This window comes from Quercus lobata, chromosome 5, assembly GCF_001633185.2.
Source record: "Quercus lobata isolate SW786 chromosome 5, ValleyOak3.0 Primary Assembly, whole genome shotgun sequence".
Lineage (NCBI taxonomy): Eukaryota > Viridiplantae > Streptophyta > Magnoliopsida > Fagales > Fagaceae > Quercus > Quercus lobata.
Window position 1 is genome coordinate 59196085 of NC_044908.1, and position 72089 is coordinate 59268173.

General features: G+C 33.9%; 2 protein-coding genes across 3 annotated transcripts; both read left to right on the plus strand.

Moving 5' to 3' along the window:
• Positions 1-21385: 21385 nt before the first annotated feature.
• On the plus strand, positions 21386-22339 carry LOC115990806. Its single transcript, XM_031114590.1, has one exon. The coding sequence runs from the start codon at positions 21386-21388 to the stop codon at positions 22337-22339; it is 954 nt and encodes a 317-aa protein (XP_030970450.1).
• A 27242-nt stretch (positions 22340-49581) lies between these two features.
• LOC115990065 (protein TIFY 5A-like) lies at positions 49582-57588 on the plus strand. 2 transcript variants are annotated; one of them, XM_031113928.1, is made up of 5 exons: positions 49582-49738; positions 49886-49928; positions 56046-56161; positions 56342-56444; positions 57081-57588. In XM_031113928.1, the coding sequence occupies exons 3-5, from the start codon at positions 56073-56075 to the stop codon at positions 57270-57272; spliced, it is 384 nt and encodes a 127-aa protein (XP_030969788.1). In that variant the 5' UTR covers positions 49582-49738; positions 49886-49928; positions 56046-56072; the 3' UTR covers positions 57273-57588. The 2 variants fall into 2 exon arrangements, with proteins under 2 accessions (XP_030969788.1, XP_030969787.1); XM_031113927.1 differs by lacking the exons at positions 49582-49738; positions 49886-49928 and having other exon boundaries at positions 55927-56161.
• Positions 57589-72089: the final 14501 nt, after the last annotated feature.

Consider the following 72089-nt stretch of genomic DNA (forward strand, 5'->3'; position numbering starts at 1 on the left):
TCTTTTCGAATGCATTCTACTCTCTGTGTGGTAGTTTAAGAGAGTAAACAATTTAGCCTACCAAATACTTAAGAGGTAAACTAATCATTCCTTTATTTCTCTATCAAAATTAAAATTAAATAAATAGTGTTTTTGAAAAAATTATTAATTATTGAAATCCAATATTTATTATCAAAGTTAAATAAATATCATTTAATTAATATTTAAATATGAGGGAAAAAATCTAGCTCAAAATTCTTGCTTTACGATGTTTCTACTTCTACTTCTTTTTGTGCTTTACAATGTTTTTGCTAATGAAATAAAAAATAAAAATAAACAAAAGAAGAAATGCGTAAGAATGTTGGTTAATAATATGCATATTGAATACGGTTTCAACTTTCATGGCTGGCTGCAATATCTCCGCGGAGTTGAAGAAAGAAAGAGGAATGAAATGCATCAATTGTCTCATGGGCCAAGCTTACTTAGTGGAAAATGAAGATGCAGAACAGCAACGCTAAGTCGTCTTCCACATTAATATGAAGGCTGAAGTAAAGCTAAAAGTGTAACAAGTCACACTGATGAGCATTGAAGTAATATGCAGTCGCTTTGTAGATTAGCAGTTAGTTTCTTAATACATGTACAAAGTCATGAGCATTTAAAGGGAAGAGCTATTATTGAGAAATTATTATTATTACTATTTACGTTTCAAATCATTAAGAATGTAGTATAAACTGGAATGGGACTTACATACATACACAAAAGAATAATTAGACGCTTGAAGAGCTTTGAACACCTACCTAAAAAAAAAAAATTAAATAAATAAATAACTTTAAATTCCCTTAAGCTTGCCAATCCCCTACCTTTAATTTGAGTTTTTTGCTTTAACCTACGGAATGGAGGTGCTACCCTTAAGCATAGAGGAAGATGGACTTTTTTGCTTTGAACCTAGCGATGGAGGGACATAACCATTGAGCAGCAATCAGCGTGTTAAAGGAGAGACATCAATATTGTGATCAGTGGCAAATAAGGCCTTTTGGCTGATCATTAAAGAAGAGATATCGCCGGTTGTCGCCGGATTGGGCACATTTAGAGAGGCTTCGCCTTGCTGTACTGCCCAAAACAACTTGTCCTCGTAATTTTTCATCACATTTTTGTTTTCTGCATAGAGAATTCTCCTAGCTTCATGTGCTGGCATGCACATAAGAAAAAGCACCTGCACTACTATGACTATGAAAAGCATATTTAATTATAAGATCCATATTTTTCTTTGAGTAGAGACGAATATTCTGATGAGGAATTAATGCCTTGGGGCTTAAATAAGCAGACAGTCCGTGCTAGTGGGGTTGGAAATTGATTTGAAACAACGCCATAGGTGCCATGCAATATGAAATCAATTTCTAGGGGTGTATATGGAAGAAGTGGGAATGAACAAGAGCTGCGAACTGCAAAAACAGTCAAAATTTTTGCTGGAAAACCATATACCAACATAATGCCATGCAAGGTGCCATGGTGGTGGCAAAAAGGTCAAAGTGCAAAGCCAAGGTGCAGAAGTGCTGTACTCGGCAGCACTTTTAATTTGTCATTATTTGTGGCTAAAGTTACCAAAAATTTGGCTTCTTAACAAATTCTTCAATTTAATGGTTATAAATAAAGAAATTGTCTAGTCTCCTAAATTCAGATTATTATTCATTTAAGCATGTTCATTTATATTGAGCTCTGATAAAGGTGGCCATGCAGGTACGAGCGACTGTGCCATGCATGTATGATACATGGAGCTTAATCAAAGTCTGAAGTCATAGTCTACTCAAAAAAAAAAAAAAATGTCTGAAGTCATAGTAAACATATAATATATTGCTCAAATTAAAGTTATCTCCACAAGTAATTGTTCTAACTTCTAACTTTTAACTTGATAAGGATTTGTTGATTATTACTTCAAGACATCAATCATGAAGCTCTTATTTGGCACAAAAATAAAATCAAAATATGACATATATTAAAAGAATGAAATAAAATATGTACTTAGGGCAAAAATAAACATGGTTTAGAATAATATTTAGTATAACTCTAAGCAATGCTATACCTAATGGCAAAGTCAAGATTTGAGTTTAGGGAGGGCAAAATTTATAAGCAATGCATAGCGGCACACACCCAAAAATAAGACTTGTGGGGCCCAATAATTTGTGGCCCTGACCCATTTTTACATTGGGACCCAAGGCCCGAACCGAGGAGGGATATAGCCGAGGACATATAATAAAAGTCCAAGTAATCTGGAGATATAGCCGAGGATGACTCTGTCCTCGGCATCCCCGAGACCCTCCTGAAAGAAAGGGCAAGAATATGGGAACAATTTTGGGAAAAACCTAAAATATCTGTGTTGATAGAAAAAGGATCCTTGGACAGTATGGCGACAAAGGACAAAGAGAAAGCTGCCATTACTGTCATTGAATACTCTGCACTTGACAGGACCATGCTCTTCAACTTTTACAATCACCTCCAATCACTTTGGGTATGGGCTGATGGGACAAGTATCAGTCCTGGATAGCCGAACCTACACGTGGACGTTGGATGAAGGGTACAGGCTAATATAAAAGGAAAAGTAAGTAATCCAAAGAAGGGGGCTGGGAAAAAAGGCCAAGAATCAAAGCCTTCTAGACCGTCTCGAGAAGAAAGACTCCTCGAGCGAACATGATTTAATTCTGTATGAACATCACGACTAACCACCGTTTGGTGACCAAGTCCTAACCTTTCAAACCCACGTTCTACAAATTATATTGTTTGGGCCCTCAATGTGCGAACTCAATACTATTTTGGGGCCGTCACGAATTGAGTCCTTACAAGACTAATATGTTTGTTATATTATATTTTTCTACTAGGGTTTTATTTACACATAAATAATTTTTTTAATTAAAAATTCCATTTACAATTCTCATAAAAGATTTTAGTTGTTGGATACTCAAGTGCAAATCATGTGAATATGATATTTTAGTGAACAAATTGTAATATTTTAAAAACAAAATTGTGAACTTGTAAACACTTGAAAATTCAAAGTTTAACATGAAAACAATATTGAGCTCTAAAATTTATTATATAATTATTTTTACATTTTATTGTTGATGCAAATAAAAGAAGAATAAAGTATTACATTAGAAATTAATTTTTCTTTTTTCATTTTTATCACTTCAAAGGAAATAATAATATTCTTTTTCAATGTTTTCAATTAAAACTTGTGCTTCTTTACTTATTCAATTTCTTTATGTTTGCTTTTTCTTTTTATATATTTTAAACTTTATAACACATTATTTATAGATTATGAATGATTTTTTATTTTTCTTTTATATTTAATGAAGTTTTCATATAAAAATAATAGTCCAATGATAATTTTACAAATGAAAAAAAATACATAAAAGCAAATCCATGCAAACAAAATAAAAATAAATAAATGAAATACAATAATTAAGATGGAACCAGCAACATGAAGGGGAGGGAACAAGTCAATAAAAGGACAAAAAAAAAAACCTTGAAACCCACAAAACTCTTATTACTTTTAAGCTCTATTTTCTCATAAGCTTGTTATTTGGCGTAGGCATATGATTGGAGGTACCAAACTTACCAGGTAATATGACAAATAAGTAAACCTCTTAGTAAATTTTGGGCGGGCCAGGGGGAGCAATTCCCCCCCCACCCCCAGCTTTGCCCCTAGTTACACCACTCAATAACTTGTTATTGAATTCATATTTTGAAAATTAAATCGTTGAATTACATGTTCTATATGTTCTTAACATGCATGCCAATTTTCATACCAATAGGATGTAATTTACCATTCGTTCCATACACTCATCTTTTATACATTATTTTAAACTATAAAAACTTGAATTTAAACAATTGCTTGATGACATAATTATTGATCTTTGATCATATTTAAATTTTGTAAACATAGAGAATATACAAAAATGATGTAATCCAGCAGTGGATTTATCAAAATTCATTTCTAATTAAAAAATATTGGGTGGTATAATATTACTTAAAGTGTGTGTGTGGGGGGGGGGTTTGGTTCAAGTTACACCTAGTGTAACTCTAATAACTTGTTATAGAATTCATATTTCGAAAATTTTACCGTTAAATTACATGTTCCATATGTTTTTAACAATCATGCTAATTTTCATGTCAGTTGGATGTTATTTGTTATTTGAAATCTATAAACTCATCTTTTATGTATTATTTTAAATTACAAAAAATTGAATTTAAAAAATTGATTAATGACATGGTTATTAATCTTTGATCACCTTGAAATTTTGCAAGTATGGAGAATATACGATCGAAGATAATGTAATCTAATGGTAGATTTATCAAAATTTGCATCCAATTAAAAAATATTGAGTGATATAACATTATTTAGAGTTACATCATGTATAACTTGAACCCAACTCATATATATATTTAAAAGGTATAATAGAACTTTTTCAATGACTATTTATAATAATGTATCAATCAAAATTTTTTTTTAATGAATAAAATGGATCATTATATCAACTATATATTACCATGAATTGTCTCTTAATAAAAAATCAATTAACATTTTCAAAAACAAAACCTACTATATGGTCTATTTTACGCTGGACTAGTCAACCCTTTTTTATAAGGTGGTGTGGCCAGATCAAAAACTAATATATTTCAACCAAATGATAGGACTAAGTTGTGAATTATTTAGTATTATGGTCACCACTCTTCATCCAGTTAATTCTTCATATTTGTTATCACCTTTTTTTTCCTTCTTAATACGGCCATTAGAACAGTTATCTCTTTTCTCAAAGTTGTTTCATTCTAACAAGTCCAGTTTTTTGTAACGAGAGATTGGATATTCACCTTGTTAAATATTAGCATTGATACGCCATGTTGAATATACTAGTATGGATGCGGTAGCGAGTATAGAACACAGTAACACATGAGAGTTACGTGGTTCAGCCTAACAGCCTACATCCACGGAAAAAACCCTAAAGGGTTACATCAATAATATATTAGAGTGTAGTACAAATCCTGTATTACAATGAATTATAACATGTGTATATATATTAGACTAAACCCTAGACTAATAGACTTCTAGTACAAATAGGGGACTTGGCTTGCACACAAAGTAGAATTAGGCTTGGGCCTATGCTAATGGGCTAATATATCTTTAACACTCCCTCTCAAACTCAAGATGGAAACTTGATGAAATCTTGAGATTTGATAAGGTTGAGAAGATCCCTTGAATGAAATTTGGCTCTGTGACGGTAGTTTGAGGAAGGCAATATTCTTGCAGTGTTGATACGACTTCTAACAGTGACTTGACTATACCGAAGAGTTTTGACAGTAGTAGTAGGAAGTCAAAGAAGATGAATGCAGTGAAAAAAAACACTGAGGAAGACAAAGATTGCTCTTAAATATACCGTAAGGACAGAAAATCATGACCACAAGAAGATGGCTCTGATACCATGTTAAATATTAGCATTGATACACCATGTTGAATATACTAGTATGGATGCGGCAGCGAGTATAGAACACAGTAACACATGAGAGTTACGTGGTTCAGCCTAACGGCCTACATCCACGGAGGAAACCCTAAAGGGCTACATCAATAATATATTAGAGTGTAGTACAAATCCTATGTTACAATGAATTATAACATGTGTATATATATTAGACTAAACCCTAAACTAATAGACTTCTAGTACAAGTAGGAGACTTGGCTTGCACACAAAGTAGAATTAGGCTTGGGCCTATGCTAATGGGCTAACATATCTTTAACACACCTAACATCATCTAAAATTGTGCATTATCCTTATTTGTTTTGAAGGAATAAACACTTTTGTGATACAAGGTAGAAATTCTACTTAAGTACTAAGTGTATATATGTGTGACGTTCCTTCCTGGAGACTTGAATTCCGACCCTTACCTCCCATACCTCACAAGCACTTATACTTGTGGAGTAACCATTACACCAAGAGTGTATGGTGATAAAAAACACTTATCTTTATACCTTCGTACTAAAAGGGAAAAACATAAAGGGAAAATTTTGTTACACACATACGTGCATTTATACACAGTCAAAATATATAGAACTGAAAACGTGATTTTAAATCACATTTTCAATTATTTTTGACCATGTATAAATGCACACAATATTTGCAACATACATTGCTTGGACTCCAATTAAGAGATTAATATATTATATTGGAAGTTAGGGGGGTAGTCTAATCTAAGTGTATATGTGTGTGAGGCTCCTTTCTGGAGACTTGACTTCCGATTCTTATCTCTCATACCTTACAAACACTTATACTTGTGGAGTAACCATCATACCAAGAGTGTGTGGTGGTAAAAAACACTTATCTTTATACCTTCGTACTAAAAGGGAAAAACATAAAGGGAAAATTTTGTTACACACATATGTGCATTTGTACACAGTCAAAATATATAGAACTGAAAACGTGATTTTAAATCACATTTTCAATTATATTTTTGACAGTGTATAAATGCACACAATATTTGCAACATACATTGCTTGGACTCCAATTAAGAGATTAATATATTATATTGGAAGTTAGGGGGGTAGTTCTATGGTACTCCCTCTAAAAAAAATTTAAGAGTTCTCTTAGTTTTTTATTATTTTTATTATTTTTTAAATTGGGGTGTTTTACTTTTATTTAGATGAAAAAAGAATAAAAAATGCTAAATTTTAGGGAATAAAATGATGAATGTGAAGGGGAAAAAAATCCTAAATTTTAGGAGTTCTTTTTTTGAATTCAAAATGAAATTTGTTATTTGACATTTATGACCCTATATCTAAGAGAAGTTACCCTTCATTAATGAGGGTATTTTTGAATCACATAAAAGTCCAATTCAAAGAAGAGAATTCTCTTATATATAGTATAAACTAGGTTCTTAGCACACGTGTTGCGCGTGCTTAGATGCTCTTTTATCTTTCAGGTAAAGACTAATAATTTGGATCTATTATAATTTGAAAATATATATATTTATTTTTCAAACAAATAAAAATGATAAATTTTAGAGATAAGTGGTAACTATAATTTTTGTAGTGATATAAAGAAAAGTTTAGGTAGAAAAAATAAGATGAACGTGAGGGGAAAGAAGGCTAAATTTCAGGAAGTTTCTTAATTTTTAATTTTTTAAATTTGGGGTGTTTTACTTTTATTCAGATGAAAAATGAATTAAAAATGCTAAATTTTGAGAATAAAAAGATGAACGTGAAGAAAAAAAATCTTAAATTTTAAAAGTTCTCTTTTTGAATTCAAAATGAAATTTGTTATTTGACATTTATGATTTTATTTCTAAAAGAAATTACCTTTCATTAATGAGGGTATTTTTGAACCATATAAAAGTTCAGTTTAAAAAGGGGAATTCACTTATAAATAGTATAAAATAGATAGATAGAATAGAAGCTAAATCTCTCTCTCTCTAACCGATTTAGTTAGTCCCTATTAACCATAACCCTTCAGTCTCTAGTTCCAGCCACTTCCAATTAAAATTAAAGTCATCCATTCCTTGTTGTTTGGCTTGTTGTTTGGCTTCCATCTTATCCAAGGTAAGCAATCCCCTTTTCTTACGTGATTCCTTAAGGGTAATTGTATAGCTTAGATCTGTTTTATATTTTATTTGACTTCGTTTAATATATTTTCATAGATGAATATAGAAACCATGATTTTATTGAATATAAAGAGGTTGAGAATAATGGATAAGATCTTATAAAGAGTAATATAAATGGAGCCACTCAATAGCTTTTATGTTATATATAAACGATATTAGAGAAGTAGAATTATTTGTGAAAATACATAGTCAAGTAGACTTAATTGTATGACAGTTGCTTTGTAATTTTAAGTTATGATTATCTCTTACAGTTGCTTTGTAATTTTAAGTTATGATTATCTCTTACCTTCCTTTATAAATACTTTTACATAACAATTGACGAATGGTTATATAATTTCACTGAACTTTGAAAAGAATTGTGGAATTAATATTAACAAGTTTTGATCATTGGTTTAAGTGTTACCAGCACCCAAGTCTAAGCTCCTACGACTTGAGGCTCTCGATTCCTTTGCTTTTAGATAAGGGATAAGTGATATGGGCAAGGCAATTGGTAAGTTGTGAGGTTATTTTATAATGTAGAGTAAATTGCAAGTTTGGTCCCTAACCTTTACATTGAATGTCAATTTGGTTCCTAACATTTTGAATATGTTAATTTAGTCCCTAATCTTTCAGTATTGTGTCAAAATAGTCTTGATAGATGAAAAGTATTAAAATGGCTAACGGCAAAAAAAAAAAAAAAAAAAAATTTATGCCACATTAGATGACATGTGTAATGCCACATAAAATAAAATTAAAAAAAATATATATTTAAAAAAAAGAGTTTATGATAAAATTGGATCTCAAAAGTCAAAATCTCAAACACCCTGAACAGCTTCGGTGAGTACCGGCCTCTTCATTCCTCGATGGACGCAAAGGTACAAGCCAATGAGCCAGAGTGGGATATTGCTACTTCGAATAATTTCTTGTTGCAAAAGTACACTTCAGAGATTAATTGGGCATCCATTTATCTAAAATTTCCAATTTGTTAATGATGTAGGTATTGGTTTCTTTAGGTGGCTACGCAGTGGAATTTTTGGAAATTGCAAGACTATGCTGTAGGATTTGGTTAGATAATTTGGGGTCTAAATTAATATGTTTATATGATGAAATTCCTTGGCATTGTTAGCTGGCTTTTTTCTTTGCTAGACTACAGGAGAGTGGCTTTCTGTTGGGAGTTGCACAGCACTTTGAAGTCTAGCCCGTATAGGACTTGTATTTGAGCATTGAAGGAATCCTATTTCATATAGGAATAGGTGTACCAATTGCATAAGAAGTCAAAACACTTTTATTCCTAATTGAATTAGGAGTGTCAGGCGGCAAAGCTTTTATATAAAGCTTGTGTGTGTGGTTTTCATGAGAGCGAGAGAGACCAAAGATTGAAACACATATTTGGAGCCGATTGAAGGAAAAAGAATAGTGCATTGTGCGGCATTGAGGGAAAAAAGAAAATGTGATTTTTCTTTTGCTCAAGACACACAAGGAAGATAAATTGGAGTTTTCTTTAGGACAATTATTTGAGTGCTATAACCACAGAGAGTTGAAGCATTCAGAGTGAAAGATCTTGCTACTGAGTTTTGTGGTGAGGTTGTATTTGTTCCTAGAGATATTATTGTATTTTACCAATTTATTGTGAACTTAGATTTTGAGTATAACTTGAGTGTTGTAATCTTTATTTTATTATAGTGGATTGATCGGATTTTCCCTGTGGTTTTTCTCTCTATACTGGAGGGTTTTCCACGTAATTTCCCAGTGTTCTTGTTGGTTGAATTTTTTTTTTTTTTTTTTTTTTTTTTTTTTTTTTTTGTAGATTTCTATTTTTCTCTGTTGCTTGGGTTGTATATAATTTAATTCACACATAGACGGGGATTTATCCCAACAAGGTATCGGAGCTTAGGTTGTTGGACATGATTGTCTTGTGTTGAATTAAATGGAAAATATGAATATGAATATGAGCACAATGATTAAACTCTCTGCAGCAAATTGTTCGATCTGGAAGCTGATGATGGAGGATGTCCTTTACTGTAAGGATTTGCATGACCCTATTGAGGTTGATAGTGCTAAGCCAAGCAAGATGTTTGATAAAGACTAGGAGAAGTTAAATAGAAAGACCATTGGATGTATTAGACAATGCATCGATGTGAATGTGTTTCATCATGTATCTCAAGAGACTAATGCAGAAGCTCTTTGGGAGAAATTGAAGGGTCTTTGTGAAAGAAAGACAGCTCAAAATAAAGCTTTTGTGGCTAGAAAGCTTGTGAATTTGAAGCTTAAGGAAGGTAGATACATTTCTGAGCATTTGAGTGAGTTCCAAGACTTGGTGAATTAGATGGTTACAATGAAGTTGATAATTGATGATGGGCTTCAAGCTTTATTACTTCTAAGTTCCTTACTTGACAGTTGGGAGACTTTGGTGGTGTCACTTAGTAACTTTGCTCCAAATGGTGTGCTAAAACTTGCAATAGTCAAGGATAGCTTGTTCAATGAAGAAACAAGAAGAATAGACATAGGCAAGGATAATGCACAAGCTCTTGTCACAGAGAACATGGGGAGGAGTGAGACTAGAAATTCTAAGGGGCATGGTAAATCCAGAAGTCAATCAGAATCGAAAGGAAAATTCAAGTGTTTCTATTGTGACAAAGAAGGTCACATAAGAAGAAACAGCAAGGCTTGGAAGAATAAATAGAAAGATGAGAAAAATTAGAATAAAGCAGAAGAACTGAATACCACTACTGTCTCGACAATTGAAGAGGTGGTGCTCTCTGTAGGAGAAGATGAATGTTGCAATGTTTCACATCCTTATGTTGAGTGGGTGATTGACTCAGCATCTTCCTGCATGTCACTCCAAGAAAGGAACTCTTTACTTTATACAAAGCAGGAGACTCTGGGAGAGTGAAGATGGGCAATAACAGTTATGCTGACATTGTGGGAATTGGAGATATTTGCGTTAAGACTAACACTAGATACACCTTGGCATTGAAGAATGTGCAACATGTGCCTGATATACGCTTGAATCTGATTTCTACTCACATTTTGGATAAAGAAGGCTATGTCAACTATTTTGGAGATGGTAAATGGAGACTTTCCAAAGGATCATTGGTGCTTGCTGGAGGGAAGATTTGTTGTACACTTTACAAAACACAAGTAAAGGTGTGCAAAGATGTTGTCAGTGCAACTCAAGAAGATTCTACACCTAACTTGTGGCATAGGCGGCTGGCTCACATGAGTGAAAAGGGGTTGTAGATTTTGGCAAAGAAGTCTCTCATTCCTTTTGCCAAAGGTATGTCACTTAAACCTTATGATTATTGTTTATTTGGAAAACAACATAGAGTGTCTTTTCCCATTCCCTCTACTAGAAAGCCCAATGTGTTAGATCTCGTTTATTCTAATGTATGTGGTCCCATTGATGTGGAGTCCTTAGGTGGTAATAAGTATTTTGTTACTTTTATTGATGATGCTTCACAAAAGGTGAGGGTGTATTTTTTGAAAACTAAAGACCAGGTATTTGAGCACTTCAAGAAATTCCATGCTATGACAGAAAGAGAGAAAGGGAAGCCTTTGAAGTTTCTCCGCACTGACAACGGAGGTGAATATACATCTAATGAGTTCAAGAGTTACTGCTCCAAGAAAGGTATTAGACATGAGAAGACAATTCCTAGTATCCCACAGCAAAATGCTGTGGCAGAGAGGATGAACCACACTATTGTTGAGAAGGTCAGATGTATGTTGAGAATGGCTAATCTGTCTAATTTATTCTGGTATGAAGCTGTTCAAACTGCATGCTACCTAATTAATCGATCTCCATTAGTTCCATTGGAGTTTGATATTCCAAAAAGAGTTTGGACTAGGAAAGATATTTCTTACTCTCACTTGAAGGTATTTGGGTGCAAGGCATTTGCACATGTGCCTAAGGAACAAAGATTGAAGCTTGATAGCAAAGTCACTCCTAGTATATTTGTTGGATATGGAGATGCAGAATTTGGCTACAAGTTATGGGATCTTGAGAAAAAAGAAGATGATCAGAAGTCAAGACGTGGTTTTTCATGAGAATGAAAATTTGGTAGACCTTGAGAAAACTGAAAAGACAAAGGATGCTATTATAGGTGTTCCCGACCTTACATCTACCTCTTCTTCCTCCAATCATGCCATAAATAGGAAAGAGGTGCAAGATGAGAATCTTGGTGATGAACCAATAGCAGTTGATGGTAATGAGCCAGTAGGAGTTGAAAGGGGAGATCGTAGGGAGGTGCACGGACCTTGAAGTCTAGCCCATATAGGACTTGTATTTTAGCATTGAAGGAATTCTATTTCATATAGGAATAGGTGTACCAATTGCACAAGAAGTCAAACACTTTTATTCCTGATTGAATTAGGAGTGTCAGGCGGCAAAACTTTTATATAAAGCTTGTGCATGAGGTTTTCATGAGAGCGAGAGAGACTGAAGATTGAAACACATATTTGGAGTCGATTGAAGGAAAAAGAATAGTGCTTTGTGCGGCACTGAGGGAAAAAAGAAAAGATGATTTTCTTTTGCTCAAGACACATTAGGAAGATAAATTGGAGTTTTCTCTAGGACAACTATTTGGGTGCTACAACCACAGAGAGTTGAAGTATTCAGAGTGGAAGATCTTGCTACAGGGTTTTGTGGTGAGGTTGTATTTGTTCCCAGAGATATTATTATATTTTACTAATTTTTTGTGAACTCAGGTTTTGGGTATAACTTGAGTGTTGTAATCTCTATTTTATTATAGTGGATTGATCGGATTTGGCCCGTGGTTTTTTCCTCTACATTGGAGGGTTTTCCATGTAATTTCTTGGTGTTCTTGTTGGTTGATTTTTTTTCACTTCTGTAAATTTCTATTTTTCTTTGTTGCTTGGGTTGTATTTAATTTAATTCACACATAGATGAGGATTTATCCCAACACTATCATCATGTGTCGATTGTTGGTGTCAGTAAAAAATTATTTTGCTGTAAATATCGCTTTAATTTGATTGTAATTATCTTGGTTGGATAATTTGTGGGTTCTTATTTGATTTTGCAAAAATATCGAATTTGGAAATGGGAATCCTTGGTGGCGGCAATATGAAGCTATTGTGGATGTTTGGCATTTTGAGACCCAATTTTATTCTAAATTGGCTTTTTTCTTTTTAATTATTGTTTATTCCATGTGGGTTATATGATGTGGCATGAAATAATTTTTTATTTTAATTGTTAACTACATCAATATTTTCTATCCATCACTAATGATAGGGACTATTTTGATACAATACAAAAAGGTTAGGGACTAAATTGATATATTTGAAACGTTAATGACCAAATTGACATTTAGTATAAAGGTTAAGGACCAAACTTGTAATTTACCTTAAAATGTATTATGCATTAAAAGGTTTTTGGTTAGAGATATGGCATATAATTATGTTTCAGACAAATATATGTTCGTGAACTTTCGAAACCTCATGCATATGATTTAAGGGGGGAAATGGGCATTTGCCCCTAATTTACAAACTATGCAGCAATTTGTCCCTCTTTTCAAACTATCTAGCAATGTGTCCATTTTTTGAAAAGCGAGTTCTCCTTATAACTCGATTTTGTGATTTTTAAGTTATGGCTTAATTTTGCCACGCTGGACCAAGTAGATGTGGCTTTTTTGGTTTTAAAAAATTCAATTCGACACCCTCAAAAAAAAAAAAAAAAAATCAGCTGGAATTTGATTTTCTTAAAATCAAGTTACATAGAAATTTTTTTTAGTAGAACTTGATATTAGCATAACTGAGTTCTTTGAAATTTTGAAAAAGAAAAATTCAATGTGTAACTTGATATTTGATATTAGATATACCAAGTTCCACTAAATTTTTTTTGTTGTGGATGTAACTCGATATTTATGGTGTCAAGTTATGTTGCAATTTTTTTAAAAGTGAACTTGATTTTAAGAAAATTGAGTTATACTGAAACCATACCCAAACCAGATAGTTTAGAATTAGTGTTTCTCTATCCCTTCAATTTAGTGTTTGTCAAAGATCCTCAATTGTACAACCCTAGATTTAGTGTTCACTCTATTGTGATCATCTCTCTATCATCACATGTACAAAACCCATATCATTATTTGATGCACATAAAAAAATTTCTGAAGTAGATGACAAATAGTTTTAGAAATTGCAAAGGTCTATCTGATAAAATGTTTTTTCATATTAGGAAAGTGTTTTAATCCAAGAAAGACACTTGCATTTGATATGTTGCGTACGGAAGGTATTGTTTGTGCGTTGAGTAATTGGTTTTTCAGCATTATGTGAGTACATTGGGAGGATATTAGTTGTTTGGAGTTGCAAATTTGAAGTAAGAAAAATATTGATTTTTAGATTTGCAAGAAGCAATGAACTATAGATCCTATTTGGCTGAGAATTTTTTTAAATTGTTATCAATAGTGTAGGTGAACTTCTAGAAAAATGAATGAAATTATTTTAATAGTTATTTATTAGTGACTCATTATAAATATTCTTCTTCATGAATTTTTATATAAACATTTAAATTTAAGTTATTTACATATACATTTATCCTTTTTCTTTATTATAATATTTCTATAGATTATTAGTTATTGATTTTAGTGAGTTGAATTATGTGTAAGCATATGCTTAATATTTATGTTTATATATATATATATCCTTGGCTGCCTGCCCATGGGGGTTGCCTTAGCCTTGGCTACTGCATGCCCTTGCCTTGGCAGTCCCCATGGGCAAGCAATCAAGCCCTAAGGCACACAGCTAAGGTTATGGCATGCTTGTGTGGGTATGCTGGCATGCCCTTGGGGCCAGGCAGCCAAGACCCCTGGGGGCACGCAAGCAAGTCCTAACTTGCAAGCTACTTGAGGGGCAGTGGTAGGCTGGCAACACAATGTGGGCACACGGCCGAGGCCGTGGCCATGGCATGCCCGTGGGTGGGATGCCAAGGTCGTAGCATGCCCTTAGGAGGGTGTTGTTGCCAAGCCCAGCTAGCCTCTATTTGTCATAAGATATTAATACTTGTTTCTTTTTTTTGATGAACAACATTAATGCTTAATTCTTGTTCAAGTTCGCCAAAGCACTCACGTCCAAAAACTCAGATAAGAGAAAGCTAACAATTACACTATGCATGCAACATGATGAAGCAAGGAACAAAACGTAGCTAATTCCCATGATTAATTGTATGAAGTGATATGAACTTAAAACTAAGTAAATATATAGTAACTTTTTACAACTTTTACAAAAGACAAATTTGTTCAAAAAACTATAAAAACTAAAAACTAACCAACCAACAAAAAATTTCATGTCTTTTTATTTATTTTTCCTCTTCACAATTATAGGATTTTCCAATTAAAGCACTGACCTTTCACATCAATATACCACACTAACAATCATACTAATAATTTAGTGCAAAAGAGTAAATAAGTAGTAGTAATTTAAATCAAAGATAAATAAAATAGAAAATAAAATAAGTATAGAGTTATATGTCAAAAATCATTATATTTGTTATTCTTTGTGAATTTTTGTATATAAACATTTAAATTTAATATATTAACGTATAGATTGGTTCTTTTCTTTTGTTTCTATAAATTATTCATTATTGATTTTAGCTTGTTAATTTGTGTATATATATATATATATGTTCATGGTTATTCTTATGTTTGTGTGTGTGTGTGTTTTTTTTTTTTTTTTGGAACATAAAGACCACTCACATAACCATCATCCTAAGAATATTAGGCAATTTTCGGTGTCATCTTCGTTTATAGAATTAGCAAAGTCATTGCTTATGTAAAACAAATATACATGAATTATACTTGTATTTGATCAATAAAATATTAAAATTTGTCAATAGGGATGATTTTAATTGGAAAAAAGACAGCAATTAATAAAAACAAAAGGAAATAATCCATTTAAGTGTAATATATAGTGTTCAGGTAACTTTTATGTTAAATGTGTTACAAAAAGGTAAAAGCTGGTTTATTAAAAAAAAAAAAAGTAAAAAGCTACATTATTTGCAAAAAACAAAAATTAAGTTTTTTTTTTTTTTTTTGACAATGAAACAAAAATCAATATATATATATATATATATATATATATATAAGCAGTGACCTCATGCGGGAAAGCATGAGGTTTTGCCATGTGCGCCTTCTTTGATAGCCATCCATTTTTTTTTTGTTCAAGTTACACCTCATCTACTACTTATTACTCCTCATCACTCCTCTCTCTCAAGTCTGAATTGACTAAAATAACTTCTAAACTTTCAAGTATACCATTAATTGTTTAATAAAGAAAAAAAAAATACCATTAATTCAGCTCTTCTACATCTAACCCCTCTGTTGCCTGCCTCTTGCAATTATCCAAGTATATAGCTCTTCTACATCCGACCCTTCGGTTGCCCACCTCTTTCAATTATCTAAGTTATATATTAATTAGTACACTTCCTTCTAGCCAGGAGTCTACTTTTACAATCACTTCTCTTCTTTTCTTTTAACGTTTCTCTTTTTTTCCTTCTTCTTTCTAAAATCTTTAGCTACACATTTTTTAGCGATCACATTTTTATAACTCAAATTCTTGATGTATTGTTCGATAGGTTGTGCTTGAAATAAGTAAATCCTATGGCAAAATCGTGGTTTTGCATTCTAGAATCTATAAAGTTCAAACATGGTGAGTAAGGTTTTGAAATTTTATTCTTTTTCTCCTTTTGAAATTTTATTCTAGAAAAGTGATTGCGTTCTTGGCTAAGTAAGAGGAAACACAAATACTGTGCTTTAACTAATATAAACTAAATTAATTTGTGTTGTTGTTATCAATCTAATATTAGAGTTTGCAACAAAGGGTGTTTTAATTGTGTTGTTATCAATTCAATATTAGAGTTTGCAATTTTGAGGTGTTGGGTGTTTTGTTGGAATTATTATAGACTGTTGGAACATTTTAATATTAAATAATTAAAATGAGTAAATGTTATAAAATAAATGTAAAGATGTGGAGTGAATATGGAAGATGAAGAGTTGTGAAAAATGTTTAATCCCACATTGAAAAGGAAAGAGACTTTTTTATTCTTTTTAATTGTGGTGATTAATGGGCTAACATGAATTGTCTCAGATATTGGGCTAGATACGTGCGCAAGGGGGAGGTGAAGAGTGGAGGTATGGACTATCTGTTTGGGCCTATTCATTCTTCAGAAACTCCTCATCTCACCATTAATTGTGTAACTCCAGCCCATCAGATTAATATCCAACAATTAATCTTGTAACACCCATTACATCAGAATAATTGGACCTAATTAATTAGAATAAATTGGGTAGTAATTTCGTAAGGCCCATTGAGCCTATAAATAGACTCATTTAGACCCAATCCAAGTTACTGCAATTCACAATACACACTAAAAAAATAGAGAGATTATTGGCAAGGAAGGGTGTTCTTTCTGGTGGAGCTTTGGGCTTGAACACTTTGTGCAGAGGTTGTTCTAGCCATACAACACTTGTTGGGCTGTTGTATCCTGGGGGAGACAAGTCAGAGAAGGTCTGCACCGGTTACAAGAGTTAGCCAACCAAGGGCTTGAATCTCTTTAAAGAGAGCGAGTGCCGCGCCTCAGTCCAAATAGTGTTGTGTATTTCCTTTCTTTATATTAATAATATTCAGAAGTACTATTCAGTTTCTCTTTGTGTATTATTTCCATTATTATTGTGTTTGCACCAACACAGACAAATAAAAAGAAGTGGTTTATGGAATCCTATGACAAGGGCAATGGCAAGGAATCCAATCGTATCCAATTGCTCTCTCTCCACACCTTTGCAAATACCACAAACATATCATCATAATTGGAATGTCCCTTTGAGGCCAATTTTATTTTCCCGTTATTTTCCTTGAGATGTTATTTTTAATTTCAGTAATCAACTGGGCTAATTTTTATTTTTTGGGGACAATAATCATCATATGCAAAGGTTAAAATCTAGAGCATATTATCACAACTATTAGTATACGTCCTCTTCTTACTTTCCAACTTCCATTCACGTAATTGAAACTATATGGGGCTGAATAATGACCATCCTCGATTAAAATCTCATTTCAACTACTGCTATGCATTAGCCACCTATTGGTGCTACAGTGCTCAAAGGCCCTACAAGGAATTTTTGGTTTAACTACATATTATTGCTAGATACAGCACAAATTTCATCTTTCATGTGCATATTTATTTAGTCTTCTTTCTCTTTTGAATTTAACTTGCTCTTTATCAATGTTCATTCTTTGTTGTTAATTAATGATATGCTTTTGATTCCATAAAACATTTGAATATTAATGTTTTCATTCTTAATCAATTTTGAGTGTTATTTGGATGTAGTTAAGCATCAATGTTGTAGACCTCATGTTAGTTTATGTGTTGCTTAATGTACTTTGCGCAAGAAGGTGAATTAAAAGGTTTGAGTTTACATGTGTAGGAGATGAATTTTATGCAATCTTCTATAGGAAGTGGACCATTCAGACAATGACACAATAACACATTAAAGAATGTAAATTCCGTTCATGTTTTCCAGCTATAAGAAACCTTTTTATTTTATTTTATTTAATAATAATTTATAGTTCTAAGGCATGCAAATGCTTATATTTGGCAATTTGCTTTGTAAACTTACAAAGTTTTCTACTTATGATGAGGAATTTCATATTTGAGAGCTTTGAAGGGCAACTAAATATAATTGTTATTGTAATTACTTTTTAACCATTGTTGTTTGTGACTTTCAAACGCGTAACAACTGCATATTGCAAATTGTCATGTTGATATTAGTTTGGGATACTTAAAAAAAAATAACAGAGAATGTTGCCAAATCTAAATTTGACAGATTTGGCACTAACTACACTCAATAGAATTTTTAATTTTAATATTGAGCTTTAATAGGATTTGATTATAGTTAAGAACTAGGGTTTGGTTTGAATTTAGTTTTACCATTAAACTCTGTAACTTAAACATGACTAACAATAATTATATTAATGAACACAAGGCGTTAAAAGATTTTTTTTTTTTTTTTACAAAATGTTTCAAAATGCACCACGCATTGCGTGAGATATCAGCTAGTTAAGTTAAAAGGCAGAAAGCAAAGCTTTTTTCAAAACGCAAATGGAATGAGACTCAAGGATTTGTTTTGATATGTTATTAATAAAGCCAAGAAGGGGGATAAGGTGAAGTTAGCACCTCGGGAAATTAGAATTTGAAGACTTGGTGAATTGGCCAAGGGAGTCGTAGTTTGTGGAGTTTAGAACTTTAGGTGGATACATAGAGATCGAGCCAGTGATCAAGGTTTTTATATTTTTTTGTACAAGCAGGACTAAGAACAGAAATTCCTAACAAGGGGCAGGGACCAAACGAAGACAGACCTTCGCAGACATATTGAAAGAAACTAAGTCCATAAGAGATCACAATTAGAGCATCAAGCTCAATCATAACAAACATTAGGAGCAAACCCACATATCCAAGTCCCATTCTAATCACGGATCAAACCACCAACATCGGCAATCCAAAGGTTGCCTAAGGAGGAACCATTTGTATTCAAGGCAAGGAACCAAGGACATACCAGCAATGACAAAGGACTCACAAACTTTAGCAACACAATTGTCAACAACCTTCTCAAATGAATTCTTCACCTATTTTATTAAATTCTCAATTGTCAACAATTCATTTCATTAATTGTCCAAATCTCACATTTTCATTTATATCAATCGTGCTTTTGTTTTAATTTTAACCTCTCAAATGAATTTTTGATTGTTTTGTCCAAGTTATACTTTTTGAGTTTTAGTGGTTAAATTTAAAAAAGAAAAAGGTAAAAAGACAAACAACACGGCTAGTGTAACAGGTTTACGTTTCATTTTTCATCTCTTGAAAACAGGGAGACTTTATTTTCTTTCAAATTCACAACTACGATTTACGTTTCATTTTTCATCTCTTGAAATTATTTATCACATATCATTGTTTCTAGTTTCCTACAGCTTTGTTCAAAAGCCGACGCCATAGTATACATAGCAGGGTCAGCATGACAGCATCCCTCCGTCAACAATCATCATTACGCCACCGCTTTTCTACGTGTAGCAGATAGGAATAGCTAAGTTACCCATTGAGTTAATTTAGTAATTTTCAGGTTCATATGATCTAATGTCCTGAGTTTAAGTCTTTTAACCGACGCTTTAAATCATCCAAAAAAAAAACTTTCTTGTAATTACCCCATGTTTATTAGTATAAAAAAAAAAAAAAAAAAGGTTTAACAGCCAAGTAATCAACTGATCATTCAGGCGGTCTTACAACGCCTGATTATTACAACCACCTCAAATAGAGGAAAAACAAGATTATTTGTCCTTGAATTATTGCAAGCAGCAAAGTGAGCTAAACTCATTCATTCCAAAAATGAAAGTAAGCTTGTTTAGAGTTTAAACTTAGGCTTATTAATACAATAAGGTAAATTTATGGGTTTTTAGAAGTTACCTTGAATTTAAAGTCACCCCATAAGTAATTTTTTGTAAATATTTTTTTATGTTGTTTATTAAATCCTCCTTTTAACATATTTTACTTATTAACTTGTAGGGACAAAGGCTCAAAATCATGTAGTGGACTTTGGGCTTCACTCGGGACAATTGACAAGTCCGAGTAAAGGCAAATGGTTGTAAAAGGGACTCACAGTTAAAGTTCCATAAACAGGAAATGCATGAAAGATGATCCGAGGAGGAATACCTCCTCGGATGTGATCGATGTAGCTCAAATGCGTAACTTTAGAAATTAGAGGGCCCCTCCAAAAGGCCCTAGTGATGGGATTGGGCCATATAAACATACAGGGAAGAAGAAAACACAAAATATCTATGGAAAAACTGCTACCACCACATTAAATGTATTGCAACTACTTTTCTGACCGCATTTATGTGAAGAAGACCTCTGAACAGTGTTGCCTTGGCTACCACAACTCACAGAAGGCTGAAGGGGGGTGTCTGATGGGACGGACACTCAAGTGAGAATTCGGATGATCAATAAGTGTAGGATGAAGATGGCTGAAAGAAAGGTATATAATGTGAGAGATCCCCATGAGATAGGGATCGGAAAAATAGAGAGAGAACATTGTAGCAATCTAAATTGTCTTAGTATCCAACTGTGATCAGTATACAATAATTGTAGCCTCCTCAGATTGAAAGTCCATTAATATCAACATCTATTATTTGTGCTTGATTGTCATTTAGTCCAATACTAGCCGTTGTCCAATTCACTAGGACCTAGTTCTTTGATCCATTTTCTACAAATTTATTGTATTGGGCTCACTAGACCAAGACTCCAGACATTTTGGGTTTGGACCCCAAATTGTGACCCTACAATTGGTGCCGTCTATGGGGAGAACTTATGCCTCAGCAAGTGCAACGGTTAAACATGGTGGGATCAGGTCCACATAGAACAGAGCCTGTAGGTTCTTAACAGCAGGACAACTTTCTTAACCTTGAACGGGAAATAGATCAAGACAAATGTCGAGAGGGCAGTGTACGTACTACCCATACAAGCAAAAGCCATTCTAAGGGGAAAAGTCATGTATCCCAAAAGCGGGACGATAACAGAGCCCTACAGTAGGAGATCGACGACTTGAAAAGGAAACTGCGTCGCGTGCAACGGAAGCGTCCCCCTTCCAGCTCAGACACTAGTGATGAAGGGGATGACAATTATAGGCAAAGGTCAAGAACTCCACCAAGTGAGACCTTTTCCTACGAGGAAGAACACCATCATAAACGAAGTCACAGAAGTTCATCCCATAAAGGCCTAATGAACAACGCCATGAGCAAGGCCCTGGATCGAATCTCCAAGTCACCCTTCACATGCAAGATAGAAGGGGCTGAGCTTCCTCAGCGATTCCATCAACCTACTTTCATAATGTACAACGGCCGAATGGACCCCATAGAGCATGTAAGTCAGTTTAACCAGAGGATGACCATCCACTCCAAAGATGAGGCTTTGATGTGCAAAATGTTTCCGTCCAGCCTAGGACCGATGGCAATGAGATGGTTTGATGGCCTTAAGCCAAACTTCATAGATTCCTTCAAGCAGCTGACCCAGGCCTTTGGCTCTCACTTCATCACGAGCAGCAGGGTTCTTCGGCCCTTGGATTCCCTTCTGTCTTTGTCCATGCAAGAAGGGGAGACCCTAAAGGCCTACTCGGATAGGTATTGGGAGATGTACAATGAGATAGAGGGCAACTATGATGACATTGCCATCAGTACTTTCAAGAGCGGCCTCCTAACTAAGCATAGTTTAAGAAAATCCCTAACAGGGAAGCCTGTCACTAGCCTATGCCAATTCATGGACCGAATCGACAAATATAAAAGGGTTGAAGAGGACCAGCAGTTGGGTAAGGGTAAAGTGAAGGTTGTCCCTCAAGAGAGGAAGGACTTCAGGTCAGACCAATTTAATAACAACAACCGACCGAGGAGAGACTATGTAGAGCAATCCGGATTTGCCAACGCGCAGGCAATTCACGCTGTGTTTCGAGATCCGATACATCAGGTTATGAAGAAAATCAAGAATGAGTCATTCTTCAAATGGTCAAATAAGATGGCAGGAGACCCCATGAAGCGCAACCAAAACCTGTATTGCCAATACCACCAAGAACCAAGGCATACAACCGAGGACTGTAGAAACTTGAAGAACCACTTAGACCAAACTGGTCTGAGAGGGAAAATTAAGTCTCCTCCTACATCACTCCAGTGGTCGACAAAGACAGGCGAATATTGAGACACGGAGGGACATTTCCTTGAGATTGCCTATAGGCATGATAAATGTCATTCTTGCCGCCCCGGAAAGGACCGGTTCTTGTCCTTCCAGAGTAATGTCTGTACCTCGACTTCCCACTGAACATGACGATTGGGAGTCCAAAAAGGCCAAGAAGATAGCACCCGTGCTGGGCTTCTCGGACGAAGATAAGGTCGAAATCATCCAACCCCACAATGATACTTTAGTTGTCACGCATAGGATTGGTGGATATGATGTAAGGAGAGTGGTAGTAGATCAGGGCAATGCTGTGGAAGTAATGTACCCCAACTTATATAAGGGGATTTAAAACCCGAGGATTTAACGGCATACGATTCCCCTCTGGTAAGTTTTGAAGGAAAGACCGTTACTCCAAGGGGCTAGATTAGACTGTCCATACAAACAGGTACGGACGTGGTGGAGGTGGATTTCATCGTAGTTGACGCTTATTCACCCTACACGGCCATTGTAGCTAGGTCTTGGCTCCATGCCCTAGGGGTTGTCTCTTCTACCCTGCACCAAAAGGTGAAGTACCCGTTGGAGGGCTAGGTCAAAGAGATTATAGGGGACCAGACCATGGCCAGACAATGCATGGTGGCCGCCATCTCACACCAACACAATGCTGAGCCCTCGGCCTCTACTAAAAATGGCTTATAGCAATCAACCACCCCAGCATTACCCGATAGTGATTCAATTGAGGAGGCAAAATGCGAGGATCTAGAAAAGGTTTCTGTAGGCATTAGTTCGGAAAAGTTCTTTCAGATCGGCTCGGAACTACCTCCCCAAGAAAAAGAAAAACTAATTGATTTTCTCAGAGAAAATGTGGACGTGTTTGTGTGGGATGCCTATGAGGCCCTAAGGGTTGATCCGGACTTCATTTGCCACCACCTAAATGTTAATCCATCTGTTACCCCCAAGAAGCGACCCCCCCAACATCCATTGAAGGAGCATGCTAATGCTGTTAGGGACGAAGTGATGAAGCTTAAGAAAGCAGGGGCTATTAAAGAAGTTTTTTACCCTGAGTGATTGGCCAATGCTGTAGTGGTGAAGAAGAAGAGTGGAAAATGGTGAGTTTGTGTAGACTTCACGGATCTGAATAAAGCCTGCCTAAAAGATCCATTCCTTATGCCCCGGATAGATCGGTTGGTAGACGCGACCGTAGGGCACCCTCGAATGAGTTTCTTAGATGCCTTTCAAGGATACCATCAGATACCCCTAGCCATAGACGACCAAGAAAAGATAGCTTTTGTCACTCCCATTGGAAACTATCATTACAAGGTGATGCCTTTTGGTTTGAAAAACGCAGGGTCCACCAACTAGAGAATGATGACTAGAATGTTTGAGCTGCAGATGGGTAAGAACATTGAAGTCTACATAGATGACATGGTGGTAAAGAGCAAAATAGTGTCCGAACACATAAGAGACCTCGACGACATCTTTGAAATTCTGAGGAGACACAAGTTGTGTCTCAACGCATCCAAATGTTCATTTGGGGTAGGATCAAGAAAATTCTTGGGTTATATGGTGACCCACAGGGGCATCGAGGTCAGTCTCGATCAAATCAGGGTTGTCCACATCATGCAGCCACCTCGGAATCCCAAGGAGGTCCAAAAGCTTACCGGCATGATTGCTAATTTAAACTGTTTTATTTCTTGGTCGACGGATAGGTGTAGACCTTTCTTCCTCTTGTTGAATAAATGGAAGGGATTCGAATGGACCGAAGAATGTGCTTTGGCCTTCCAACAACTTAAAGAGTATCTGTCTCGGCCACTAATCATGTCTAGTCCTGAGGCTAATGAAGTCTTGTTCGCCTACATTGCTGTGGCCCCTCATGTAGTAAGCCTAGTGCTGATACGAACGGACAACGGCGTATAACTACCAGTCTATTACGTGAGCAAATCATTGCATGAGGCTGAGATTCGCTACCTTCCACTAGAAAAGGCCATCCTAGCAGTGGTTCAAGCTACACGAAAGCTTCCCCATTACTTCCAGGCACACACAGTTATTGTTCTAACCGAACACTCGCTCAGATCCATACTCCGGAGTGCTGATTATAGAGGGAGAATTGCTAAGTGAGGCACGATTCTAGGGGCTTTTAACATTAAGTACATGCCTCATACCTCCGTAAAGGGCCAAGTCCTTGTGGATCTGGTGGTTAAATTTGCTGGACCCTCGCTAGAAGAAGAAGTATTGGCATAAAGCATGGATGAAAAATCAGTTGGCACAATCTCTCTACAAGGGCCCACTTGCTGGAAGGTATATGTTGATGGCGTGGGAAACCAAAGGGGCTCTGGTGTGGGGCTAGTCCTGGTTTCCCCTAAATGGATTACCATCGAAAAATCACTAAGATTGAGCTTCTCGGCCACGAATAATGAGGCCGAATATGAAGCCCTGTTGGAAGGAATGTCCATGGTTCAGAAACTGGACGGAAAAGCTGTAAACATGTTCTCGGACCCAAGACTTGTTGTGGGCCAAGTAAATGGGGAGTTAGAAGCAAGAGATAAAAGAATGCAAGAATACTTCGACCAAGCTAAATGCCTACGATCACGTTTCGACTCTTTTAGCTTACTGCACATCCCTAGAAATGGAAACACACATGCCAACTCTTTGGCCACACTTGCCACCTCATCTGCTTAATGTTTACCTTGGGTCATCCTTGTGGAAGATTTATACAAACCCTTGGTGACGAAAAGAGAAATGATCCATGTCCACCATGTCAGAGCGGGACCTAGCTGGATGGACCCTTTGGTACTATTTCTGAAAGAAGACATCTTACCCGAAGAGAAGAACGAAGCTGACAAGATACGAAGAAAAGCTTCTCGGTTTTGGCTATTCGAGGACTAAAAGCTGTATAAACGCTCATTTTCTGGACTGTACTTGCTCTGTGTACACCCTGAGGCCTTAGAACTAATCCTGGAGGAATTGCATGAAGGAATTTGTGGAAGCCATACAGGAGGTAGGTCTCTATCCCATAGAGCCATCACCCAAGGCTACTGGTGGCTAAACATTCAGAAAGAAGCACACGAATATGTGAAGTAGTGCGACCAGTGTCAGAGGTTTGTGCCAAACATACATCAACTAGGAGGGATCCTCAATCCACTGTCCAGCCCTTGGCCATTCACTTAGTGGGGCTTGGATATCATCGGGCCATTTCCCAAGACAACAAGGAACAAAAGATATCTGCTCGTCAGCATTGATTACTTCACTAAATGGGTTGAAACTGAACCTTTAGCGAATATCAGAGATGTGGACGCCAAAAAGTTCGTCTGGAAAAACATTGTTACCTGGTTTGAAGTCTCTCATACCCTGATCTCAGACAATGGTCTTTAGTTCAATAGTAAGGCTTTCAGAAGATACTGTTACGAATTGGGAATTACGAATAGATATTCTACCCCAGCCTACCCCTAAGGGAATGGGCAAGCCGAGGCTGTTAACAAGGTCATAGTGAACGGGTTGAAGAAGAGGTTAGACGATGCGAAGGGAAGGTGGGTAGAAGAACTGCCGCATGTCCTGTGGGCGTACTAGACCACACCTCGCAGATCAACAGGAGAAATGCCATTTTCAATGACTTACAGGGCCGAGGCTGTTATTCCTTTAGAAATGAGCTTTCCAACGCTAAAAACCAGCTCATTCTATACGAGTAGTAACAATGAGCTGCTAGAAAAAAGTTTAGACCTTATCGAAGAAAGAAGGGAAAGGGCGATGGTCCAACTCGCCTACTACCAACACAAGCTTAAGCAAGGTTATGATGCCAAAGTAAAGCTAAGGCCACTAGTGCCTGGGGACTTAGTGTTAAGGAAAGTTCTGGGCACTGAGAAAAATCCAGCATGGGGAAAGCTTGGGCCAAATTGGGAATGACTGTATCGTAAGTAAATAATAACATCTTATAATCTTACAACTATATCCTCTTGCTCATTAAAATTTCGTAGTCATGCACAAAACTCCTACTCATTAGACTTTATTGGATTTCAAAAAGTTATAAAATTGCACATCATCAAACAACATAAGCATGAGATGATACTATTTCAATGAAGTGAACAAATCAGAAACAAAATCAATGCATATAACTATAAATAGTTGCATGCAAAAAAAAAAAAAAAATATATATATATATATATATATACCATAAAGGGGGAAGGGGACGCACAATTGATGAGAAGAGACGGAAGCACAGTAATATTGTAATGAAAATAATGTACGTAACTTGAAAATAAATAACTTGAAAGTAAGAACAATTATAAGGCGGTAGAACTAGCCAAGTATATATGAAAATAACTCAAAGTAAATGAAAACAATAGTTCAAAGTAAATGAAAGCAATTTAGAACCGTCTGGTATGGCGGTAATCTATCCAAGGTGGCAGTAGCAACAAGTAGATTAATGAACATAAAACTGAAAATACTTGTTATTGAAAGTAGAATAAACACTTACAGTAGTAGTGAATACAAGATCTCAACAGTTACAGGTTAACAGTTACAAAGCTTGAACTAGTCCTAGTTACAAGGTTTGTTGATTACAAGGCTTGTAGTGAATAAGGGTGAACAAGGTAGTAGTAGTAGTAGAAACAAGGAATTCCCTTTCTAAGAAGGCTTCCTAAGAGAAGGAGTTCTAAGGAGAGAATTCTGAACTAAAACTTGACTTGTTAAACTCAAGGGACAACCCCCCTTAAATAGGCAAATTCGGAGTAAACAGTACTTGTGAACAGTAAAAGTTAACAGTGAAAAGTAAAAGTTGGTGTGACTAAAAGTCACGTGAAATATGGGGAATCATTTTTTCAGAACATTATCATTAGAAGTGGAAAATAATAGTGGAATTTCATCAGTAAGTAAACAGTGTAGCATTTGGCCTTTGTGCAAGCCAGACAAATAAGCTCAATCTTCTTGAAGATCTGGGATGTTATCCTCATCATGACCGAACAGCTCCTGATCATATGGGAAATAGGGGTTGTGGGAAACAGATTCTTCTGAAGAGGCTTTGGATTCTTCTTGATTGGCAATAGCTTCTTCCGCCCATTTGAGTAAAGCTAGAAGAGCATCAGGATTTTTTCTCAAATTGTCAATAGGGGAGCTCTTATTCTTTGCTAGAGACTTAACATTCTTGCTGGAAGAAGAAGAGGGAGCATCAGCAGTGGCAGGGGTTTGAACAAGGGAATGATCGTTTGCAATGGGCAAAGTAGTAGCAGATGAAAAATCTCTGGAAATAGTGGCAATAATACGTTGAGTGTGAGGGAATTTGCCCCACCATTTTACATACCAATGCCTAGAGAGAACATCACCGTCTATCTCATATTGCCATTTTAATATCCAAGGTATTTTATATTTTTTAACAAAATGAAGCAAAGCAGGAAATTTGGCTCCATAAGCATCACACCTATAACATTTTTTGAAACATTCGAAAGTATCAAGCAATGGCGCAGGAAATATTTCAGCAATAGGACCAAATTGGGTCCACCAATGGTTGAACCAAAGAGGCAAATAACCAGTGAAATTTTTGTCAAAGTTAACAAACCAGGAATGAGACATGTTTTCATTCTGGTGCAGCATGAATCTTGACCAAGCAGTGATATAATCACAATATGAATAGGGAATGGGGGAACTTGGCATTGTTTTGGTAGAAGTAAGAGAAGAGCCCCATTTTTCTTCAGAAATAAAATTGACCAAGTAAACACTGTGGTAAATAATTTTGGAAGTATCATCTTTATCAGAAATGGTGTTAATAATAATAGATTTTTCATGACACAGCAGATTAGAATAATAATTTGAATTCTTTTCTCTGTGCTCCGGGATCCAATGAAACATCGGAGGGAAATAACTTTTAGCAAGTCTGAGAGGATTAGAAATAGAGACTCTATTGGGTTCAATATAAAACAAGTGTTGGAAATATTGTTTTTTGATTTATTGAGGGGAATTTTTGGGAAAAACAGTTTTAATAGGCTAGTTAACAGGGGTTATGGCATAAGGGTCATAGGATGAGGCAAGAACAGTGGAGTAATTGGGCCTAGGGATGGTTCCTAGGATGGTGAAACGATTAGTAATGTCAAGGGGAGAAGCAGGTTCTTTTTTAACAATTTGTTTGGGGGTTTCAGCAGGATGATTATCTTTCGGTCTTCTACTTACCATTGTGACACTGAAGAAATTCACGGGTAAGGAAATCAGGGATAGAATTTTGAGATCCTTTAATATATTCAATATCAAAATCAAAAATGCTTAAAATAGCTTGCCATCTAGCAAAAATATGTTTTGAAGCAATATTTTCAACATCTTTTTCAATAACATATTTAGCACTTTTGCAATCAATACGTAACAAAAACTTTTGGTTTAACAAATCACTTTGAAATTTTGAAATACATAGTACTATAGATAAAATTTCCTTTTTAATAGTACTATAATTTAACTGTGCATTATTCCAAATACCAGAATAGAAATGAACAATTTGTTCAGGTGACTCAGGAGAAACTCTTTGTTTTAGAATACCACCATACCCAACGTCAGAGGCATCGGTTTCAACAATTTTGAAAGCACCAACAGTAAGAATACCAAGACAAGGCAATGTCTTAACATGAGATTTGATTTGTTTAACAAGAGAAGTATGAACATCAGACCAAGGAGGAGGATTACTTTTTAACCGATCAAACAAAGGTTTGCATTGTTTCCTCATATCCTTGTAAAAATCCACAACATAGTTTAATGACCCAAGAAATCTTTGGAGCTGTGTTTTGTCAATGATAACATCAAGAAATTTATCAGCAAATTGGATGGCTCTATCTATAGGACGAATCTGTCCTTCAGAGATATCATAGCCAAGAAAACGAACTTTGGTTTGAAACAATTTAACCTTCTTGGCTGAGACAACAAGACCATTTCTTTTAATAGTATCTAGAAATGAATTCAAATGTTTCCAGTGTTCGTCAATAGAGCTAGAATAAACAAGAACATCATCAATATAAACAATGGTGAAATGACTGAAGGAATTAAAAATATCATTCATGATATTTTGAAACTCACTTGGGGCATTTTTAAGGCCAAATGGCATAACTCATAATGTCCAAAAGGAGTAGTAAAAGCAGTTTTGTACCTATCATTCTCACTAATCTGGATTTGCCAGAACCTAGATTTCATGTCAAACTTGGAGAACGCAACAACTTCACTTAGCCTATGGACTAGGCCATTCTTATTGGGAACAGGATACCGAATCCATTCTAAAACCTTATTCAAGGCTTTGTAGTTAATAACTAATCTTGGGATTCCTCTTTCAATCTCAGCATTTTTCTGGACATAAAAAGCTGAACAAGACCAGGGGGACTTGCTATTCCTTATCAATTTTTTCTGCAACAAATCATGAATTTCTTTTTTGCAAAATTCAACAGTTTCAACATTCATTTGGATAGGACGAGCTTTAGTGGGAATATTTTTCTCATCAAAATCTTTAACATATGGCAAGTCAACAATATGTTTCTTCTTGTGCCAGAAAGCATTAGGAACATCAGAGCAAACATCATCAATCAACATTTTCTGAAAATTATCAATTTTAGATTGCAACAATTTATCATAAATTTGTTCAGCAATTTTCTTGTATCTAACCTCTTGATGAAGGAATTTAAGATGTTTAATTTTAGCATGAATCATGTTTGAAGCAGTATTAGTATCAATATCAAACTTTGAAGCAAATTTGAACTTTACTTTTTGTCCAAAAGGATCAGTAGTAATTCCATTATGTTCAACAAGAAAAGGATATAAAGCATTTATAAAAAGCAAACCATATTGTTCACAAAAATTTCTCATTTCATATTTAGCTTTTCTTTTATTCTTTAATTGGTGTTTTAGCAATTTATATATATATATATATATATATATATATTCAAAAGCATAATTGAAAGCTTTTAATCATATAAGCAAAATCATAAATTCTCTTTTAAATAGCCTACATTCCAATCAATAGATTTTGAGTGTGACTACCTCCAAGAAAATAGAGTGATATACAGGGAGCAATCTTTAGAAGGTAAACTATTATTATTATTATTATTATTGATAGGTAGGTAAACTAATAGCTCATTCCCACAATAGAAAGAGATTAAACGAATTGTGCATAGCATAACTATTAATATGTGTCTTTCATGCTCAAAATAGAACCTAATATGTGCAATGGAGAATTCATTATTTGACATGGCACTATCATCTAACTATCAAGTCTCAACCTGATGCTATTGAATTGAATATCAATAACCATTCACACATAGAAATGTTAAACATCAAATGCTTTCAAGTCCCAATTTCTTAACATCTTTCACTTTTAAAGTGTACATGTTAAGCTGACCAATCAATACTTAGAACCTTATAATATATATTAAAAGTACAAATAAAGTAAATTAATAATAGGATAGGATTGAACCTCAGTAAGTCCTGACAAAAAAAAAAAAAAAAAAAAAAAAAAAAAAAAAAAAAAAACCTCAATAAGTCACTACATGGACGACTCTCAAAAAAAAAAAAAAAAAAAAAAGTCACTACATGGACATATCATTGTAGAAAATATGAAATGAGACAAATAATCAGCTTGTGAGGATGGTCCTCTAATAAATTGCAAAATAAGAACTTTCTACACTGATGACCATATATAATCAAGTGAAGATTATGAAATATAATGCCTAAAAAATGAGTGAAAATATTACAGTATATAAATGCAGAATTGATATAGGAAGGCAATATTTCTAACATGTGTCCCAATTTTCTTGAAGTTCCAAACAATGTTGATAATATGTAAGGCACACAACATGATATACAACAACTAAATTTCTTTCATCAAGGCATTCATTTTAATAAATTCCAATCACGTCAAAGAAAAATTTGGCATTTGTGAGATATAGAAGACGATGACCATAAGTCAGGTTAAATAGCAAAGAAAGAAGTTTAGCCTAACGATGAACATTATGCTCTCTACAAAACTTGGAAAATAGAAAGAGCAAAAACTTACCTAACATGTTTAGTGGGTGCCTACTTTGGAGGTTCAGTTTTTGGAAATATGTGTAGGTGAAAAAGTATATAGAAATACGTGTAATATTGTTTAAAAACTGAAAACGGTTGTTTAAGTGCATGTACCAAACAGGCCCTCAATTTCTCTCATAGCAAATGGAAAGAGTGAAAACCCACTACCACTGGTAAACAAAGAAGGCCGGCAAAGGTGGAAATTTTGGAGATAGAGATTGGATGGAGAGAGAAGAGAGCAATTGAAGCGTTAATTTTCTAGCTATGGTAGGGTTTTTAAGTTAGGGGTTTTTATGCATATGAGTGTTGTAGTTGGGTTTTTTCAAGAGTGTTGTGGGTTTTAGGTTTTTTTTTTTTTTGGTTAGAAATAGTTTTTTTTTTTCTTTCTTTTAATAATGCTGACGTTGAAAATTGTAAAAGTTTCAGAGGCTTCGGTTTTATATATATATATATATATATATATATTTATATATATACTAGTCGCTAACCCGTGCGATGCACAGAAATAGCTACGGGATGAGTTTCAGAGGTAAAATAGTAACGTTGTTTTATTTATTAGTTTTTGTGGGAATAAATAAGAGATATAATATTGAGTCTCTAGTTTAGTTTGTGTTGTATATATAGATATATACAAGATAAATTGTAAAATATATACTAAAAGGTGTCTATTGAAAGGTTATAACTATTCAAATTGGATTACCAAAAGGTGCCTATTAAACGAAAATGTGTTTATTGACCGAAAAGGTACCCTATTGAATGAAAATGTTCCTATTAACCGAAAAGAAGCATGTTGAAAGGTCATAATCATTTGGGTATAAATAGTGGTAATTTCTTCTCAACTTCTTCTCTTTCATTTTTCTTAGAAACACAAGAAACTTGTAGGTATTTTCCAAAATTGCTATTTGTAAGTTGGGTTTTTTTTTTTGTTAGAAAAAGTGAAAAGGTCTAGGAATCAAACCACACCAACAGACCAGAGTAACAACAATAACACTAAACAATTTTTTCATTTGGTAACTTCTTTTCAACTTTCTCTCTTTCATCTTTTTTAACTTCTTCATTTGGCAATTGCCCCCTGACCCGCCTAAATAGTGACAAATAATTTTGTAAGTATGAATAAAGACCAACGGATAGCATCCAAGATATTAAATTGTATTAAACGTAATCAGTACCTACTGAAAAAGAATTATAAAAATTGCTTCTTTGTATTCCATAATCGATAGAAAAGCTTTTTTTTTTTTTTTTTTTTTTTTTATCAAAAAAAAAAAAAAAAATCAAGCCACATGCCCATATACCGTTCACTTAACCCTTGGAACCTGCCACTATAACTGCAATTTCCTATTCAAGCGTGATATTGATATATCATTCACTTCTTTCTTTTTACTTCAGTTTTCTTTTACAATTTTTACGTATTTTTCTTCTCAAGGACAATTTTTTATTTTAATATATGCATCTTATGTATAACAATGAATAGAGACTGAAACTTAATGGAAAAATTAAAAAAAAAAGAAAAAGAAAAAAAAGAAGCACAATACTGAAACTTAATGGGAAAAAGAAAAATCACAACTGTTCTGAATTTTAAAGCCTATATGTGGCATTAATTTATGTAGCCAATAAACAATATATGTACAAATCCTTATGTGAATGTATAAGAGAAATAAAGTAAAACTTACAGACCAAATGAATACAGAATGGTTGAAATAAAACTGACCAAGATAAAATAATGAACAACATGTAGAAGAAGCACTACAATCTCCATGCACAACGAATATAACTGTGTCTCTCTTTGTCTGAAGACTCTTATGAATGAATTAAAAAAACTAACTTTTTAAAATGAAATGAGGGATGCCTATTTATAGGCTCACTGGCACCAGTTCAGAATAGGTATAACTATGAATAGGCATATTGAAAAGGCACAATTGGTCAGTGTTTTAAATCGTAAATGTGGCTGCAATTTATGTAGCCACATGGCGCAATGAGGAGCGGTCAACAAAAAGTCAAACGTTTCGACTATTAGTTATTATTATATAGATATAGATATATAGATGATATATAATATTTAATTTTTTGTGAAAATGTATTTGATTGGACCAGAATTTTTTAATTGCCCAAACCTGAAAATGTTTTATGTTGAAACAAACTGGCTAAGTTGGATATCAGGTAATCTCGATTTTGAACACAATTTGGATGTTGTAATATCTAATAGCTATTGGCGCTTTTTATCCATTGAAAACTAGCAATTTCCGCTAGTTTTGTTGCAGTCCCCGGAAAATGACCCCTATTCCACGGACCATAGTTTGCCTAGAATTTTTATCTAAAACCAAGACTTAGATTTATTTATAACATTTCTACAAGGAATTCAAGTTAGGCAAGTAATGAAAACCAGGCATTGCATTCCCATATAATTATATTTAAAATTGACTGGAATCAATTATCATCAGTGGCGGATGATCAAAGGGACTAGAGGGGGCCTAGCACCCCCCCCCCCCCCCCCAAAAAAAAAATTTGAAAAATATCTATTTTAATATATGATGATATATGATGTAATTATATTTACAAGTAGCTAATTGGGAAAATACAACTTGGCCCCCTTTATTTATTATTAAATTTCTAAATACTTTTTAGTGTAAGCATAGTCAACAAATAATTAAGTAATAATCCTCTCATAATATATGTCAAGAGTGACGATATATATATGTGTGTGTATTAGGTTGTAAATAGCATTGGTGTTTTTTTTTTTGGTGTGTAAAATGTAATAATATCTTTCCAAGTGTAATGTTTTTTTTTTTTTTTTTCCCTTATTCCATGTAATTTTCAATTGTTTTAACCACATATTTATAATTTATAATTGATTTAATTACAATACTTGGCTGTCAGCAAATTGTTAAAATAAAAATGTGTTTTATTTAATATTAAAATAACTTATAAATTATAGAGTAAACAATATACAATGACATAGTATTCCCATATAATTATATTTAAAATTGACTGGAATCAATTATCATCAGTGGCGAATGATCAAAGGGACTAGAGGGGGCCTAGGCCCCCCCCAAATATTTTGAAAAATATCTATTTTAATATATGATGTAATTATATTTACAAGTAGCTAATTGGGAAAATACAACTTGGCCCCCTTTATTTATTATTAAATTTCTAAATACTTTTTAGTGTAAGCATAGTCAACAAATAATTAATTAATAATCCTCTCATAATATATGTCAAGAGTGACAATATATATATGTGTGTGTGTGTATTAGGTTGTAAATAGCATTGGTGTTTTTTTTTGGTGTGTAAAATGTAATAATATCTTTCCAAGTGTAATGTTTTTTTTTTCTTATTCCATGTAATTTTCAATCGTTTTAACCACATATCTATAATTTATAATTGATTTAATTACAATACTTGGCTGCTAGCAAATTGTTAAAATAAAACTTTGTTTTATTTAATATTCAAATAACTTATAAATTATAGAGTAAACAATATACAATGATATAGTATTCTTTTACATCTAAATAAATAAATAAATAGAAAGATAAAATATAAAATGAATTCTTCAAAGCATTTTAAATATAATGACAATGATACAAATTTTTTTCTTTTTCTTAAGTTTTTTGTTGTTTAGATATATGGTTTATGTTAATTGTGGCCTCCCCAAATAAAACTTCTTGGCTCCGCCACAAATTATCATCATCATTATTTGAACGTGTACTTTCAGATTTTTCAACTTTTGTCTTTACTTTCTTGTTTTGTTTGGGGTACAAGACATGCTATTATATGTCAATGGACCTATTTCACATGGCGAAGAGCCACCAAGCCCAACTGTGGATTGCCCCCAAATGCCGGGAAATAGTTTACCATTTATATCAGAAAAACTAGCACATTATTTTTAAAAAAAAAAAAATACTTATACCAAATAGCCTATTGTGTGTTTTCAGTATTGAAGAAATGTTATAGAAATATGATATCAAATTTTAAAGTGCTATCATTACGAGCGAATGCCATAATTTGAAACTCTCTAAAAAAATTAATATCAAACATATATATATATATATATATATATATATATATTTGCATTATGAATACCCTTTTTTTTTGAGAAGGAAGACTTTTATTGAAAATAACTAAAGAGTGGCCAAATCAGCCTGAACAAAAGGTAAAATGTGAGATGGAACATCTTCTATCCACACAGTACAACTTTGTGATGTCACAGCTAGCCAGCTAAACTATGAGCAACTTTATTATCATCTCTCTTTACATGAGAGTATGACAATTTTGAATATAAATCGGAAAATAACGACAAGTCTTATATCAAATGGGCGTAAGGAGCCAACCCATATTCCTTACATCTTAGGGCCTTTACAACCACTTTCGAGTCACCCTCAACAATGGCTCTATGAAGTCCTAACTCACTGCCAAATTCCACAGCCCTACATGCTGCCATTGCCTCAACTTCCATGGGCTGGTAAGCCTGGTCTAGCTGTTGTACAAGTGAAGTAATAACCTCCCCACGACAGTCCCATACAACAACACCAATCCCAAATTTGTTGTCTGCATTTAAAAGTGCTCCATCGTAGTTGATCTTGACCGGAGACGAAGTTCTTGCCCTAGTTCATCTCTTTCTCTTGAAGAAGTTGCTGTGTATGTGCACCGTAGGGTTTTGTAACCAAGCACCTTCTTGATCTTCATCATGTGGATGAACTGAAGAACTTTGCAGCCAACAACCTTCTTAGTTGGTGATTGAAGTCGCGTACTAGGATCCACGTAATTGGTTAGTCACGTACTTAGGAGCTGTGCATCAGAAAGGGGAACTGTCACTACAGAACAAGTCCAATTGGATATTGGGGTAAGGGTTCAACTGTAAGTTGGTAAGGTACTTGGGATTCCTTTACTTGTAACCGCTTGTTGTGATAATAGTGGAGTTTCGGGAGTGGTGATCTGAAAATCACCCGGTGGATTTTTGCCGTTAGGTTTTCCCCATTCGTAAACAAATCACCATGTTATTTATTTTTTGCTACATAATTAGTTTATTGGTGATTTGTTTGTGCTACCACGCATTTGCATGATAAATTGATTAATTAATAACTTGGCTAATTAATTAATTAATTTCTATCACAAGGGGTCATTCAGTTTGTGGCTTATCAAGTGGTATCAGAACAGACACACTCTAATTAGGGTTTAATCTTTGCTGTGTTAATCCATTGACCTCTGTTTGTCATGGATAGAAGACAGTCATTAATCATACCTCCTTTATTTGATGACACTAACTATGCATACTGGAAAGTACGCATGAGAGCTTTCTTGTAGTCTTTAGATGAGAAAGTGTGGCAAGCTGTGGAGATAGGCTGGACTAAGCCTATAGAAGCATCAGCCGACTGGGATGATGCCAAGATTAAGGCGGAAAACTTCAATAGCAGAGCATTGAATGCGTTGTTCAGTGTAGTCACCAATGAGGAGTTCAAGAAGATATCCTCTACTGAAATAGCCAAGGAGGCTTGGACCATCTTTCAGACAACCTATGAGGGTACAAAGGCTGTCAAAGATTCAAAACTTCAAAGGCTCACTAAAAGCTTTGAAGAGAAAAAAATGGAGGATGAGTTATTCGATGAGTTCTATGTCAAGTTAAAGGACATAATGAACTCGGCCTTCAATCTTAGGGAAACCATTCCTGAACCCAAGATTGTAAGGAATGTGCTCAGATCTCTACCCGAGAGATTTCATGCTAAGATCACGGCAATAAAGGAATAAAAGGATATTGATAATATTCCTTTGACTGAGTTGGTTGGAAACCTAGAGACCTACGAGCTAGGATTGACAAGGATTGGCAAGACGGGTAAAGGTAAGAGCATGGCACTGAAGGCTAAGAGTGGTGAGACAAATGAGTCTTTTGATGATGAAGATTCCAAGATGAAGTCCTACATCACCAGGCAGTTCAAGAAGTTTATGAAGAATGCAAATGGAAAAGGTTTTGACAAGGACCGCAGGCAATCCAGTTCTTCTCAATTTAAAGGCCAAGACAAAGGGAAGAAGGATGCTAAGGAAGGTGGTCAGTACACTGTTCCCATAGGACCTAAGTGCTTTGGGTGTCAAGACTTCGGTCACATGAAACATGAGTGTCCTACATATTTTAAGTGCATTGGGAAGAGCAAGGCACTTGCTGTTACCTTGAGCGACACCGAGCTTGAGGATGATTCCGACAATGAGGATGACAAAATCTTAAATGCCTTCACGGCCACTGTTAATCCTACTAATGGGATTGTTGAAGATGTGGTTGAAGAAGAGGAATTGGTGGAATCCAGATTTGAGAAGATGGATGATCAAGATAACATCCATACAGCCTATAAGAAATTGTATAAGCTTTCTGAGAAGTATGAGAAACTGTATAGGCAAACCACCAATAAGCTCAGTGATGTGGAACTTGACTGTGAGGAGCTTTCCACAAAGTTTGATGAGGCTAATCAGACTATTGGTGCATTGAGGTTCGAGAATAATTTCTTGGTTGAGAAGACCAAAAAGCTTAAAGCAGAGTTGTTTCAAGTCAGAGCTCAATTGGAGAGGACTTCAAGTGCAAAACTTGATGAGATGCTCAGCATTTAGAAATCTACTTTTGATCGAACAGGTTTAGGGTATGGTCTTTCTTCCTCTAATATTGCTTCTACTAGTACTACTGTTTTTGTTCCTCCTGCTAATAATGTTAAAATTGAGATCAATGAAATTAAAACTGAATTAGTTAGTGAAAACTTAGACAAGGGTAAATCTTTTTTAGGAGCACCCCCTAAGCTTGAGAAGAAAGATGTTAAAAACCCTAGGACTAAGAAGACTAACTCTCAAAAGCCTAAACATAAGAAGCAGCATCTTTGTCATCATTGTGGAGCTGCAGGTCATACTCGACCAAATTGCTACAAGTGGCTTGCCACTCAACAGAGTAATGGCATGATAGCATCTGAGAACTAGAATAAACTTCAATCCTCTCTTGCTCCCCTTGGAGATCTTCTCAAAACCCTCATGTTTTTCGAACTTGAACGGTTTTAATTCTTTCCCCTCACCGCTGATTCAAGGGTTTAATCAAAGGAAAGGTTCTTCCAAGGTGTGGAAGGAAAAGGGCTCCAAGTTCTATCACTTTTCTCTTTCTCTCTTCTTGTTTTTATGTGTGCATTTTTTTTTTTTGGGTGTGTTTTGCTTTCATTTGTTTTGAGTCAATCTAGTTTTTATGCTTTGCTTTGTTCAACATGTTTTTGTTTGTTTTCAGTTTTGTTTATTTTGTTTTTGATATAAAAATAAAAAACAGAAAAATACAAAAATAGTGTGTGTTTTGTGTACATTGGTATTTGTGTACCTTGGATGGCCATTGAAACAAAATTTTCTAAACTTTGTATCTTTTGTAACTTAGATAAGCATCTTTATGCACAACTAAGCAAGTGAGCTTTGTGACTCTTATTTGTGATGAGTAAGATTAAGTTGTCTCTTGTGCTTAACACTCATATCACTCTTTTTGACGGGAAGGACTAAAAAATCCTAAGAGAAAGGCATAAATAACCATCTCACCACTATTGCCCGCCAATCATGTATGACACCTGTATGCTTCGGCATAGCAAAAGTGCAGTGTCAATGACATTTGTGTGCTTTGGCATAGCAAAATTGGAATGTCAAATATTATTGGGTATTTCTTTTCTCTCTCTTATATGCCCATGCATGATATGCTTAAAAGAAAAATATGCAAAGAAAAATCAAAAGCAAAAAGATCAAAAATGCTTTAAAAAATTATTGCAAGCATGTATTATAGGAGATGTGGGAGTTATAGGATATACCTCAAAGGTAATAGTCCCCATCAAGCAGTTATGATTGTAAGTGAGTTAAAGTGATTTTCTTATATCTCAAATCGTCATAACATGTATACACTTATGCAATCTTGCGATATTTTTTCACACATAACACGTAATATTCTTTACTACTCTTGATACATGTGCAGGTACAATGTGATTTGACCATCACAAGGTTTTACATGTGTTTATGTATGCTCACTACACTGTCTTGACTTGTTTTTGAAATATAAAATTGGTTAGACTTGTTTAGTGTGTGTGTATGTGTTTTTGGGATCTAAGTGCTTAAAATTATTGTTGAGAGATGATTTTGAGAGCTTAATATGTTGATTGGATCATTGGTTGAGTTGCATGTTAAATTACATTCATGTCTGTGTTTTTCACATCTCGAAAAACTGCTTTTAAAAGCTAGCTCGACACCTCCTCGATACCTTGCTATCTGTCGAGCTTCTTCAGCTTTTTCTTATCACAATCCCGACAGCTTCTCGACACCTAGTGGATCGATCGAGAAAGTTCCTGCCTCCTCGATAGCTTCTTGACACTTACTGGATCGATTGAGCTTCTGTTCTTGTATCTGATGATTTGTTCCTCGACACCTCATCGATACTTGTATCTGTCGAAGACCATTTTCTCGATACCTTCCTCAACAGATGTCTCGACACCTTCATCTGTCGAGATTTACTAAGGCACTATTTATTCTTCCTCGTGCAATCCGAGCCTTATTTCGTTCGATCTTTCTCTCGATAGATCTCTGTTTTCTTTCCCAAACTATCTCATCTCACTCCAATCTTTGTTCCTCAAGGTTTCTTCAAGCTTTTTCAAGTTTTTCCTCACTTGGTAAGCTTCTAATCTTTTCATATTCATGCATTTCATGTTTTGAAACCTAGGTTTTGGGGTTTTTGAAAAGTTTTGGGGTTTTTCAAAATTGATGAGTTATTATTGAAATTTTGGGATGGGTTTTCACTTAAATGAGTTTAAAACCTCATACATTGCATCACATTAGCATTATAATAGTATTTTCATACATTTAGATGTGTGCTATCTGTTTGTGTGCTGATAGGTTTGGATTGGGCTGATCCCATGATGAAATTTCTTTTGCATGTCACATATTTATGCATTTCCCATGCATACGTACTCTCTTTTCAATATACTGGTTATATTTGATTTGCTTGGGACTTTTCTGATTGTCTTTTCTCTCTCTCTCTCTCTCTCTCTCTCTCTCTCTCTCTGTTTACGTTAGTCGTGTCTATGACACTTAAGCGTAAATCTACTCCTGCTCGAAACCCTCTTTGTTTCGGAGCTTCTTCATCTTCTGATTCTGCTCCTCTCTCTCTTCGGTTCCATGATGATGATGCCTACAAGGCATTCTCAGAGAACTTTTCTAGACGAGATGTTCATTCGGAACGCCAAGTCATTTTGGCGGACTTCGCCAACACTAACCTTCCCACTGTCATTCACAGTCGGGAATGGGAGTCACTATGTGACGTCTCGGTCACCTGTCCTCTCATGCTTATCCAGGAGTTTTACTCCAACGTGCACGAGATTAATCATTTAGTACCTCTTTTCTTCACTCGCATTCGAGGTATGCGAATTCTTATCACATCGCAACTTGTTGCAGATGTGCTTTGGGTCCCTAGGATATAGTTTCCTAACTATCCTAGTTGTGAGCGTCTGAGGACTGTATCCAAGGATGAGCTCACATCTGCTTTCTGTGAACGCCCTTCTATTTGGGGTGAGCGTCATTTTACACCATGTAGACCTTTTGCTAAAGGTCCTAGATTCATGAACATGGTGATGACCTTTGTTTTGCATCCACTCTCTCACTACAATTCTATCACAGAGCCTCATGCTCGATTTTTGTTATCTCTTCTTGAGCATCTTACTATAGACTTCCCTTCTCATTTCATTCTTTCTATTATAGATGTTCATCTAGATTTGGCGTCCCATGATCAGCTCATCTTTCCTTCTGCTATCACGAGAATTTTACGCCACTTTTCTGTTCCTTTTCCCTCTTCCGACCATTTCACCTTCATGTGTGCCATAGATTAGGCTACCGTTAAACGTAGTGAGGCCTAGTTTCAGTCGAGGCAGTCAGATTTAGCAGCTCCTCCCTCCCGTTTAGCTCCATCCCATTCTGCTCCATCCACATCCGCTCCTTCCTCTTCTTCAGGCGATGTGACTTTAGGAGACATCATGGCGTAGCTGCAGCGCATGGATGCTCGCCAAGATACACTCTTTATGGAGTTGTTTCAGGTGAATGTTCGTGTCGGTTGTATTGCACGGCGACAGGCATCCTTGGGTGGTTTTGCTTCTGAGGCTTCTCCTCCACCACCTCCTCCCATGGCTTCTGATTCTGAGGATGAGGATGATGATGATGGTGATGACAATGATGCTTCGGATGATGCTAATGGAGATGCTTGCTCTATCGATGAAATTTCTACTTGAGACCCTTACCCTTTGTCGCTCGTGACAAAAAGGGGGAGTAGTTTTGGATATCAAAGTAGTCATTCTTAGGGGGAGAGTTAGTATAGGACCATTTTGTTAGAGGGAGTGTTGATATGTTTTGAAGGATGTAATGAGGATATTTTTTGTATCTTTTCTTTTCTTTCTTTTATAGATACATTGTTCTTGTACATTGGGTCTTATGACCATTTATAGACATACATTGTACTTATCTCTTTCTTTATATTGATGTATGTTTTTCTTTCACCTACTCTTTCATGTGTTGTTTCTTTTCTCCCTTTATACACATGCTTCTTATTACTTGTATGCAATCTATTATTTCTGTTTCACACAAAGATACCTTGATGAGTTTTATTTAAAGTGTTTCAGAAATGCAGGTTGTCAAAGCCTACTTGCCATAAACTTTCTTCTTGCAAAGTTTTTCAAGAGTTTGTGTTAGGATAGATTTTATTGTATTCAACAAGTGAATATGAATTGAGTGATTTATGAATTCTCTTATATGTTTATTTGTTTGTTGTGGTTTTGTCACGGATTGACAAAGGAGAGATTGTTAGGACATATGTGTTTTACTTGTTAGGAACATATGTCATTATTTTATGTAATTGACTTATCCTTTGACAAAATACACTTTACTTATATTTGGATAGATTTAAAATGTGTTGAAATACTTCAAGAAATCATGTTTCAAGATCAAGTGTTGAAGCCTTCAAGTTTGTCCAAAAAAACAAGCTGATAGTGCAAATTCATTAAAACTCGACAGCTGGCTCAATAGTTGCATCTATCGAGCTTAAGAAAGTTGTTCAAGCCCCGTGTGCTCGACACTTGCTTGACAGCTGCTCAACACCTCCTATTTGTTGAGGTTTAAGAATTTCAGAATTCTGATCTGATTTTCTTGGGATCCGTGAATATATCTTTTTGGGCTTTCTTTTCTCCTAACCCTAGACATATAAAAGGATTGTTTTAAGGGCTGTCAAATAGTTCACAAGTTGCACAAGCATTGAGCAAACTCTGTTCAAGCAAATTGTGACCGGAGACGAAGTTCTTGCCCTAGTTCATCTCTTTCTCTTGAAGAAGTTAATGTATATGTGCACCATAGGGTTTTGTAACCAAGCATCTTCTTGATCTTCATCGTGTGGATGAACTGAAGAACTTTGTAGCCAACAACCTTCTTAGTTGGTGATTGAAGTCGCGTACTAGAATCCGCGCAATTGGTTAGTCACGTACTTAGGAGCCTTGCATCAGAAAGAGGAACTGTCACTACAGAACAAGTCCAATTAGGTATTGGGGTAAGGGTTCAACTGTAGGTTGGTAAGGTACTTGGGATTCCTTTACTTGTAACCGATTGTTGTGATAATAATGGAGTTTCGGGAGTGGTGACCTGAAAATCACCCGGTGGGGTTTTTGCTGTTAGGTTTTCCCCATTCGTAAACAAATCACCGTGTTATTTATTTTCCGCTGCATAATTAGTTTATTGGTGATTTGTTTGTGCTACCACGCGTTTGCATGATAAATTGATTAATTAATAACTTGGCTAATTAATAAATTAATTAATTTTTATCACAAGGGGTCATTTAGTTTGTGGCCTATCACTTTCTAAACAATTTTGTTATATCATATAACTTTCCAAAATTTGTTGAGAAGTCAAGAACAAATTAACAAAATTATTATGGGTAGATTAGTCCAAGAAAGCATGATTATTTGATGGCAAAATAATTAAGCTTGGCACAAGCCATCCCAACATATACCATAAGCTGTTTCAAAATTCTTGATTCACTTTGTGATGAGTCAACTAGTTTGGTACAAAAATTTTGGTGGCAAACTTAGAATAAGAAAAAGATGATTTGACTTAGGTGGGATACACTTTATGATCCAAAGTTTTGTGGGGGTTTGGGTTTTAAACAACTTAAACAATTTAATTTGGCTCTCTTAGCGAAATAAGGATGGAGTTTGTAAACTCAAGAATTCCTAGATGTATCAAGTCTTCCAAGCTAGATACTTTCTGGACCGTAGTTTTGTGTAAGCTTCCATTCGAAATAACCCATGTTTGGTGTAGCATCATGGCTACCCAACCATTGGTGCGACGGAGCATGAGGTGGCAAGTGAGTAATGGCGAAACATTTAGGTGTGGGGGTGATAAATGGCTCCCCACCTCCACTACTCATAAGTTCTATCTACCCACAACAATAGCTTTCCAATGATTCTCGGGTTTGTAAACACCAATATTGGTGTTTAGAAATCAGAATTGGTGAGCAAGTTTTTGTCCTACACAAAGATGGAATTATTTAAGGTATTCCTCTAAGTTTAAAAATCCCTATAGATAATAAACTGATATGGGCTTAGATTAGGAATGGCAACGGTGTGGGTTTCTTATTTTCCGCCATCACCCCACTTTCGCTTTAGGGTTTTTTTTTTCTTCTACTCATGGGTACCCATCCCATGACATATATATATTAAAAGTTTATTTTGAACACATTAAATTAAAACTCATTAAACATTAAAAAAAAAAAGTTCTAACACTGCAAAACATTCTCAAAGCATAACAATACAACAATTTAAGTAATAACAAATACAAAAACAATTCAAACATAGCAATAGAACAATTAAAAAATGTAAACAACATAAATATTAAAACATAAAAGTATAAATTCAATAATGCAATATAAAATAAATCAACAATTTAAAGTTAGAAAGCTAAAAACACATTAAAATATTTTTCAATTTAAATATAAACGAGGCAGGTGTAGGGAAAAAAGTTAATTCCCATACTTTCCCCATTTGCTATACAGGGAAGATAAAACACGTATTAAGGACGGGTGAGACAGGTTCATGCGGGTAAGGATTTAAATTGTCATTCCTAGCCAAGACAACTAATGAACAATTTAGTGTTAAAAGTGTCTACAAGCTTGCAATGGAAACAACCAAGCCAGAGGGTTCTTTCTCCAATTTTGAATGGTAATTCAAGGCAGTTTGGGAACTACCTTTGGTGGCACCAAGTACCACACAAAATTTTCCATTTTGTTTGGATAGGTTGTTGTGATATTTTGCAAACAAAAACGAGTCTAGTGCAGAGGAATATTATCCAAGATAACCTGTGTGAGGATTACCACTCTGAAGCCGAATCATTAGGTCACCGTCACTTGTTCTGGTCTTCTTCGCATGCTGCTAAAGTTTGGTCTTGACCCCAAAATATAAGAAACGAAATAGTATTTTCCATAGTTGTTAGTATCGTACAATACACAATACGTATCGTATCGTATTTGTGTAAAAAAGTTTCATATTGTAAGAGCGTATCGTAAGTGCTCATAAATCGTTCGATACATAGATGCGTATCGTATGAATCATATTGTATCGGTGAATTATACGTATCGTACGATACATAGACATGTGGGTTTAAAATGAATTTTTTTGTTAAAATTTGTGGTTTTATCTGATTTAAACAAGTTATTAAACTTTTTTAACAAAAAAATTATTGGGAAACTTAATTGAGTCTAAAATGGCAAGTCCGTGAGGTTTTTTCTTTTTTGTCCATTTTCTTTCTCCTACAAAATTTAGACTATACTCATAACACTCACTTTCATATTGACAAATTTATTTTCTATACTATTAATAATATATTAAATGAAAATATAATTATTTTTTATTATTACGAGTCTAAAAAACTAGAATGCCAAGAAAAAAAAATACAAAGAATAAATTATTAGAATAAAAAAAAAAGTAAATATTGATAATAATGAAGAAAATATCCATGAAAAAAATAATTTTGCAATATATTGAATATGATGATAACATTGACTTAAATGAAGATGATTAGCTAAGACGAAAATATTATTATTTTGGTTCAATATTATGTATTATCACTTCTGAATTTAATCAATTTGAATGTGCAAGTTATACACATAAGTTAATTTAATTTATTTATTTAACTTTGTTAAATTTTATTGCATAGTAATTATTATATTCATTAGTTGAATATATTTCGAATTTATAATGAATATACATTTTATATATGTATATATATTATTATTTTATAATTTTATTAATTGTTTGTATATTTTACAATAAATGATAATAATAAAAAATCAAAAATCAATTCACAATACAATTTTTTCACTTTTTTTTATAATTTGATAATTATAACAATAAAATAGACAGATTTTAACCTTGATTCCAAAACGGGGTTGAAACTTTAGATAACATCAAAACAATATAAGCATGTAAAACATGCACAAATCACGAGTGTGCATGTGTCCTGAAAGCTGTACCGTAAGCAAAAAGAAAGTGTCTTCTTTATATAATTTCCATGAAAATCTTCAACTTCTATACAAGTCGTCGTCAATGATAGGACATTTCAGCTGGCAAAAAAACCATGCTTTATGCAAAGCCGCAATCTCTTTACTGTAGAGTGTAGATCACAAGCACACGGCGCACTCAGATTATCTAGAATTATAAAACCACCAACCGAAAGATCACGTGACAAAATAGAACATTGATCACGTGTCCATTGATTCTGAGTTTTTTTAAGACTTGAAAGTAGGGCACCGATTGATGATGATTGATATATATTTGACCTTAAATTTATTGTAATTTAAATCTAAATTGTAATTTCCACCAGCTATTCTTGACTTATTTAGTTCACATGAAAATATGAACTTTCCTCATATTTTTTTTATTTGACCTTAAATTTATATTTGGCTCAAAAAGTGCTCAGAAGGAAGGAGATTTCATTTGAATACAGAAACAAAACAAGAACAGCGAACCTTAACAACTAGTACTTGACCTTAAAAAAATAGATAACTTGAGCAACTAGCAAGTAGCAACTAGTACTTGAAGAGTTTGTGACATGTGAATGAATTGCTTGTAGTCGACGAAGAGGACGAAGAGTGGAAGTGAGATTGGAGAGAGAGAGAGAGAGAGAGAGAGAGAGAGAGAAAAGGTTTGACTTCAACTTTGGCTTTTGAAGCTGTTGGCAATTTCTCTGGTTTTGGAGCTCTACTGAAGCGGCTACAATGTGCATTTTGGTATAACAAGATAGGTTTCTAGTGTTTGAGATGGACCGCTATGATTAGCTCTAGGAAAGAAGTCACGTTACATGGTGGTGCCAAATATTTAAGTCTTTTTTTTTTTTAAATGGGTTTTGGTATGTTACCTTGGAAGGTGGCTGATGTGTTTAGTCTATTAGGCCCACCCAATGAGAAAATTACTACTAGAATGACATTGCTTTGCCATGACCATTTTCATTTTTATTATTGATATTATTTGATGTTTATTATTTTTTATTGATAACTTTATGTGGTATAAATTATAAAACTATATATATATATATATATATATATATTAGTATTAGCGATAATCCTAAAACATCTTGAAAGTTGAAACAGATCGGTATCAAAACATTTCCTTCGAATGGACAAACCAAAACGGGATCCAAAAAGATATTCATAACAACTAGTACTTTAAAGTTTCACCAATTGCTCACTGATATCGACCAAAGGCTTTTTGAAGTTTCAACTAGTAGTAGTACTTCAAGGCAGGGAAAAATAAGAACTTAGAGTTAGAGGGCGGCTTTGCTACTGGTTGTATGTAGTGACTTTGGCTTTCGACTCTGCTGCTGCTAAGCCATTGAGGGTTTTTTTTCTTCTTTGACGCATGCGATGCTAGATAATATATATATATATATATATATATTTTTTTTTTTTAATTTCTAAAAGTTTAGGTTGTTTGTTTTGGGTAAAATTGGTTTACCAGACTTAATTTTTCTAAATTTTACTATTGGTAATTTTTTTGTTAGACTAATTTTTTTGGACTTGTATATTTTGTTTTAGATTTTAAACGTATATATATATTTTTTTAATGGTCTTTAAAATGAGGAAAATACTAGAACTATAAATCTTTTTTTATAAATTGCTGATGTAATGAGTAATTATTAATAAGTAAAAAAAATAAATAATGTAAGTAGTGGCCCAAATACGAATCAACAAAAGTTTGCCACCTTAATAGTTTGTAAAAATGCTGTAAAAAAATTTGTGATTATAACAATACTCTTAAAAGAATCAATAATATTGTTAAGGGTAAAAGTGTAATTTTATAAAATAAAATTGCTAAAATTAGTATCCATAAATATAATAATATTTTTTTAAAAGAATGCCAGGGTGGGGGGAGAGAGAATTGCCCCCCAAGTCCAACCATGGCTCCGTCAAAGTGCTAATACTTGACCAAAAGGCATTCATAATTGGTATTGGTATACTTAATAACTTTGTGTTAAAAATTTGATAATTCAATGTTTAAACAACCCATCATCATTATTAACTTGCAGTACAAGTTAAATAACCCTTATTGTCTAATACATAATACTCTTAATGTGATCATTGTAACACTTATACTAATAGTGAAGAAGTAGTAGTCGAAAGACTATTTCACTTTACACGTAAGTCATTAGGCTCAATTATGCGTTTCCGTTTTTATTTCCCTCCATTTTCTCTCCTTATTTTCTTTTACCATGTGTTATAATTTTGACAAGTAGAATTGTAATTTTCTTTTTTGGTACTATAAGTGGGAATAAATTGAATCTAAGAAGCTAGATTTCTCCAACGTGTATTTGACTATTTTGGTTGTCGCATTTGTACGTAGACGTAAAGATTTGCCATCTCAATCCATGTTTGTAACTAAGCTCTTTAAATTTAGAGAGATGACCCATATGTACCATAGGATTTGGATAGTGAAATCAAAATTTTCTTAATTGTGACATTATAGCCTTGTAGGTTTCCAATTCACTTCCGGATAGCCTATAAGGATTTTCCATCTTAATCCATTTTAGAGCCAATCATTGGTTTTCCAAATTTCGATGTGATCCATATTCAAGATAAGGTTTGGATTAGTGAAATCGAAATAATACCATGTGACCTTAAAGGTAGGGATGGTAATTCGTGTTTGCATGTCAGATTCGTGTCATATTGGGTTATGAGTATATTTGACTATATGGATTAACTCTAACTCGACATGTTTATTCAACGGGTCAAGATTCCTTAACCTGAACACAACCCATTTATTAAACGGGTCAATCGTGTCAATCTGTTTATCAGATTTTATCTAAATGAAAAAAAAAAAAAAAAAAAAAAAAACTAATTTTAGTATTAACCAAATTGATATTAATTATGAAAAACCAAACAAATAAATATCATATCATATTATATATAGTAAAAGTTGGGCTTAGACGCCGTGGTTGCGTCATGTGGCTTTACCAAATTGCATAAATTTTAATAAATTTTTAAATTTTAAGAATAGATATATACATATTTTTTGGATAAATATAAAAGAAAGTAGTGTTTCATTTACAACTATAACAGTTGTGTCTATCTAAAATGTTAAATGTTATCAACAAAGCCTAAAATCAATAAAATAGAATTACTTAAGGATATAATTTAAATAAAAAAGAGAGATAAAAAAATGTAAAAGAAGAAAAAGATCGAATTTGTATTTTTTTTTCCTACGTTTCTTTAAAAAATGTAAAAGGAAAAAAAGATAGAACCTACATTTTTTTTTTTTTTGTGTGGATAAATTTGCATCTTATGTCATCTTTTTCCTAATAATAAAGTAAAAAAAAAAAAATTAAGTATTTGAGTTTCACCTAAACTACTTCTTTTTGTTCATATCATCTTCTTAACAATCTAAAATTCCCACTATATATACAAAGTTTTTTGGTGTTTCATTATTTCTACTATGTACTTTACAATTATTTGATATATTCTTCCTTTCTCAAGAAAATTGATGTGATTTGTTTTTCATCATTTTGTTGGCGCCTTCAGATAAACAGCACGGAGAATAGGTCAGTGCTTCATGTAGCTCTCCGTGCTTCAAGGGATGTAGTTATACAGAGTCATGGAAAGAATATGGTCCCCGAGGTTTGGAGTGTTCTAGACAAGATCAAGGACTTCTCTGAGAGAGTCCGCAGTGCTTCTTGGGTAATATAAAGCTGATATTAGTATCTAATTTGGGCATGAAATATGTGAAGTTTTGGTAACTGAAAAATTTTGGTAGGTTGGAGCCACAGGAAAAGTACTAAAGGATGTTGTTGTCGTTGGTGTTGGTGGTAGCTTCTTAGGACCTCTATTTGTGCACACTGCTTTTCAAACAGGTTAGGTGTTGCAGGCCCTTATGTGCACCACCTCTCTGTTGTCCTTTTTTTGTGATAATGTTATTATTTTACTATTAAAATTTTTGAAGCCTATTGTGCAAAAAAGCTCAATCGACATGTTCATGATTTAGTGGTTGCATCTTACAGATCCAAAGGCTATCAAATCTGCAAGGGGACGCCAACTACGTTTGTGAGTGTTAATATTTCACTATGATACCATAAGTAATGAAGTATTCAAATTCTAGATGTAGATCTTCCTTTTGAGGTCTTACTTTTGTATATATAACTTTTTTTTTTCTTTCATCAAAATGAATAGATTTTGTGTATTTGTTGCCTTTTTATTATATAAAATATGATTTTTATCAACAAGTTTTATAGATAGGTTGAAATTCTATGTTTGACCACACATTTTAGTGTTTTTTTTAGAAGTCAATATAGCAAGCAATATATTTGTATTTTTTAATTTCTTATTACATGATTATTTGTTGTTGACATCAATATTTTATAATGCATTTAATTTGTTATGGCTTTTGTTTGGTACTTTGTTCCATGTAATCTATATTCTTTAATTAAAAGCAAAATTTGCTTTCAAACATGAAATTAGATACGAGAGAATTCATCCGTCCAAATTTCTATGTAAGTCTACCTTTACTTAACTCTGTTTTTTTTTTTTTTTTTTTTTTTTTTTTTTTTTTTTTTAAGCTAAAAAATTTGGATATTTTTTCATTAATGAATTGAGGCTTTGGCTTAATTTTCTTTTCAACCGTTTCAATTATTGAATTCATTATTTTTTTCAAGTGTAATATTAATATCTGTGTTTTTTTTTTTTATGATAAAAAAAAAATATATATATATATATATATGTGTGTGTGTGTGTGTTCTTAAAGGTTAAAACACAATACAATTACAAACATTACTTTAAGTTAGGGTGTTATATTTATTTATTAGTAAGTTAGAATGTTACATTAAATTTGAGTATTATATTTTTATTTATTATTAATTTAGAAAGTTACATATGGATACATATACTGGTTTAGGGTTGATATAACTTATATTCATTTGAATGAAATTAACACTAAAACAAATGATTTAAATATCAAAATAAGAAATAAAAATTAAATTTCTTTTAAGTGTACAAGTACAATTTCATTTTATTTGTTATTAAATTTAATTATATTATCAAAATATTTTTTATTAAACACTGCATTGCACGGGCATAATAAAAAATAGTTTTATCTCTTAAAAGTGGCCAATTTTTATAATATTATGTCTAAAGATTTTAATAAAGAACAATGACAAAGAAGAACAAGGATACTCTAAAAACATAGTGTTCAAATAAGTATTCAAAGATTTTCCAAATGAAAAAAATACTTCTAACATTTTTTAATCATTGATATTATTTTTAACAATACTTCAAGTCACTAACAAATTAGTACTTATTTTGTTATAATAATTATTAAAATATATAATTATTTATACATATATTTTATAAGTTTTTTCATAAAACCGTGCAACGCACGGGTCTATAACTAGTTTTTAATATAAAATTCAGAACTAACGAGTAATTGTATTACAAATAATAATTCTAAAACTAAAGCATATCTTAATATCACAAATAATCAATCATAATATGTCAAAGAAAATAAATCACAATAACTAATAAGTCTATATACTTAGGATTTGAAGGGTATATTGGTAAAATGTCATTTAATTTTTAAACAAGTCAAACAAGTCAAATAGGTTCCATGTGATGGATACTAACCCAACTCATTTATTAAATGGGTTAGTTGTGTCAACCCAAATATGACATGAACCCATTAAGCCTCAACCCATAACCTATTAATTTTGTGTCGTGTTGTGTCGAGTTCACAGGTCGTGTCCAATTTTGCCACCCCTACTCATAGGTATCTAGTTTACCATGCTTCTTCATTTGGGCTTGAGGATTTAAATTTAAGAAATTTGAAAAACAATTACTAGTATATTAATAAAGTTTAAATAAGTTAAATCCCTACAAAATTTCATCAATTGAAGGAAAAAAAAATCTATTTTTTCATACTTTATTCAGGTCTTTTTTTAATAGAAACCAAGTCATTTAAATTAAGGATTGAAATTCAAAAATTTCTGATTAAATTCCATCATCTAGACTAACCATAAATGCATGGTTTTGAGTTGACAGTTAAATCTCCAAAAAAAAAAAAAAAAAAAAATTACACTTTCCTTTTTCTTGGAATTAATAAGCTTCACTTTGTGTTATATTTTTAATCTAACGAGTAACGACACACAAATATTTTCAATCATACGGATCAAAAATCAAATCTAATGAAAGATGATGATATTGAAGGGATCTAATGTTGAGTCAAAAAAAAAAAAGCTAGTCGATATTACAATTTGTGATGACACCAACAACTTCAACTTGCTTTACTAGTTGCATGATATGATACGACTCGGAGTAATATCGACACACCCAAATTACTACATATCGAGGATTCTTTTTTTTGGGTTATATTATGAAGGGTAAAGAATAGATCCAATGTTTAGTTGCACTAACCCATTAAGATAATGTAATATGTCCACTGTTTGACATGTGTCATCATTTGGATGAATCTAATGCAATTAGATACTGGACTCAATCCAAGTGCTATTAGGAATGGGTATCTAGGGAGAGGCTTCTGTCCAATGGTCAGTTCCATTGAACACACTAGGATATGGATATGTGTCCAAAACTGAACATATATCTACATCTCAATTTGTCCAATAGAATTGACCACTGGACACAACCCCAACCCAGCAATCTAAACTCACACTACACATAACTCAGGTAAGAGGGGTGGTAGGTAGTGAGCTGATGGGTACGGCCATAGGGGATAAGTTTTGATAAATCATAAATGGCTAACATATCACTAGCTCATACACCATGTTGGACTGTGATTTATTGGTCAATTAATGCATTTCCTTAATTTCTCAAGTGGTGTGGTGTGGTTGGATTTAGTCGAAAAATCTTAAAATAAAGTATTCAATGAATCATAAAGTTGCTGATGTACATGTACTTAACAAACTTCCAAGCACATGTTGCATTTCAATGAGAAGAAGCACCCTAAAGTGAACTGCGAATGCGTACAAAGCACAATTTGGCCACCACATATCTGCCATTCCACCACGTGTATAAGGGATAAGCTCAAAGTTGTGATATTTCATCATTTATGCATACCATTCAGCCTTCTAAAATCAGCTATGTTTTAGCCACCGTCAAAAAGTGAACAGCCCTTATATACATTATAGACTGAAGTACTCATTTAGGGGATTGAGATCAGGTCCTACTGAATTGCACAATATCTAAAAACTTTCAATCTCAACTGTTTAATAAATAAAAAAGTTCAAAAAGATAAAAAATGTAAAATTAAAAAGTGAAATATATATTTTTTTTTTTGAGTAAAATGAGAGTAATTACTAATTACACATTGTGCAATATCTTAAGTATTGTACCTAATCTTAAGCTCTCATCTATAATGACTAATAAACAATGGATAGTTTTATTAAGATTTTTTTTATATGAATTGAAAAATACTTAACAAATTATTTTTTTTTCAAAACCATTAGAAATTTAGTTTCTCTTTAAAAAAAAAGAAGAAATTTAGTTTCTTTTTCTCAAATTAAGTTTTGAGTGGAGCTCTTCTCAAAAAAAAAAAGTCTTGACTTTTGAATGAAGCATTGTTGACTTTTTATAATTCTTGAACAACTAGTTTATCCTAGGGGCACTGCAAAAATGTGAATACAACAATTATCACTTTAATGCATTGAAGTTAAAGAGCACATAATAAGTGCCTAATCAAGAAAGAAGTACGGCCAAAGATAATTAACTTAGGCTCCGTTTGGGAGTTCATAAGGGAATGGAATGGAATGGAATTGAATAATCATAAGGGAATGGAAAGGAATAGAATGTATTTAAGTAAGGGAAAGGAATGGAAAAGAATGGAATGGAATGGAATTAAGTAACCTTGATTGGATGTTTTAAAATAAAGGAATGGAAAGGAAAGGAATGTAAGTAATCTTGTTTGGAAGTAACATGGAGGGAATGGAATGAAATCATTTTATGACAATATTACTATTAGACCCCTATTTTAAAATAAAGAATTGAATATATAGGGGTAATTTGGGAGTTTTAACAAAAAAGTTATTAAATTTAATTTCATTCCCTCCCATTCCTCCCAATTTCAGGGGGAATGAAAATTTGAGGTTTTAAGGGAATAGAGAGGAATGAGTGTTCCCTCCTACCCATTCCATTCCCTCCTACTTAAACTCCCAAACAAGGGAATGGACTTTCCATTTCCTCCATTAAAACTCCCAAACAAGGGAATGGAAGAATATTCTAAAATGATTCTTTTCATTCATTTCCATTCCATTCCATTCCCTCCTCCCAAACGAGGCCTAAAAGAAAAAAGAGAAAACGGAAGGCGAATCGCACTCAAAGTTAATTTTCTACTTTAAGCGCATCTGTTATATACTTATATAGCTTAATATATTTATGTAAACGAATCCGTGCAATTTAGCCTTTAATATTCAAATACCTTGTATTTATTTATTAGGTATCGATTCTTTTGGTGGTTAGAAGTATTATTGTAATGATCAATTTATATAGGATAGAGACTGTTGGCTTTTCCTCTTTACTCTTTTATTAAAAAAATAAAAACTTGTATTCAAATGCACCTAAAAGAAAATTAGGTCTGTGAGTTCTAGTTAGTTTAACTGATAAAGTTTTTTATGGTTGAATAAGAGATCTAAGATTCAATCTCTGCAGGAGCGGACACCATATGTTGAAATTCTCTTTCAAAAAAAAAAAAAAAAAAGGATTTCAATTAATATGATTTTTTTTAGCAAAGAGTCTTGTATTTTCATAGACAGTTTTTGGTATTTCTAATGGGAATTATCTTTTCCAACTATTTAATTATATAAAAAAAATATTTTTGTCAAAAAATTTATAACTCAATGATATTACATATTTTCATTTTATAGGAAGAATTAATGTTTAAATCCCGTTTCTCCTATTATTGCTTTTTTTTTTTTTTTTTTGATAGGATTCTCCTATTATTGTTGTTAATAGCGAATTATCATGATAAAAAAAAATGATTTATTTGTTTTTAATGTTGGTTGTGTGACTTGTGTCAGATAAATGGCATGAACCTTCTAGTGAAATTTGGCCATAGAAAACCAAAAGAAAGGTAGAAAACTTTTCCGGTGTCAAAATCAAGCTGTTAACATGCAATTGGTGTGTTCAGGCTAAAAAAGAATTCAGCCGACAACAAAGGTACCGAAGGTCCGAAAGCCATAATATAAGGCAATAAAAGAAAATAGTACTAGAAAAAGAAATGCTAACTTTATAATATTTTCATGGTTATGCTAACGAGTGCCTTTAGGGTACTAGTTAAGAATTCAGTTAAAAAAAAAAAATTATGGGAAAAGAAAAAAAAGTAATTAATGTTTTGACAACTTTTTTCATTTCCCATAAAAGTGATGTCAAAACTTTTTTCAACTAGATTCTTAATAAGTGCCCTAAAGACACTCGTTAGCATTCTCTATTTTCATTATAAATTCTAGAAACATTAAAAATCTAATTCTAGAAAAAAAAAATACTTTTTTCCTTATAACATTTTCACCAATAAACAAAAAAGTAATTTAAGCAATAGTTTTAAATTAAAATTTTTAAAAACTTAATACTTAAGATTTGTCAAGGAAATGTAGTAGAAGTTTTGTCAGGAAAATGTAGTAGAGATAACATTTCTTCGAAATAGTAAACATATCTAACCCCTATTTTAATGTTTATAAATATAGAAAAAAGAGAATATAAAAAAAAAAAAAAAGTCATATTGCAACTAAAAGCGCGTGAATGAATACGAAAGCAGCTCAAACGCAAAGAAAATAAAGGTGGCGGTTTTTTGGGGGACATGTACAGTGTAGCTGTGAGAGGCAAGAAAGAAAAAAGAAAAAAAAAAAAAGAGAAAATCGTTTTCCTCGTGCATTAAATAAAATTAACTTGTTCCGCTTATCGGCGTATTGGCTGATCCTGTGTGTTTTTGTGTGCGTTACGTGTTTGAACTTTGAAGTACAATTTCCAATTTGCTATTGTGGGGCCACATCACATTACACCACACATAAAATAAAAACCCATTGATATATCTTTTAGTATATATAAAACCAATCTCTCCTATCTAACTTTGTCATAGCATTTCCTGACACCAAAATAAGAAAACAAAGAAAACTTTGTCATAGCATTTGATATCTCTCTCTCTCTCTCTCTCTGTCTGATCAATAGATCTCTAAATCTTTGAGAATCTTGAAGATGAAGAGGAACTGCAATTTGGAACTTTGCCTTGTTCCCTACTCTGCCTCTCTTCCTTCCAATGATTCAGGCGACGACCACCAGCCAATGTAAGCTCTCTCTCTCTTTCTATTTCTCTTATTCAATATTTGAAGGGAGGATTTCATAGACATCATTGTTAAAAACACTAAGAGATATCAGTTGAATTACAAAACTTTTCGACGGTTGTCTTTGACTCTTTTGTTTATTTATTTTTTTTCTGATTATTGTTGTGTTTTGTGTTTATGTAGGATGGAAGAGCGAAGAGGAAGCCCACAACAGAACCAGCAACCGCAACAGCTGACTATTTTTTACAATGGCAAGATTTGCGTTTCTGATGTTACTGAGTTTCAGGTATGTTTGTGAACTAGTTAATTCTTTCTGTCTTCTTATCTCTTTGCATGGTTTTCCTTTGTGAAATGCATGCAACAAAATTGTTGAGTTGAGTTTGCCTATAAAATAATTTAAGAATTGCTAATTTTGGTTTGTGAAGACTGAAGTCGGCTGCTTTAACTTCTAGTTGCAATTTTTTGAATTTTAATTTTCAAATCATTGGCTTTTATTCTCCTTTATTTTTTTGGTACCGTGTTGTACGGTTGTACCTTTGTGACATAAATTTCAAAGTCACCGCACGATAGTGGAGTAGTACTTAATTTAGAGGCTGCAACCATGGAAATTGTTAGGAATTGAGAATTTAAGATCGGTGCCGACAAATTGTTAAAAGTTGGTGCTTTTACTGTGGACATAATTTTTTTTTAATTTTCTAAGTCTTATTTTTTACCGTATATAACATGATGGACTAGAATGATTTCATAGATTTGGACTAGAATAATTATTCCCATATTATTCATTATGTTAATTTTCCCATTACTTCTCAAATTCCTATTGTGGTAGCACTTATACATGTGTCAATTACAATATTTTTATGCTAGAAATTAAACACATAAAAATATTTGCTAATTAGTAAAGCAATTTGTTCATATATTTCAGGCTAGGTCCATCTTATTGCTTGCTACGAGAGAAATGGAGGAAAGACTGAAAACTCCAACGGGGTCAGATCTATCTTCACCAACACTGCAAACTGAGCAATATAGCCCTAGTACTGGTCTTTCCATGAAGAGGTCACTACAAAGGTTTCTCCAGAAGAGAAAGAATCGGATCCAAGCAACATCGCCATATTGAAAAGTTTACTGTATTGGAGAGAAGAAAACTGATATTGTTGAGTTTCTACAAATTTTTTTGTGTCGAAAGCAGATTCCATGGGGTGAACTAGTTTGTGCCAAAAAAAAAAAAAAAAATTTAAATATTGGCATGGTCTCCTCAATGGAGGCCCCCAAAATTACAAAATGGATATAAACATGGCTCAAGACTCTCGATCTATATTTGTTTATACCCTTAGTTCCCAAAGTAAACATTCTAGTTCTACCCCCTAGTAGGTTCTATGGGCTTGTAAATTATTTATTTAATTAAGGCTTTAACATGGCCAAACATTTCATTACTTGATTAACATTACATATTATTTTTTTTTCTTTTTTTTTCTTTCTTCTTGTTTTTTTGAGAAAAAGCCCCTAAAGAGTGGGTATTCTTATTTCTTTTTATATATATATATATATATATATATATATATATTGAGAGACTATTCTTATATAGTTATATTTGTTGTTCTTTCTAATTTTTCTTTTTATGAAGGGGGGGGGGGGGGGGATAATGACATAATCTTTTTTCCGAGAAGAAGATAATGAAAAAATTAAGTAGAGTTTGTGAGCATGTTTCCTATTAATATTGTTAAGTCTTTTTTAGAGCAATCATAGTCTATGATATTAATTATATATTTTTTATGGATAATACTATTGCCACAAACTATTTTACAATTTTTTTACAAAATGTTGATATGACCAAATTTTTATATGTTTTATCTAGGGCCACCATTTATATCACTTTATCATTTATCAATAATTACTCACCACATCAACAGTTTGAAATTTTTTTTGTAAAATAGTTTGTATCTCTAGCATTATTCATTTTTTATATTTCCTTTTTTTTTTTTTTTAATTTCAGACAACGTTTTTAATTCTACAACCTTTACCTAAAATATGTTAACTCCACGTCACTACTCCTCAAAGTTGGAGAGAATGAATAATCAATGATAATATAATAATTCTAAATCTTTTATTAATTTATGGGGAGATCAACGTTTTTCATTCTCTCCTTAAAGTTGGAGAGGATGAATAATTATTGATAATATAATAATTTCTAAATATTTTATTAATTTCTGGGAAGATCAGCAAATCTCTCAAAGTTGGAGAGTATATTAATGGTAATATAATAAATTCTAAATCTTTATTAATTTCTGGGGAGACCAGCAAATCTCCCTGAGTAGGGAGTCCTTTAGTCAATTGCCCAACTGATTTTTTCCCCCTTGAATAAGTGCCCTATGCTATACACATAGATCATCGCTTCAATTTAACAGTTTAAGAATATCCTTAATATGTTGTTAGTGCCATGAGTTCTAATTAGTTTAATTGATAATATATATATATATATATATATATATATATATATATATTTTTTTTTTTTAATATACAAGATAGAATTTCTACTCTAGCCTAATTTAAGTGTATATGTGTGTGAATCTCCTTCCTAGAAACTTGAACCCCGGCCCTTACGCCTCATACCCCGCAAGCATTTTATACTTATGAAGTGATCACCGCATCAAGGGTATACGGTGGTAAAATATTTTCTTGTTGAATAAAAGACTTGGGTTTGAATTACATATGTGCTAAATATGTGTTTGGATGAATGATTAGCTATTTACATAGAAATTGACATATGAAGAAATTTAAAGACTCAATATTTACAAAATTCTTTGTATCGATAATGAGATTTTAAATTCATTGTTTCTAGAAAATCTCGGCCTAATAAGTTTCTCCAATGCATAAGTTAGAAACTCACTAAATAATAATAATAATCAAAATAACCACACACACACAGCCTTTATCTTCTTCTCAAAGAAGCAAAATGGTTATGTTCCTGAAGTTGCAATGTTCTTGTATAAGTGCTTGCGAGTGACCTTAGTTAGGGCTTAGGGGCGAGATGGTTGATGTTCTCTTTCTCTAAATCATGTTTGGATATTTTTCTTACCTGTAGAATGAAAAATATCAGAAGTATGAATTCCTTCTTCTTCTTTTTCCCTCCCATGTCTAATTAGATGACGGGGGATCAGTCCAATTGATGGGGCTTATACGTGAGGAGTTTTGTTGCAAGAACTGTCAATTCTATTTGGCTTATTAGGAGATATGAGGTCTTTTTAATTTCTTCTAAAAATAAAAAAAGAAGGTTTTTATTTTTTTTTATTTTTATAATAAAGCTGTTTTTAATTAGTTTCCTTTTTAATTTTTTTGTAAGCTTTTTTTTTAGTTAAAAAGAAAAAGAAAAAAAAGAAAAGGTCTTGTTGGGAAGGACCACAAGCCCACAGCTGTTTGGTCAAAAGAAGAAATTCCCACCAAGGAAGCTTCAAAAACGAAAAAAAAGAATACCCACCTTCTGAAAATCGTTTATATTGAGAAAAATATTCGGGCCTGCGGAGCTTGCCAACTTTTACAATTTTTCTAGGTTCTTTTAGTTCTAGGACAATACACTTTGTTACTACTTATTTGGGTGTCAATTGTTAATTAGATTATATAACTTACAAATGGATCCACCCCTTAAAAGTAATCCAATCAACAATGGACATCCAAACATATTGTCGAAATATGTGTCACTAGTCTAGACTCTTTGATTTTTTTTTTCTATGGCGAAAAGGTAAAAGTATATCAATTTCTCACAAGGAAAAGTTAATTACATAGATTTCTCAAAAAAAATTACATAGAATTAAAAAAAAAAAAGTATATAATAGCGTACATCACTATAACATATTAACACTTTTTGGTGTTTTCAGTATAGACATCCAAAATTTAAATTTCCCTAACACTAACTAACTAACTAACTAAATAAATTCCCATAAAAAAATTAAAAAAAAAAAAAAACTAACTAAATATATATATAAAGATACACTATCTATGATAAGATTTCCCTCTTTGGATTTGACTTTTATGTGATTTAGAAATACCCTTAAACCTTACATTTAGCAGCAACAAAACTTGGGGATAACTCAGTAAAAATATATATCCAACTCTACTTAAAATGCCTATAAAATAGGATACTCTTTTATTAATCTATGTCCTCAAAACAAACTTATCCAAAAATTTAAATTTTAAAAATTTAAAAAAAAAAGTTTCACAAAATTGAGATAAATGAAAATTTATGGCACTAGAATAATAATAATAAAGAATTTCATCGCACACGCGTGTGTGTGTATATATATATATATACGTTTATAAAAGAAGACAGATAACATGCATTGCTAGGTAGTATCATTATAGTTATTACAAAATAGATTCTAAAAACCAAAAAGTCATTACTAAATATACTGAGGTGGATATTATAAATTAGAAATTTGTAACTTATGGTGGACATTACAAATACCGCCAATGATTTAAAGTGGTTTCTTATAATTAAGTCAATACTATTTCTAGGAGAGACTTGCAATCAAAGATCAAAGCATTATAGGGGTGAGATATCAGACAAAGTATCACGGGATGTAAGGATCGTGACCACAACTTTTCTCTCTGTCTCAATGTGAAGTTTTCTAGTGTTAGGGTTGTTAACTAAGGCAAGGACATTGCGGAGGCCCTAGAGTTCTGCAGCCAATGTTTTACACTCCTACTCATTATTAGAGCTTCCTCGACTTCCTGTGGCATTTTGTGATCATCAAGCAATATGAGATAGGAATATAGTTGTGGTCGTTATTACAGTGGTGTGTTCAATTTGGACTAATAGGAATGAATCGGCATGGGGGAGTCCAGTGGTGGAGCCACATGTATCCTTGGGGGGCCTTGGCCCCTCCAAAATTTTTAATTTTTTTTACAATTTAAGTATATTTTATAAATATATAAAGGTTATATGAAAAAAAAAATAGGAGTTGCCCCCCCCAAAAGAAAGCATTGATCAAATAATTTAGTAATTTTTCCTAAAAAAAGAGAGTTTAGAGTTGATATACAATTACAATAGAATGAAATAGTTACATAATAAGTTTTGTGAGTAAATAATGGAAGTGTAGAACTCCTAATTTTTAGCTCAATTTTAATTCCAATTAATACATTCAAATCATTCAACATTGATAATATATGCAATTTGATTGAAATTTCCTATTCTCAAGATTTTATCAAGAAATAAAAAAGCTCGTATGATAATTCAATTATAACATTATGATATTGATTTGTCAAACATGGATGAAGTTTTGCAAACAATTTATATATTTTATATTTACACACACATATATTATGTGGATTTTTTAAAGGAGTGTTTATTTTGTATTTGAGTTTATCTTGACAGAATATATAGTTCGGCCCCCCCAACTCAAGATTCCTGGCTCCGCCACTGGGGGAGTCAAGAAGAATGGTGAGGTGCTGGCTCAATGGAGTTCTCGAAACCTTAAGGAATATAGAGTTGCTAATATAAACCTTGCGGAATGCTGGGTTCCTCCCATAGCTCCTTTCTTCAAGGTTAATGTTTATGGAGCCGTGTTTGCCGCACAGCAGGAGGCGGGGCAGGTAGTTATATGCAATGACAATGGACAAGTGGTTGCTGCTTTGAGCCAAAAAAAAAAAAAAAAAAAAACGAGGCTTCTCTGGATGCTATTGAGATCAAGGCTAAGGCCTTTGAATCGGCCTCTAGTTCACTGCGAGATGGGAGTTTGTCATTGAAGGTGATTATTTGATCATCTCTAGGGCGTTATTTGAACAAGCTTCTGTACCTTTGCTGCTTCGGTTACCTATGGTATACTGTTCTATTTGTACGAGTTCCACATAATTGAGATTTCTCATGTTCGTAGGTAGGCTATAGACCTGCTCACTTGTTAACTAAATATGCTTTAGGAATTAATGATTCTTTTGCTTGGATTGAAGAGAATTTTTATTTTATTGAAGAAACTCTTCACAATGATGTAATTTCTGTTTTTCAACATGAATAAATTCATAGTATTCCCATAAAAAAAATGATATTATTGGTCATGGTCATTCTCTCTCCTTTGCTTTGTATTTGAACACTTTTAATAGTCCAGGCTAATAGGAGTCCATCACCAATGAGCTTTTTTCCTCTTTTTTTCCCCTCCTTATATTAAAAATATATGCATGCCCCCATGTAAAACGTAGAATTTTGAAGATGTCACTTGCAAATTAGCACCATTGTTAAAAACTTCGAATATTTTGGTTTTAAACAAGAAATTGATGAGTGATCTCAGGTTTGGTTTTAAGACATGCTAAATAGATTGGATTGACCAAAATATCTTCAAATACTAAATACCACAAACAAAAATGATTTAAAAATGCATTTCAACTTGGCTCAAGGTATACATGGTTTTAAAAGGGCTAAAACCACTTTTTTTTTTCTTCTCTTTTTTATCACTCAAGGTATACATGGTTATATATGTCTCATCAGTGGGTGGTAGAGTTAGAATTTGAATTTGGAATGAAAAAATTCATTATTAATATGCACATATTTGATATCTTTATACACCTTCAAACATAGCCCCCCCAAAAAAAGAATATTCTATATTTGTAAAGAATTAGGATTTTTAAAAGGTATATAAAAGTAAACCTGACATGTTAAAATGATTAAGTAACATATAAAAAATAATTTGAAAAATTGAAAAATAAAGTCATTGAGCACAAATATTGTTTAGGGGACAAAATGGGCTTCTGCCCTTTTTGGGCAAATTAATCAGTCTTTTGTCCTTCTTCCCAAACTAAATAGGAAAATACCCCTCTTTTGAAAATTGAGTTTTTGAAAATCGATTTAAACTCTATAGTGACGTTTTCAAGGACCTATAGTGACGTTTATAAAGACCTATAGTGGCGTTTTGTAACTTGATATCCATGAAATCGAGTTATAGGCTATAGGTTCTTAAAATGTCACTATAGGTCCTTAAAAACGTCACTATAGGACTCCAGAAATTTTTTTTTTTTTTAACTCGATTTTGAGAAACTCGATTTTCAAAAGAGGTGCATTTCCTTATTTAGTTTGGGAAGAAGGGCAAAAGGCTAATTAATTTGCCCAAAAAGGGCAGAAGCCCATTTTGTCCATTGTTTAGGTATATCATTTTTTTTCTCACCATTTTTTTATGAGATTTTTTCTTACCATTTATTTTGAGTTTTTGGGTTTTTAAAAATTTGATCATTTGAAAATCATATTTTACGTTCTTGGTTGGACGTGCCATCCATGGGCAACATTCTTAACACAGATATTGAACAATCATGGACTGGTTTTAGATAGATTCTTATGGCAAAAACTCTTCCTCAACCAATTGAGCCTATCATGTACGACAATTTCCAACTGTGAGAGACCGTTTACCTCCTCCCTCAACCGACTGACCCAGTCATGTTATCCAATTTCATATGCTTTGAGCTATCTAAAAATAATTATATGTTTTGATTATTTTATAGGCGTATTGTTGGTAGCTAAATTATTTGTTATAGATAAATAAATAGAATATTTACGTTCTTGGTTAAACGTGCCATCCATGGGCAACATTCTTAACACAGATATTAAACAATCATGGACTGGTTTTAGATAGATTTATGGCAAAAACTCTTACGTCTTCCTCAACCGATTGAGCCTATCATGTACGACAATTTCCAACTATGAGAGACCGTTTACCTCCTCCCTCAACCGACTGACCCAGTCATGTTATCCAATTTCATATGCTTTAAGCTATCTAAAAGTAATTATACGTTTTGATAATTTTATAGGCGTAATGTTGGTAGCTAAATTATTTGTTATACATAAATAAATAGAATGTTATAAAAGCTTATGATAGACAAGTCCAGAAACATCAATCGCCATGCTTGTGGTACTCGTAAAACAATAAAACAATGAAAATGTGCAATTATTTTGTATTTGTTTTCCTGAGAATCTATTTTTTAATAGCTCAAACATATATTAAATAGAAATACATGAAAAATAAAAGCGAAAGATTGTCAAAAAGATCAAGTAGTGTTGCAAAAAGATTGAGGTTGGCTTTGTATGGTCTATAAATGCTTTGACATTTTTCGGACAAAATGGCCTTATGCCCTTTTCACCCAAATTATATAGCCTTATGTCCCTCTTCCCAAACTAATTAAGGAAATGCCCCTCTTTTGTAAATCGATTTTCTCAAAATCGAGTTTAAAAAAAAAAAAAATTTATGGATTCCTATAGTGACGTTTTTAAGGACCTATAGTAACGTTTTAAGGATTTATAGCGACATTTTATAACTTGATATCCATGAAATCAAGTTATAATTGCCTATAACTCGATTTCCTGAATATCAAGTTATAAAACGCCACTATAGGTCCTTAAAAACGTCACTATAAGGCTTAACTCGATTTTGAGAAAGTCGAGTTTCAGGGACATTTCCCTAATTAGTTTGGGAAGGGGGGCATAAGGCTATATAATTTGGGTGAAAAGGGCATAAGGCAATTTTGTCCGACATTTTTCTATTAAAGTAATGCAATGTTTATGTTAATCCTTTCCAGATTTAACGTATTTATTTATTGATACATTTGATATGTTGGAGACCACTTTGACATATAGAGAAAAAATTTGGAACCAAAATGGTAATTAAACCAAATTTTAATGAAAATAAGTTCAAATGTATATGTTTATGAAGTTTTCATTTAAATATTGTATTTAAAAAAAAGGTTCTTACTTATGGTCCTAACTGTTTAGGATTTTTCACACATTAGAATTGATTAAGAATCTTATGGGGGAAAAAAATTTTAATATTGAAAATTAAAATGTTATTGAATATAGATTTTTTCTTGCTGTGTAGTTCGTTTTATTAGTTCTTTCATTAATTATGTTTTGGACTTTGTCATAATTAGAAAATTTGATATCTTGATGGATAAAACTTTGGTTTTAATATAACTAAGTGAGTTTCAAAATTAAATAAATTTAAAATGCTTTCGCTCAGAGATTATTTAATCAATAAAGGTTAGTAATTTGTAAATTACGTCTTCTAAGTCTTCTTAGACTTGAAAATATCCTGTAGCCATTAAACAATTGAACATATAGCTTAATGAACATTTGTATGCAAATGTGTGGAGGAATTTGCTAAAACTCTTGTACAGCTTCAGGTAAGGATAAAAAAAAATACTAAAAGAAAAAAGGTTTAGAATTTGAACTCATTATGATTTATGTGAGTATTCATTATTTGTTTGTGTTTTGTTGATCGAATTGATAGAGCACATTAGTTTATATGGAAAGTTTCAAATCACAATCAATGAAAGTACCATTAAGAATTAGAGCAAAGCAAATAAGGTTGGATATCTTAAAGAATTGAAACTTGTTTGAATGGTTAGTTGTCTCATATTTAGGGTTTGAGAGAGAGAGAGAGAGAGAGAGAGAGAGAGACTTCTTTTACAGTGTCATAGCATGGTTGAGTTGGTTGAAACACGAGATGACATTCTAAACTATAACTTCTTTTTTAGTGTTAATGATGTCTGAAATCATCAGTATGTTGTTCATCCAACGGAGCCAACACCTTCAATGTGTGCTTGCAAAATAAAAGAAAGGTTTTGGTGGAGAAAACACCAGTAGGGTGTTTCCTTAAAATCCTCCAATGATAAAGTCAGAAACGGCAGCAGATAATAGAGCAATCAGAGCTTCTTTAGGGTTTTCTCAATATATTTTGTGCATACCTTGCTTCTCTTTGTGCCATTCATTTTATAGGGGCTGAGCCTTTATGGCCTGCCTTCATTACGTTATTGATTGGGCTTTATTGCCTCTATAATGTTTCAAGCTAGAATTTGGTCATCTTCCATAATCATTAGTTACAGAACCTGCTGGAGGTTATGTCAGTTACTAGTGCATTAATATCCATTTAATATTGCTTGGACGAATCATTTTCTGATTCATTAGTTGCCCCCTTATTCCGAAATTGTTCGTCTAGAAGGAGACAATTTGTAGGAATGAATTTTATTCATCCGTGTCGCTTCAAATTCCGTTCTTGCCACATTTATGAGGTGCAACTTTTTTGGCTGAACTTCTACCACGTGTCATGTCTTGATTAATGGCTCGTGCATTGGGACTCGGCAATCTTTCTACACCTTAATTTTTCATCTACTCCCTTAAAACTATTCCCTTTCTTTTTTCTTTACTCCACCATTTGGTTTTTAACTTCAAGCACTGTACTCCTTCACTCCTAGGTGAGTTCTTCTCTTTTGATCATTAATGGTTGATTACTCTCTTGTTTGGTTTGATTCCTCTTTAATTTCTTTTTTCTTCACTCAGTTGTGTTTTTTCCTTCAAACTTCTGGTAGGAGAAAACCTAAAGTGGGTTTGTGTGTGACCTAAGAGACCCCTTTGAGGGAGGTTTTGCTATTGTTGTACCCCTTGGTTCATTTTACGGTCGGTTTTGCTCAGTTTTTAGAAGAGAGAGTAATGTCTGGGGATAAAATAAGATCTAGTGATTTAGAAACTAGCTTATCCTCTAGTGAAAGAACTGTTGCCCAAGAGATGGACACCGTTTCGTCTCTTGTAGTAACATTTCAGGCTTGGAAAGAAAAGTGTGGGTATTCGAGAAAAGATTGTGAAAAAATGAGGGATAGAATTATTAGTAAGTACTAGTTTCCTTTCTTAGCCTTAGTTAGGCTTCCTGAGGCGGATGAAAAAGCTGGCACTTTCTTACCCGAGGAGGTATGCTTCTATGAATCATATTTCCAGTGTGGGTTGCGTTTTCCCATCCACCCATTCTATAGAGATGTTCTTTTTCGTCTAAAGATTGCTCCAGGACAACTCATTCTGAATGCTTGGAGGACGATGGTGTGTTGTATGGTGATTTGGTCTACTGTGAATGACGGAGATTTTATCAAGGTGGATGAATTTTTATACTTGTATCATGTGATGGAGTTGAAACTCAAAGGTTATTGGGAGTTTAGGCCTTGGGATAAGAAGTCAAAAATTGTTTTGGAGTCTCCTTCCTCTTATCGAGATTGGCAACAGCATTTCTTCTTCGTCTTGGGCAAAGGTTAGGAAACTCTTCCAAATGAGAACCTGGACGAAGCTCCTAGGTTTCTTCGTCGATGGGGGACCCCAATGTCTGGTGCGTCTTTTTATGCCCCCTTCTTTTGTTTCCTTTGTATTGTGCCTCTAACGATTTTGATCGTGTATTCTTTCTTTCAACGAAAACTCGTCTGCGTTGGAGGAGTCGTTACAAGGATCGTCTGAAGAGGTTCCTGGAATACATCAGTGAGGTGAAGGATTTAGATGAACTGATCAGTCCTGATAGTTTATCCCTCCATTTCCTTGGTCCAGAACCTTCCGGTGGTGTTTTGCAAACTCTTGAGACGAACAAAAGAAGTTAGTTCATTTTTCTTCTTCTCCATATTTTTTTTTTTTTTTTTTTTTTTTTTTTACGTACACGTAGTGCTTGCTTTCTGATGTATTCCTTCGTGTATGGATGACTACTAGGTTTAACAAAGCTAGGTATGCAAAGCTTAAGCCAAAGGAGTGTGAAGAAACCCAACCTAGAGGGAGTCTTCAAAGCAAGAGGCGTCATTTGAAAAAGGGTGGTGGTGGTGACTTAGAGAAATCTTTTGTTCCTTCTGCTGTTGAAAAAGCTCCTGAGATTCCTTCGTCCTCCCCAACAGTTTTGATTCAAGAACAGACTCCTCCATCTTAATCTCTCAAAGGTTGTGACAAGGGAAAGCTCGTCTCTAACTTTTGGGATGACCCTGGTTTAGCTGTAGCTAAAGCCCACGACATAATTTCGATGGACTAATTGAGGTGTTTCTCGTCCATTGACTCGCCTGACTTAGTCACCCAACATCTACACAAGAATGTTCAGGTTTGCTTTCTAAAAACAACTTCTCCCTTCTTCATTCTTCTTCTTTTGATCTTTCTAACTTTCTCTATTCCAGATTCTGGTAAAATCTATGTTCATGACTGCTAAGTATTTGGAAATGGAAGAGAAATTAGCTTTGACACAAGCTAAGGTCAAGAAGCTTTCTACCAAGAACACTTCCTTGAATGAAAGCATGAAGAAAATAGCTGCTGAGAGTATTAAGGTCAGCAAGCAATTGAAGATTGTCCAGGTTGATCTGGTGATAGAGAAAACTTTAAATGCTCCGAAGGACGATCATTTGGCTAAGACGAAGAAAGAAGTTGAAGATGCTGTAAAGACCTTCAAGGCGTCGAACGAATACTTGGACAAGCTAATGATGGAGTATGTTGATGGTTTTGAGCTTCTTCAAAAATATCTCGTCAAACATTATCCTGACCTGAACTTTTCTTCGTTGGACATTGAAGAGGTCAAGAAGGAAATGTTGACTTTTGACACTGAAGTGGATGCTAGAGGTGGAGAGGATGATGCTGGAAATATCGTCCCTATTAGTAGCGATGCTACTATGGTGTAGTCTTATATTTTTATCTTTTTAGGCTTACTTATTTTTTAGCAAAGACAAAAACTTTTTTTCCTTTTTAGCTGGGCCTGTGTGTTTTGGGCATGAGACAATATTCTATTTTCTTTAAGGCCCGTATTTTTTGGGTATAAGACAATATCGTTGGCTTTCTTTGTTTCTAAGACTTTGTTGTCATTAGATATTCTCTGCTTTTTGCTTGAACCTTGTGAATTCGTGATAGTATATCTACTTTATCCTTATTAAAAATTATGTATTGGTCGAAGACAATACTTTGTGATTGTTGCACGTGGCAAGACAATTCATCTTTTGTTTGTAACTCGTCTTACATGCGCGAATGCTGCGTGTCACTGGGTGATTCATCTTGCGAGTGCTGTGGGTCACTGGGCAACTCGTCTTTTTGGTGCAAAAGCTGGGCGTAGCAGTCAATTCGTCTTACATTTGCAAGTGCTGCATGTCGCTGGGCAACTCGTCTTTTGGTGTGAAAGCTACGCGGAGCAATCAATTCATCTTACATTTGTAAAAGCTGCGCGTAGCAATCAATTTGTCTTACATGTGTGAAAGCTATGCATAGCAGCCAATTCGTCTTACATGTGCGACAACTGCACATAGCAGTCAATTAGTCGTTTTTCTTCATAACTGTTTGTTCTTTGTGCTTTCTAGAACACACAACTCCATTTATTTGGAAAAGAGATTTCAGGATCTTTTTATTCAAGGTCGCTTGTTTGGGAAGGACCTTTATTCTTGAGTGGAATACAAAAAAGGGAAATGAAACTTAAAGCCAGAAAAAACAAGGAAATGCTTACTAATAGTATTTCTTTAGATGTTCAACATTCCACGAACGAGGCAGATCTGTCCCATCCATGCTTGTTAGACAATAACTTCCTTCTCGCATGTAGCTTTTGACTTTGTGGGGTCTCTCCCAGCTTGGGCCTAACTTTCCCTATGTTAGGTCTTTGGTGGCTTGGGAGACTTTTCTTAGAACTAAGTCACCTTCTTCAAATCTTTTGACTTTTACCCTGCTGTTGTAATACCTTAAAATTCAGTTCTGGTACCTAGCCATTCTTGTACGAGCTCTTTCCCTCAACTCATCAAGGAAATCAAGATTGGCTTTCAGTTCTTCGTCATTCTTTGATTCATCAAACATTGTGGCTCTGAAGCTAGTAAGTCCAACTTCCACTAGTATGACTGCTTCGGTCCTGAATTGTCAAGTTAAAAGGAGTCTTACATGCTGGGGTTTTGGGTATTGTTCTATACACCCACAAAACACTAGGCAGTTCGTCTACCCAAGCTCCTTTTGCCCCCTCAAGCCAAGCTTTGATTATCTTGAGCAAAGTATGGTTCGTCACTTCCACTTGCTCATTATACTGGGGGTGTCCTAGTTCTTGATTCCTAGCCCAGTGCAAAAACTTTGGAAAGAAGAACTGTCAAATTGACATCTGTTGTCTGAGATTATTACTTTTAGGACCCTAAAATTGTAGACAATATTCTTCCAAAATTTTTTTTGCACATTCTTCTTGATAATCCTTGCTAAGGGTTCTACTTCTACCCACTTTGTAAAGTAATCTATAGTAACCAGCAAGAACTTTATCTACTTTTTCCCAATTGGGAGTGGATCGACTATGTCGATCCCCCATTAAGCGAAAGAAGTTATGGGTGTAAGCACTTCTGCTGGTATCTGGCTAAGATTGGCAAATTGTTGACACTTGTCACACACTTGGACGAATGCAAAGGCATCTTTCTTCATGGTTGGCTAGTAGTAACCTGTTCTCAGTATTTTTGAAGTGAGTGATTGTGCTTCCGAATGGTCACCACAAATTCCTTCATGGACTTCTCGAAGTGGGTAGTTTGCTTCATCTTCTGTTAAGCATCTCAAGTAAGGGAGCATGAACCCTCTTTTATAAAAAAAAACCCCATTGATCAGAACAAATCTCGAGGCCCTTAAGTGCAGCTTTCTTGCTTCCTTACGATTTGTTGGAAAAACCCCACTATTAAGATAGTTGAGGATGGGGGTCATCCAATTGTTCAGGGCTTGAACGGGAAACACCTCTGCATGGTTTGTACTTGACTCTGTCTGTATTTTGATGTGAACCCCCTTCACCTGATAAAACTTACTTGATGAGGCTAATTTTGCTAACTGATCAGCTTGGTCATTCTGCTCCCTTGGGATTTGCAGAAAATTCACTTCCTCGAACTGGTCAGTCAGGTGGAGGATCATTTGCAGATAACGCTACATTCTTTCTTGAACGGCTTCATGCTCTCCATTCACCTGCCTTGTCACCAATTATGAGTCACTGTATACATTTAACTTTTGTGCCCCCATAGATTTTGTCAATTTCAACCCAGTCAGAAAAGCCTCATATTCGACCTCATTGTTGGTAGTTGGAAACTGAAGCCAAACAGCATATTGGATAACATCCTTCTCTGTTGTTTCAAGAATTACTCGTACACCTCCAGCTTCTTTGTTAAACAATCCATCTACTTTAACCGTCAAGAACACTTCATCTACTTTGTCCTCAGCTCCTAGAGTGAACTTTGCTACAAAATCGGCCAATGCTTGAGCCATAATTGCTGTCCAAGGACGGTATTTGATATCGAATTCCCCCAACTCTACTGCCCACAGAATCATTTGTCCAACTGCGTTTGGCCTATTCATTACTTTCTTCATGGGTTGATCGGTCAGCACAAGTATCATATGTGCTTGAAAGTAGGGCCGCAACTTCCGTGATTCCGTGATTAGGGCAAAGACCATTTTCTCAATGCTGGGATATTGTTCTTCTGTAATAGATGAGCTTTTGTACTCTGTCCTCTTCCCGTATCAAAGTTGAGCTAATTGTAGTTTGTGACACAGCCAAATACAAAAATAGATCATCCTCCATTTTCAAGGGGCTTAGAAGAGGTGGGGTCATCAAGTATTGTTTCAGGCTTTCAAAGGCTACAGTACATTCATTCATCCATTCAAATTTTTTCTTAAAAAGCTTAAAAAATAGGAAACACTTATCCGTAGATTGGGAGACGAACCTGTTGAGGGCAGCTAGTCACCCATTCAGACACTAGACTTCCTTCACATTTGTTGGGGGTGACATTTCAATTATCGCCTTTATTTTTTTTGAATTTACCTTGATATCTCTCTGTGATACCATAAAGCCAAGAAACTTTCTAGATTGTACAGCAAAAATACACTTGGACAGATTTAGCTTCATGTTGTACTTTCAAAGAGTACCAAAGGTTTCTTCTAGATCTATTAAATGGTTCATTGCTTGTTGGCTTTTGACCAGCATGTCATCCACATACACCTCCATATTTCGTCCAACCTGATTATGGAACATGCGATTGACTAACCTTTGGTGTGTAGCCCCTGCATTTTTTAGTCCAAAAGGCATCACTTTGTAGCAGTAGAGGCCCTGACTGGTAATGAACGTTGTCTTCTCCTGATCTCGTTTGTCCATCATTATCTAGTTGTATCCAGAAAATGCATCCATGAAGCTAAGGAGCTCATGTCCAA

Excerpts from the sequence above, each read along its gene's own strand:
- LOC115990806 (XM_031114590.1), top strand. The coding sequence starts at position 21,386 with ATGAGCAAGGCCCTGGATCGAATCTCCAAGTCACCCTTCACATGCAAG.
- LOC115990065 (XM_031113928.1), top strand. The coding sequence starts at position 56,073 with ATGAAGAGGAACTGCAATTTGGAACTTTGCCTTGTTCCCTACTCTGCC. Across the intron at positions 56,162-56,341 it reads GGCGACGACCACCAGCCAAT|GATGGAAGAGCGAAGAGGAA; the intron begins GTAAGCTCTCTC and ends GTGTTTATGTAG. Across the intron at positions 56,445-57,080 it reads CTGATGTTACTGAGTTTCAG|GCTAGGTCCATCTTATTGCT; the intron begins GTATGTTTGTGA and ends CATATATTTCAG.